The sequence below is a fragment of the Rutidosis leptorrhynchoides genome, chromosome 1 (genome assembly GCF_046630445.1).
Source record: "Rutidosis leptorrhynchoides isolate AG116_Rl617_1_P2 chromosome 1, CSIRO_AGI_Rlap_v1, whole genome shotgun sequence".
Classification (NCBI taxonomy): Eukaryota; Viridiplantae; Streptophyta; class Magnoliopsida; order Asterales; family Asteraceae; genus Rutidosis; species Rutidosis leptorrhynchoides.
In genome coordinates, this window is record NC_092333.1 from 495,222,673 (window position 1) to 495,294,761 (window position 72,089).

Consider the following 72,089-nt stretch of genomic DNA (forward strand, 5'->3'; position numbering starts at 1 on the left):
GAACTCCAACTCAAATTTCCGATAATCCATCTTTTGAACCCGACCTCACAATTGAGAATTCGGAGAATATTCAGGGACAATTCCAAGATCCAGAACCACTAATCATTCCTCCTGAACCACAAACCATTAAATCAGAATCTTCTAGTGATTCGTATTCAACAAATTCAATTATGGAAAATCTGGAACCTCTAAGTATGGAAGACCGAATGAGAGCCACACGCACGGGCCAAGGTCACGTCATTATTAAGCCAGACATTAATGCACCAGATTATGAAATCAAAGGACAAATCCTACACATGGTAACTAATCAGTGCCAATATAGTAGTGCGCCGAAGGAAGATCCAAACGAACATCTTCGTACGTTTAATAGGATCTGTACACTATTCAAAATCCGAGAAGTTGAGGATGAACAGATCTATCTCATGTTGTTTCCCTGGACTTTAAAGGGAGAAGCCAAAGATTGGTTAGAATCGTTACCTGAAGGGGCGATTGACACATGGGATGTTTTAGTTGAGAAATTTCTTAAAAGATTCTTTCCGGCATCTAAAGCCGTGAGACTTCAAGGAGAAATTGTTACGTTCACACAAAAGTCAAATGAAACTCTATATGAGGCGTGGACAAGATTTGGAAAGTTGTTGAGAGAATGTCCTCAACACGGTTTAGACACTTATCAAATAGTACAAATATTCTACCAAGGTGTCAACGTTGCTACACGAAAAGACATCGACATAACAGCTGGTGGTTCCATTATGAAGAAAACCGCAACAGAAGCTTACAAAATTATTGATAACACAGCCTCCCACTCTCATGAGTGGCACCAAGAGAAAGATATATATCGTTCATCTAAAGCGGCTAGAGCCGATTCTAGCCATAACTTTGATTCCGTTTCCGCAAAAATAGATGCTTTCGAGAGACGAATGGAAAAGATGAATAAAGATATTCACGCAATACGAATCAGTTGTGAGCAATGCGGTGGACCACACTTAATGAAAGAATGTCACATTGAACAAACGATGGAACAACGTGAGAATGTTGTCTACATGAACCAAAGGCTGGAAAATAGTTATCAGAATAATTATCAACCGCCAAGGCCAAACTTCAATCGAAATCAAAACATTCTTTACAATCCAAAAGGACCCGACAATAACTCGTATAACCAACAAGGTCCGAATAACCAACCAACTCAAAACAACACTTTCAATCAACAAAGACCTGGCTTGTATAAACCACCACAACAAACCGAAGAGAAAAAGTCAAATCTGGAAGAAGTGGTATTTAAGCTAGTTGAATCTTAAACACAATTTATTGAAACTCAAACTCAAACGAATGAGAGGTTTGATCAGTCATTTAGAACTCAACAAGCTTCTATTTTGAATCTAGAAAAACAAGTAGGTACTCTTATTAGATTGATGAGTGAAAGGAAACAAGGAAAGCTACCGAGTAATACTGAAGTAAATCCTCGGAATGAAAATGTTAATATGGTTTCAACAAATTCTGAAAAACCAGCATCAGAAGATGGGGAGGTTTTAGATGTAAGTAACAATGAAGAAGTTACACCACCACCACCACCCGAGTATGTAAAGCCAGTGGTGGCACCATACAGACCACCCATCCCGTTTCCAAGAAAAGGAGTTGAGTATGAGCAAGTAATAGGTAATAAAGTTTGTGATACCTCTGGAAAGAAGAAGAAGAAGAAGAATAAAAAAGTGCAAGAAACAAAAACAGTAGAAGTAAACCCGGTGAAGACAGTTCTACCAAATCCTCCACCTAGGGTAGGTGATCCGGGTGAATTTATTGTTCCTTGTCTACTTAGTGACTGTGTCATGTATGATGCACTAGCAGATTTAGGTTCAAGTGTGAGTGTTATGCCTCTTTCATTATATAAGAGATTAGGTGTAGTTGAGTTAACTTCAACGGATATGAGTGTTCGACTCCTTGATCAAACCATTAAGCACCCAGTTAGAATTGCTGACAACCTACCCGTTCAAGTAGGTAATTTAACCTTTCTAGTCGAATTCATTGTCATTGACATAGAAGAGGACTCAAACGTTCCTCTAATTTTAGGTCGACCATTCTTAGCGTCCACCGGGGCGTTATTTGATGTAAGAAAGGGTAGAATGACACTTAGTAATGATGAGAAATCGATCACCTTTATGATTCGAAAGTCTAAATATCCACAAACCAAAATCGTTGAACTGACAAAAACGATGGGTAAGAACCATGTTGTTTTACCAACTCCAACGGTAATGCTTAACAATAATAGAACGCCTAAGTGTGGGGAAAATGAAGTAACACCTAATGATGACTTGATAATAAAGAACCCCATAGTTGATACGAAATTAAATGACCCCGTTATTAACAGTTCAATGAAGAAACTTTTTAAACGGGTTATTGATGCTAAAAGTAAGGGGAACTTTAAGTTATATAACCGGTTAGTATCCAATCTGTCGCCTAAAGAAAAGGCGAAGCTAGTTGAATTTGTGGATATTACGAAAAAAGCTGGTCACTGGCTTAAAGCAAAAGTCACAGATATGCAAGTTGATTATGGTCCAAGAGAAATTGACGATGAAGTTAATCACAATTTCGACACCACATCTACCGAAGCGTGAGGAGATTCAAATACTCTAAAAAGAAAATGCTGTTTGGAGTTAGTTGTTCTGTTCTCGTGTAGTTCCGAGAATGGAATCCGATTGGTCTTTTCCACTAGCAGACACTAAAGAACTAGTTTTCTCCCCCCATTCTGAATTTTTTTGTTTTTTAGGTTTTATATGAAATTAATATGTTTTCTTTTTAAGTTTTGTGTGAATTTAAAAACAAAAATTTACTTTATTTCATTAAGTTGAAAAAAATGATTTCTAAAATTCGTCGTGAGTTGAAGACTAGGTCGTTGAGCCGAAATTACTTTACCCGAGGGCGTGGCGAAAAATTTTGTCATCATTATTTTTAATTTTATTGATTTAAAGTATGCAAAAAAAAAAAAAATATTTGATTTTATAAATTTTTGAACGTGGGGTAATATACCCAACTTTAAAAATATGTATATATGTTTGTATTTTATCATGTAAACAACAGGGTAAAACAACGCACTTTCAAAGACTAACATTAAGTTCAGCAAAAGCTACTGATTTTGACGACAAGATGCAAAACAACAAATGTGATATAATAAATGAAGGAATGAACGATGAGGCGCGCCATCTATCATTCGACAAGCTTTGTAATTACAAACTGGGTATTTTTAATCACTTTCCTACACTAATCACCCTCATGAATTTATAATTATAGTCTGATTTCATGCAAATGAGGGCATTGCATGATCTCAAGTGTGGGGAAGGGTTATAAATTCTCTCGGGTTTATACTTGGCTTATTTTCTAAATATTATGAAAATTTTAAAATTTTTTAACTAAATGAATTCAAAATCATGTTTATACATATTTATGAACGATAAAACTAGGTGTTAATGCCGAAATTATTGTTACCTCGGAAAGGACATAAATTGAGAAACAACTAAAACGCTTGAATTTATTTATTAAGATATAAAAAGACGCATGAAAAAAGCCAAATGTGGGGAGAATGTACCAAGTTATTCAATTAAAAACTATCTATCACATGTTTTTGTAAAGTTATTGCAGGTGCTTTTACTTTGGACTAAATTAACTGGTTTACCCGATTTACTGTAAGAAAGATGGATCTACACGATGAATCAATTCCATCATTAAAAGGAAGTAAAGTCTTCCGAAAAAGAAACGCGCTTCTTGATTTAGGTCATGAAGTTGTCGTCCAGACCAGCTGTAGGTTGACGAAAAATCTAGAAAAGACATCTCTAAAATCAGCAGGAAATCCACGGACCTCAGCATCAAACAGGGTCGCCATGTGGTCAGATTTATCCTAACCATGAGAAGGATTTATCTCGCACAATGGGGGGGCACCGTGCAAATTAGCTTGATAAGGCTAATGAATCAAATCCCCAGAAAGGATAATCTCCTTAAAGATCAAAAATCAGCTTTTAAGACTGATATTACTCAATCCTAGAGATTGACCTTAAAGATTGAGAATTACAAACTCATGGAATTCAATGATATCTAAACTCGAGCTTGAACGAGAAAATATTTTGATCAAAAATAAAACCGATTTGTTTTCTGAAAACCTATTTTCAATGCGTTCATTACCATTGAACGTAAAATCCTGAGAATTCATCAGAATTCATTAGGTCACCTGAACCAAATCGGGTGTCAACCGTAAGAAACGGTGGTTGCATAGCATGGTCGGAGACAGGACCTTGTGCCAGACCGAAAAATCATAGGATGATCTTTACTATTGCTCCTACAAAGGATAGTACTAGCATCCGACACGTTTTAAGACCATAATCATATGCATGTCATTAGACATTGCCTTAACAGTTTCTTGTTCATCGCTTTCCTTTACAACCGGACGGTAGTTTACCGAAAGGTAATATACGGAACAAGTAAACTGGACGTGTTGCTTTCCCAATACAAGGTTAGCAAGTGGGTAACACAAAACCACAAGTGTTGAGCTAAAATTTTCAAATCTGAAACCCACACAACCCACAAAAATATTTTGCAAACACCGGTGAAGGGTTATTTTGGAAAACTTATCTAGGGTAAAAGCTAGATTAAATTTTCAAAAAGATCAAATGTTTTCATAAAGATCCAATTTCCTTAAGGATCTACATTTTCATAGTCATGTGGGACTGTAAACCACCTTTCAAATGTGCACTTTGCTTTGGAAACCGAAAGTAAATCGGCTATTTGATTGCAAGTGTCGTTGACCTAAACCCGAGGCAACTGTGGATGACACACCCACCTTTAACCATGGTTCTATCGTTACTATCATTGTTTATACCACCATATCAAAATCACTAATGTACAAAGTGTGATGAATAAAAAAGTGATTCATGTATGTTTTTATTTCAAGTTCTGTATTGCTTGAGGACAAGCAACGCTCAAGTGTGGGGATATTTGATAAGGCTAAAAAGGAACATATATTTCATAGCAATATTCCTTCTAAATAATAGGTTTTCATATGTAATTGTATTATATTTTCCTTGTAATTGTTTAAATAAATAAGTGCGAAGACAAAAGGCGAAAACGAAGATTTGAAGACACAAACGTCCAAAAAGCTCAAATGTACAAGATACAATTCAAAAGGTTCAATTTATTGATGAGAAACGTCTAAAAATGACAAGAGTACAAGTTACAAAACGCAAAGTACAAGATATTAAATTATACGAAAGGACGTTCGAAAATCCGGAACCGGTACCCGAGCCAACTATCAACGCTCGACGCAACGGAGCTGAAAGTACAAGTCAACTATGCACAAGAATATAATATAATATTTAAAAAGAATAATAATAAATAATAAAAAGTTGTTAATTGAGCATAGTTAAGGGGTCATAAGTGAAAATTTCAATTCAATATTTGCCTATAAAAGGCAATTCATTTGATCAATTTATGTACACCTTTTCTTCTTTCTTTCTCTTTACATGTAATATATATATATATTTATAATTTTAATTTTAATTTTAGTTTAAGTTTAATAATAATTGGGTTATTGTAAGGAATGTTTTACGGGTTTTAATGTGACGACCCGTCCTTATCCACCTGGACGAAGTCATCAACATTTGGTCCCATTGCGATGATCGACTCCAAGTAATGTCCTTAAAATGAGCAAATGCACAGCGGAAGACTTAATTCGTACCTGAGAATAAACATGCTTAAAAGTGTCAACCAAAAGGTTGGTGAGTTCATAGGTTTATCATATCAATCATTTCAATATCTTAATAGACCACAAGATTTCATATTTATAAACATAATACACTCGCAAGTGTATGTAAAGCATTCTAAGTGGTTGAGCACTTGGTAACCATACTTAACATTTAATCAACGTCGCATATTCCCTTTATTATGAAATCTCACTACACCGTACCAAGTGTAGTCACCGAAACGAAGTACTGTGCAACCGTTGAATACTGGTCGTCCAGTCCGGTTGGGGTTGTCAGGCCCGATAGATCTATCAACAGGATTCGCGTTTACAATACCCATGTAAATAGTAGTTACCAAGCTACAGGGAAATATGCCAGTGGTACAACTCAACGTAGAATATATTTTTAAGTACTTGTGTCTATTTTGTAAACATTTATAAAAGCAGCGCATGTATTCTCAGCCCAAAAATATATTGCAAAAGCAATTAAAAAGGGAGCAAATGAAACTCACCATACTGTATTTTGTAGTAAAAATACATATAACGCCATTTTTAACAAGTATATGGTTGGCCTTGGATTCACGAACCTATATCAGTTATTTATATTAAAACATGTACTAATGTTTAAAACAATTAATTCATATGTTTAATTATATTTATTTTATATATTTTAAATAAATACATAATGTTTATAAATTAGATTTATATGTATGTCATTTACGATAGTTATTATATATAAATGTTCAAAACTCTTCATATAATGTATTAAGATTTATATTTATATACATATAATTATATGAAAACATATATTATATATAACTTAATCAATATTATATAATAGTAACCTTTTATTTTAAAAAAAATAGTATTTAATATTATTATAGATATGATATAAATATAAATATAATTGAAATATATATATATATATATATATATATATATATATATATATATATATATATATATATATATATATATATATATATTTGTTATTATAATGATATTATAGTAATGATGATAATAATATTAGTAATTCATTCAATTATAATTTTAATCATTAATCATAATAATAATAATAATAATAATAATAATAAAAATAAAAATAATAATAATAATAATAATAATAATAATAATAATAATAATAATAATATTAATATTAATAATATTAATAATATTAATAATAATATTAATAAAAATAAATTTAAAATAAAAGAGTATACCCTTATAAAAAGCTTTTGTAAAAAGAATGTTCCAAACGAGACTCGAACACATGACCTCCCGCTCAATCGCTTAACACCTTGAACCGTTGGGCTGTTTGCCCATTTTCTGTTTTAAATCCCCCATAAATATTTGTAACCCGTATTTATTTATGTGTTTATACTCCTCCTTCTTCTTCAAAATTCACAAATTCGACCAAGGGTTCTCAGGATTAATTACGGATTTGGATTAGGATTTAAAAGCATGACTATAAACGATCTGTAGTGAAATAGATTTTGTTCAGTTGAATAAATAAAATAAATAAATAGATACCTGCTGTATCACGAAGAACTTTTAAAATCCCAAATCGTGTTTTCGAATTCTAGCAAGTTTTGAATTATACTTCCAACATAATATACCTTTTAAATTGTACAAAGAAACTTTATGAACCAATAATTTCAACAGAGATGCCCCTTAAATCTCTAATTTGTTTGAAGAACACGAGTTTGACTTTTAGAATTTTTACTTTGACCCGTAAATTAGGAATGATGCAGAAAAATTGGAACCTAATATTTTACATGTAGTTTAAACAAAGGATTTTTAACAGAACTACACTTATAGATTTTGAATAACAATAAGAAATCGAAATTTTGATTAATTGAACTGATAATGCTAAAAACGAACATATATTTCATAGCATTATTCCTCAAGAAAGACAAGCTTTTTGTTGCAATTGTTCTATTTACAAGTGATATTCGTTTAAATAATAAAAGGTGAAGACAAAAGACAGATTCGACGAATTGAAGACGCAAACGACCAAAAAGCTCAAAAGTACAAAAGACAATCAAAGAGGTTCCAATTATTGATAAGAAACGTCTCGAAATTACAAGAGTACAAGATTCAAAACGCAAAGTACAAGATATTAAATTGTACGCAAGGACGTTCGAAAATCCGGAACCGGGACATGAGTCAACTCTCAACGCTCGACGCAACGGACTAAAAATTACAAGTCAACTATGCACATAAATATAATATAATATATAAATAATTCTTAAAAATTATATATATATTATATTAATATTTAAAATCGTCGGCAAGAAAGACTCCAAAAGGGATTGAGCTGTATTTATAAACTCCGCGACTCGCGGAGTTTGAAGGCAAAATGTGCCGCGAGTCGCGGAGGCCCAAACTTTGAAACTCCCTATAAAAGCAACCGAATTCTGAGCATTTTTAATCCATCATATATCATTCTCTCTATCTATATACGTAATATATATATATATATATATATATATATATATATATATATATATATATATATATATATATATAATTTATATTTTAATTTTAATTTTAATTTTAATCCTAATAATAAGGGTATGTTAGCGAATGTTGTAAGGGTGTAAGTCGAAATTCTGTCCGTGTAACGCTACGCTATTTTTAATCATTGTAAGTTATGTTCAACCTTTTTAATTTAATGTCTCGTAGCTAAGTTATTATTATGCTTATTTAATCCAAAGTAATCATGATGTTGGGCTAATTACTAAAATTGGGTAATTGGGCTTTGTACCATAATTTGGGTTTGGATAAAAGAACGACACTTGTAGAAATTAGACTATGGGTTATTAATGGGTTTTATATTAACTAAACAATACCTTGTTAATTTAATATACAAACTTATAATTTGACGTATTTATATATAACCACATACGCTTGACTGGGTACGGTGGGCGGGATATCTATAAATACCAATAATTATTCATTTTACCGGACACGGAACTGGATTAATAGTTAATAGACTTGTTGAAACAGGGGTGAATTATATTCAAGGGTAATTGGTGTAATTGTTAACAAAGTAGTAAAACCTTGGTTTACACGCAGTCGATAACCTGGTGTATTCATTAAACAAAGTATTAAAACCTTGTTACAATTCGAATCCCCAATTAGTTGGAATATTTGACTTCGGGAATAAGAATAATTTAATGAAGGCTTTCGCTCTTTATATTTATGACTGATGGACTATTATGGACAAAATCCGTATGGACATATTAAATAATCCAGGACAAAGGACAATTAATCCATGGGCATAAAACTAAAATCAACACGTCAAACATCATGATTACGGAAGTTTAAATAAGCATAATTCTTTTATTTCATATTTAATTTCCTTTATTTTATATTTAATTGCACTTCTAATTATCGCATTTTTATTGTTATTTTATTTAATTGCACTTTTAATTATCGTACTTTTTAATTATCGCAAGTTTATTTTATCGCACTTTTATTATTCGCAATTTCATTATCGTTATTTACTTTACGCTTTAATTTAAGTCTTGTATTTATATTTATTATTTTACATTTGATTTTAACTGCGACTAAAGTTTTAAAATCGACAAACCGGTCATTAAACGGTAAAAACCCCCCTTTATAATAATAATATTACTTATATATATATTTGTATTTTTATAAAAGTAAACTAATATAGCGTTAAGCTTTGTTTAAAAAGATTCCCTGTGGAACGGACCGGACTTACTAAAAACTACACTACTGTACGATTAGGTACACTGCCTATAAGTGTTGTAGCAAGGTTTAAGTATATCCATTCTATAAATAAATAAATATCTTGTGTAAAAATGTATCGTATTTAATAGTATTTCCTTGTAAACTTTAATAGTATTTTATACCCCTTAGCTTTGACATCAAGTATTTTTGGCGCCGCTGCCGGGGATAACTCTTAAACGCCGGAAGCGCAACGCTAATATAAAAAAAAAAAAAAAACCGAAAAAATAAAAATTTTTAATATATATAAATCTCTTTTTAAGATATTTTTAAATTTATAAAGAAGTTCTATTTTTATTTAAGTTTTTAATTATAAGTTTTTATTATACATTATAAAACAGAAAAATATAAAAACAGAAAATAAAAAAAAAAAAAAAACGCGTCGATTTTTAAATAAGCTGTCAATTGAATTTCTGAACCCCGCGACTCGCGGAGGTTTGTTGCTTGGAATACCGCGACTCGCGGAGCTTTTCTGACAGGCGACAGAACCCTAAATTAGCATTAATTACGGGTGATTATGAATTATTATTATTATTAACCCTAGTTTTTATTATTATTATAATTAGTTTTATTTTTAGTTTTACTTTTTATTTATTTTATATTTTAGTTAATTTAGTTTAATTAATTTGTAAAATTAGTAGTTTTAATAAATAAATAATATAAAAATAATATTTTTATAAAAATTGTAATTTTTACAACTTTTTGTATATTTTTATATTTTGTCCCTTTTTAATCATTTTAGCGTAATATTTGTATTTTTAGCTCATATTTAGTTTTAAACTTAGTTTTTGCCATAGTTATTTTTACTTCTAGATTTTTAGGCTTTGCCGTAGAATTCCTTAAGTGCTTTTTCTTTAGACTAAGATTTAGGTGCTTTAGAATTTTGCGACGCCTTTTTAAGTTTTTGCTTCTTTTTAAGTTATTTCCATTTGGGATTTAGTTTTTCCTGTAAGCTTTAATATTTTTAGACACCTTTTACCTATGTATCAATTATCATTTCAATTAGTAATCTCAATTTGCGATTATAATTTTAAGTTAGTTGTAGTAATAAGGTTAGGTTAGTCAAGTATTTTTAAGTTTTATAAGTTTCTTTTATTTTTCCGTCACCTTTTATTTTTCAACCATTTTTCTTTTTCGACCTTTTTCGACGAACTCTTTTTCTTTCTTATTTCTCGCTATTCTAGTTTTTAGGACATAGATTTTTATTCTACTTCTTATCTAAATTTCTTAAAATTACGAAAATTTATTTTAAGTGGTTAAATTAATAGACATCAAAATTTTTTGGTTCGTAGTAATAGTTGGATTTGTACGTGGACCGGGTTATTGGAGCCAAACAGTCCTCAATTATATTGAGACCAAACGAATCCTGCCCCTCTGCTGCATCTTTTGGCTATTCGAAACGTGGGCAAAATCAGAAAAGTCTATTGATTGGATAACTTATTATAATTTTTCTTTCCTTTTAAAAAACTAATAGGATATTCAGTGAATGCACCGAGCAAGACGTTCACCACCTTTTGTACGTTCACCACCTTTTGTACGTTCACCACCTGTAACTAGATCAAGACATTTAGCAAATATTACCGCCGTTGATTTTTCCTTAGAATCGTCATTCAGTCAACCAAGTACTTCAGTTCAAATTTCCGATAATCCATTTTTTGAACCCGACCTCACAATTGAGAATCCAGAGAATATTCAGGAACGGTTCGTAGATCCTGAACCACTAAACTTTCCTCCGGAACCACCAATCATTCAAACAGAGATTGTTGAGGAACGAACCATTAAATCAGAATCCTCTAGTGATTCAGATTCAACAAATTCAATTATGGAGAATCTGGAACCTTTAAGTATGGAAGACCGAATGAGAGCTAAATGCACTGGCCAAGGTCACGCAATTACTCATCCAGACATTAATGCGCCAGATTATGAAATCAAATGACAAATTCTACACATGGTGACTAATCAATGCCAATTTAGTGGTGCGCCGAAGGAAGATCCAAATGAACATCTACGTACCTTTAATAGGATCTGCACACTATTTAAAATCCGAGAAGTGGAGGATGAACAGATATATCTCATGGTATTTCCCTGGACTTTAAAGGGAGAAGCCAAAGATTGGTTGGAATCGTTACCTGAAGGGGCGATCGATACATGGGACGTTTTAGTTGACAAATTTCTTAAACAATTCTTTCCGGCATCTAAAGCCGTAAGACTTCAAGCAGAAATTGTTACGTTCACACAGAAACCGAATGAAACTCTATATGAGGCGTGGACTAGATATGGAAAGTTATTAAGAGGATGTCCGCAACATGGTTTAGACACCTGTCAAATAGTACAAATATTCTACCAAGGATGCGACATCACTACAAGGAAAGACATAGATATAGCAGCTGGTGGTTCTATTATGAAGAAAACCGAAACTGATGCTTACAAAATTATTGATAACACTGCTTCCCACTCACATGAGTTACACCAAGAAAAAGATATCATTAGATCATCTAAAGTAGCTAGAGCCGATTCTAGCCATGACTTAGATTCCATTTTCGCAAAGATAGATGCTGTGGAGAGACGAATGGAAAAGATGACTAAAGATATTCACTCAATACGAATTAGTTGTGAGCAGTGTGGAGGACCGCATTTGACAAAAGATTGTCTCAGTATTGAATTAACAATGGAACAAAGAGAGAATATTTCATACATAAACCAAAGGCCTGGAAATAATTATCAGAATAATTATCAACCGCCAAGACCGATTTACAATCAAAACCAGAGTTATAACCGAAATATTCCATACAACAACCAACAAGGTCCTAGCAATCAACAAGTATCCAATAATACTTACAATCAGCAAAGACCTAATTTTCAAAACAAACCACCACAACAAACCGATGATAAAAAGCCGAATTTAGAAGATATGATGACGAAGCTAGTTGAAACTCAAACGCAGTTTTTCACATCTCAAAAACAAACCAATGAACAAAATGCTCAAGCATTTAGAAATCAACAAGCTTCTATTCAAAATCTGGAACAAGAAGTAAGTAACCTAGCAAGGTTAATAGGTGAAAGAAAACCGGGAAGTCTACCTAGTGATACAAATGCTAACCCCCGGAATGAAACAGCTAAAGCTATTACCACAAGAAGTGGTACAACACTTAAACCACCTGAAATACCTGTAACTTCTGATGAAGCTATTCCTACTCCACAAGAACCACAACCTGATCAAGATAAGGAAAAAGAACCGGTAGTTGAAAAGGTTAATGAAAATAACACAGCTAAGGATAAACCTTATGTTAAACCATACCAACCACCACTTCCTTACCCGAGTAAAATGAAGAAAGAGAAACTTGAAGCCGAGCAATCCAAATTCTTGGATATGTTTAAACAGATAAATGTAAATCTTCCTTTCATTGATGTGATTTCAGGAATGTCTAGATATGCTAAGTTCTTGAAAGATCTAATCTCAAATAGAAAGAAAATGGAAGAACTCTCGGCTGTTACCATGAATGCTAATTGTTCAGCAGTGCTGTTGAATAAGATACCAGAAAAACTATCTGATCCAGGAAGTTTCACAATTCCATGTTTTCTGGGTAGTCTTAGTTCAATAGAAGCATTGGCAGACTTAGGTGCTAGTATAAATCTAATGCCGTATTCACTATACGCTAAACTAGATCTTGAAGAATTGAAACCAACCAGAATAAGCATACAACTAGCCGATACATCAATAAAATATCCTAGAGGGATAATGGAGAACATGCGAGTTAAAGTTGGTACTTTAGTATTTCCAGTAGATTTTGTTGTTTTGGACATGGAAGAAGATTCTCAAGTTCCTCTCATATTAGGAAGACCATTCTTAAACACGGCTAAAGCAATGATAGACGTGTTCGGTAAGAAATTGACCCTAAGTATAGAGGATGAGAGTGTTACCTTTTCAGTTGATAGAGCAATGCAACAACCACAATCTGCAGATGATACATGTTATTATATTCCAACTATAGATGCACATGCAGAATTATTAGAAGAATTTCCAGAATTACAAGGAACAGGAGAATGTTCTTTAGGAGAAGGTAATGAACCAATTGATGAAGCTGAAATGTTAGCTACACTTATAGCTAATGGATATGAACCAACAACAGAAGAAATTCAAATGCTAAAAGAAGAAGACAGATATCGATATAAATCATCGATAGAAGAACCTCCGAAATTAGAGTTAAAGCCACTTCCAAACCATTTGGAATACGCTTATTTACATGGTGAATCTGAATTACCTGTAATAATATCGTCTTCTCTTACTGAAAATGAGAAATCACAACTCATTTCTGTGTTGAAAGCTCATAAACCAGCCATTGCATGGAAGATTCATGATATTAAAGGAATAAGTCCTTCGTATTGCACACATAAAATCCTTATGGAAGAAGGTCATAAAACGTATGTGCAACGCCAACGAAGACTAAATCCTAATATGCAAGATGTAGTTAAGAAAGAGGTTATTAAACTGCTAGATGCAGGTCTAATTTATCCAATCTCTGATAGTCCATGGGTAAGCCCAGTTCAATGCGTGCCTAAGAAGGGTGGCATGACTGTTATTACAAATGAGAAAAATGAGCTTATTCCTACTAGGACTGTAACAGGATGGCGTGTATGTATTGATTATAGAAAATTAAATGACGCCACCAGAAAAGATCACTTTCCCTTACCTTTCATTGATCAAATGTTGGAAAGATTAGCCGGAAATAGTTACTATTGTTTTCTAGATGGATTTTCCGGATATTTTCAAATTCCAATAGCACCCGAAGACCAAGAGAAAACCACATTCACATGCCCTTATGGTACTTTTGCTTACAAACGCATGCAATTTGGACTTTGTAACGCCCCTGCAACCTTTCAAAGGTGTATGATGGCGATTTTTCACGACATGATAGAAGAATGCATGGAAGTTTTCATGGATGACTTTTCAGTCTTCGGTGATACATTTGAAACATTTCTAGTTAATCTTGAACGAATGCTTATTAGATGCGAACAATCAAATCTAGTTCTTAATTGGGAGAAATGCCATTTCATGGTTAAAGAAGGCATCGTTCTTGGACATAAAATTTCAAAAGAAGGAATTGAAGTGGATAGAGCTAAAGTAGATGTAATTGCTAAACTTCCACATCCCACCAATGTTAGAGGAGTTAGGAGTTTTCTAGGGCATGCCGGTTTTTACCGACGTTTCATAAAAGATTTTTCTAAAATTGCCACTCCTATGAATAAACTCCTAGAAAAGGATGCTCCATTCATCTTTTCCGATGAGTGTATCAAATCTTTTAATATTCTTAAAGAGAAACTCGCTAATGCGCCGATCATGATAACACCAAATTGGAATCTACCATTTGAACTAATGTGCGATGCAAGTGATTTTGCAATGGGAGCCGTTTTAGGACAAAGGATTGAAAAACGATTTCAACCTATATATTATGCTAGTAAGATGTTACAATGAGCACAAACGAACTATACAACTACTGAAAAAGAACTCCTTGCTATTGTCTTTGCTTTTGACAAATTTCGATCATATCTCGTTCTAGCAAAAACGGTGGTCTATACCGACCATTCTGCTCTTAGATACCTATTTTCAAAACAAGATGCTAAACCAAGATTAATCCGTTGGATCTTACTCTTACAAGAGTTTGATATTGAAATCCGAGATAAAAGAGGAGCAGAAAATCTCGCCGCTGATCATCTTTCTCGTCTTGAAAATCCCGAATTAGAAGTTCTAAATGAATCGGCCATACAAGACAACTTTCCTGATGAATATCTATTGAAGATAGATTATAAAGAAATTCCATGGTTTGCAGACTATGCAAACTACTTAGTTTGTGGATTCCTTGAAAAATGATTATCGTACCAAAGACGAAAGAAATTCTTCAGTGATATAAAACACTATTTTTGGGAAGATCCACATCTGTTTAAAAGTTGTCCCGATGGAATAATACGCCGATGTGTATTTGGAGATGAAGCTAGTAAAATATTAAACCATTGTCACACAGGACCAACAGGAGGGCATTATGGGCCTCAACTAACAGCAAGAAAAGTTTATGATGCTGGATTCTATTGGCCTACAATTTACAAAGACGTACACCTTCTTTGCAAATCCTGTGATGCTTGTCAAAGGGCCGGAAAAATAAGTCAACGTGATGAAATGCCACAAAATGTCATCCAAGTATGTGAAGTATTTGACATTTGGGGTATTGACTTTATGGGTCCATTTCCAAAATCTCATAATAATCTATATATACTCGTAGCCATTGATTATGTGTCTAAATGGGCGGAAGCACAAGCTCTCCCAACTAACGATGAACGAGTTGTAGTCAACTTTTTAAAACGTCTTTTTGCAAGGTTTGGAACACCGAAAGCTTTAATAAGTGATCGGGGTACTCATTTCTGTAATAATCAACTTGAGAAAGTTCTTAAAAGATATGGAGTAACTCATAAAATCTCCACCGCATATCATCCACAAACAAGTGGACAAGTTGAAAATACCAACCGAGCTTTAAAACGTATTCTAGAGAAAACCGTAGGATCAAATCCAAAGGAATGGTCCATTAAATTGGAGGATGCACTATGGGCTTTTAGAACAGCCTACAAAACTCCAATTGGAACCACACCTTTTAGACTTGTTTATGGAAAAGCATGTCATCTTCCAGTAGAAATTGAACACAAAGCATTTTGGGCTTTGAAGACATGTAATCTTGATATACATGAAGCTGGACGTCTGCGATTAAGTCAACTAAACGAATTAGAAGAATTAAGACATGAAGCATACGAAAATTCGTTAATCTATAAAGAAAGAACGAAGAAATGGCATGATAAAAGAATCAGAAGTTTAAAAGAATTTAAAGAAGGAGACAGAGTTCTTCTTTTTAATTCACGATTCAAGCTATTTCCTGGAAAATTGAAATCAAGATGGTCTGGACCATTCATAGTCAAAAGAGTTTTCCCATACGGAACGATAGAATTAATAAATTCAAATGGAATTGAATTTAAAGTTAATGGTCACAGAGTTAAACATTACATACATGGTCCGATGGAAGTTGACAATGAAGTTAATCATAATTTCACCACCCAAGAAAACCTTCAAAATGAAAACATAAATATGTTATCAACAACATATGAAAAATCAAAACTGGAATATAGGGAGGATTCAAATTTGAGTGATGAAGAAGAATTCCTATACAAACCTCCCATTCCAAGAAACGAAGAAAAATGTGAACAAGAAATTCAAATAGAAATGAAAGAATCAAGGAAAGAACACCCGAAAAAAGTTTACAAACCAACTCGACTTACTAAAGCAGGAGACCCGGGTGAATTTATCATTTCTTGCTTACTTAATGATGGTGCTGTATATAATGGACTCGCAGATTTAGGAGCAAGTGCAAATATTATGCCTCTTTCCTTATACAAAAGATTAGGCATGGGTAAATTAAAACCAACCAAAATAGGTGTTCAATCATTTGACCAAACCATTAAACACCCGTTTGGAATAGCAAATAATTTACTTGTTAACGTGGGAAGTTTGACCTTTGTTGCAAACTTCATAGTGATTAATATGGAGGAAAACCTTGATGTTCCTCTAATTCTAGGTCGCCCATTTTTAGCAACCACCGAGGCATTCATTGATGTAAGAGAAGGTAGAATGACACTTAGGGATGGTGATACATCGATCACCTTTGTGAACCGAAAGTTTAGATCTCCACAAACCAAAACTGTTAGGCCAATAAAAACGCATAAGTGTGGGGAAGATGAAGAAACACTTAATGATGATCCAATCACAAAGAATGCCGTTGATGATACGAAATTAGATGAACCCATTTTTAACAGTTCAACGAAGAAACTTTATAAACGGATTCACGATGCTAAGATTAAAGGAAACTTTAAGTTATATAACCGATTAATATCCAATTTATCGTCAAAAGAAAAGGCAATGTTAGTTGAATTTGTGAAAGTTACGGAGAAAATCAACAAATGGATTGAAGTAAAAGTCAAAGATATACAAGTTGTTGATGATTCAATTGAAAATAATGTTAATCATAATTTCGACACCACAGCTAACTAAGTGTGGGGAGAATCAAGTCTTTAAAGGATAATATGTATTTCTGTTAGAGTTAGATTGTCTGTTTTTCGTGTAGTTCTCGAAAATGGAACCCGAATGGTCTTTTCCTAGCAGACCCTAAAGAACTAGTCTTCTCCCCCCATTCTGAATTTTTATTTTTTTAGGTTTTTACGAAATGAAGACTGCCTGTGAACTAAACCATGGTCTAATGCTACTCGCTTTGATTACTAAACGTAATAATGACACACTTCTGAGTGAAATAGTATCAGTAATCAGAGAAAGAATGGACGGAGTTAGAAAAGAATCCAGATGCGAAGATAATAAGTTACAATTTGGTAAAGGAAAATCAAAATCCGCAGCGAAAAGAAGAGCACGACACCTAGAAAGATGTCACAAATGCGGAAAATGGTCACATGGAGGTAAATGTTCAAATAATCAAACCTATTCAAACACAGAATTTGTTACTTTATGCAGAGACGGACCGTTCATATGTTTAGAAGAAAAGACACTGAATGCTCGAGGTTACGCCTATGTAGCTATGGAAAACCAATTAAACCGACTATCTTATGAATGAGATAGATCATATAACTAAGAAATCTATTTCACAGGTATGTCTGTACAGTTTTTATTTTATTTTTTTATTTTTAACCTTTTGATAATAAACGCTAATTTGTTCGCTATAAAGTATTAAATTGGTATTGAATAAAATTAGGTTTGGCGACCGAAATTATTGATATCATTCAAAAATTTATTACATCACTGCGAAATTTAACGTTTATTCTTAAGGTATAAATATCTTTAATCAATCAACCCAAAATATTTCAAAAATTCGTCATGAGTTAAATTAGGTCTTGGAACCGAAATTACTTTACCGAAAAGAGGGGCGCATATTTTTGATAATATTTGATTGATTAAAGTGGGATAAAAAGCCAAAAAGATTTTTAATTATATTTTTACCATGTTTTTAAAATTAATATATAAATCTTAAATTAATATTGTAAACTTTGTAAAAACAATATATTTAAAATTGTAAATATTTGAAAAATTAATATAAGTTTGGTGTGAATTTATAATATGAATTTTTAAATAAAGATTGATGTGAATTTTTTATTTTTAAAATATGAATTTTTAATTTTATGCATTTTAAATTTTAAGTTTGGTGTGAATTTTTAATATTAATTTTGAATTTATATTTAAATTGTGTGAATTTAAAAACAAAAATTTACTTTATCTCATTAAGTTAAAAATATGATTTTTAAAATTCGTCGTAAGTTGAAGACTAGGTCTTTAAACCGAAATTGCTTTACCCGATGGAGGGACGAGAACTTTTATTATCATTATTTTTAATCTTATTGAATTAAAGTATGCCAAAAACATAAAAAAAAAAAAAAAAAAACCCAAAAATCTTAGCTTTTAAAACAATCGCTACAAAAAGACAAATTTTAAAATTTTGTCGAGGAATGGACTAGGACATCGATCCGAAACGACCTCGTCCTAAATAACAAGGGAAACAAAATTTTAAAATTAATTACTTAATTGTTTTAATTAATATAAGATGTTAAAAAAAAAAACAAACTCCGCGACTCGCGGAGTTTGAAGCCTTAAACACCGCGAGTCGCGGAGGGACCAATTTACAGAAAAAAAATATAGCTGAACGAACAGCTCAGTCCACACACCACAAGTAAAACACAGCAAAGAACAGCCGAAAACACTGCGAAAAAAACCCTAAATACACCCCAAAATCACAATTTTTAACCGTTAATCATCAAATCTTTTACTAAAATCATGTTGAGAAGGATGCTATCAAGGAATTACTCAAGAAAAACGGTAAATTTCTACACCTAAACACCATTTAATCCGAAATTAGTGTTCTTGAGCAATATTTTTCCCAATTTGATTTTGATGCTTTTTAGTGTAATCAGGCTTAAATTGTTTATGTATTATGCTTGTATAACCTAGATTGATGCTGTTTAACATGATTAGAAGCCTTAAACTTCAAATTTTGAGTAATCTAGGGTTTGTGTTCTTGAGCAAATTTGGGGCTTTTTGATATAAACAGGTTATGGCCGATTTTTGTCATGAATTGTTGCTAAATTAAGTAGTGTAACATGTCTAGGTAGTTAAATGATCCAAACTTTGAGCCTAAACATGATTTTGAGAATTAAAGTGGACTTTTTCAAGTCTAAAATTCATGAACTTGATTTTTGAGAGATAATGCCATTTGAAACTTGTTTAATTGCTAGTAATGATTATTTTGACATGTTATTTGAGTTGAATGCTTATGAACTTGGCGAACATTTTCGTATATGCTATTTTGAAAAAGTGTAGATTTGATAAAAATGTGAAAATGAGCTTAAGTTTGATATAAATTGATCATGTCATTGTAATTATTTTGATTGATGATTTTGCTGACACTAATGCATATTTGGATGCACAAAAATTGTGTTTGATGTGTTTTGCAGACTGAAAGGGGTGAATCTTCATCCCAAGCTCGCAATGCTCCTGCTGAGAATGCGGAACAACAGGAGGTGGATAACTACTACAAGCAGGATATACCTCATCCAGTCATGACATTTTCTGATATGCACTTGGAAGAGTTGCACCCGAACCTGAGATTTGACAGACTTTAGATAGATTATCCAAAATACCAAAGGGGTTTGCATACTCTTCATTCTAAAGTTGTTGAGGTACCTAGGGTCATAGAATGGGGACCCTTAGAAGCTGTAGAATTGGCCGGGCCAATTAGAGAATTACTTGTACAGAGGTATGGTAATTCTACTTTTAATGACTGGGTACGTTTATTCACCATGCGTAGACCTGTATATAAAGTATGGTGTGAAGAATTGTTGTGTAGTATAGAGTTGAATGATCGGGTAGCTAGTTTAACCGATCGATCTTTTATTAGATTTTTGTTAGGAGGTTCGATGCGCTACATGTCTTTACTAGACATGGCTCAGGCTTTACGTATATATACGCCTGAGGAGTTAGCATCTGCCGATTGTAGAGGGTTGATACTAAATGGTAGAAAGATAGATGAAAATTTTGATACACACGGTGTATGGAGTCAAATGACAAGCCATCACCATTTCAAAGGGGGAAATTACTCTTATTTGGATATAGATAGAGCTGAATTAAGAGTGATTCATAGGTTTTTAGCTAATTCGATTACACAAAGAGGTAAGAACAAGGAAAAGGTAAATGAACAGGATTTGTTTTACCATATGTGTATTCGAGACCCACAAAGCGCTGTAAGTATACCGTATTGTGTGGGTTATTATTTATCAGCTATGGTTAGGGGATGAGACCGTATAGCATAATAGGAGGTGGTATTTTTATTACTTTGATTGCTGAATATCTCGGTGTGGATATAAGTCAGGGGGGATTATTAGTGGAAGAACCAGAACCCCGCGATACTATAGGTTTAAATGTATACCATGGTGCGAAAGTTTTGAAGAGGCGAAATAACGCCGCAGTACAATACCATGGTAGACATCCACAGGTTGAGAGAAACCAACAGCAAGGTAATGTAGGAGGGGGAAATGAGATGCAAGAAATGCAAAGGTTTATAGCTTCACAGGAGTACGAAAATGCTAGACAGAGAGCATTTGAAGATTGGCAAGTTCATCAGAACCAAATCATAGGTCATTGCCAACATATAGGTAGAAACTATATTCCTACACCGAAACCCATATTCCCTCCCTGGTCTATAGAGATGCAACCACCGTATCTTACGTATAACCCTGCCGAAGCATTTTATAGCATCTATGGTTATGCTTGGAACCCCTATTGGTACCAGTATCATCCCTAGTCTACTTAGTTTTATTTATTTTGTAATTTGTAATATTGATACGTTTAATACTTATGTTAATATTGTAATAGTTTTTATAATTTTCTAACTTTTATTCTTAGATTTTAATAATTTTTGAATGTGGGGTAATATACCAAACTTCAATAATATGTATATATGTTTGCAGTTTATCTTATGTACACAACAGGGTAAAACAACGCATTTTCAAAGACTGGCATTAAGTTTAGCAAAAGCAACTAATTTTGACGACAAGATGCAAAATATATGTGAAATAACAACAAGAAGGAATGAACAAATGATGTGCACCATTTATCATTCAGCAAACAAATGCCAATATATTTGGAAACTTTGGTAAAAATTTAATCATTTTCACACAAATCACCCTCAATAATTTAAATTGTTACTGATTTCTTGCAAATGAGGGCATTGCAAGATCTTAAGTGTGGGAAGGGGTTAAATTCTTTCGAATTTTAAAATTTTTTACTTTATACACTTGGTTACCATTAAAAATACTAGTAAAGCAGTAGTTGTATTAGAATCTAGTGCTCTCTGATAATAAAGAACAGCCCTAGTCTTATATACTGACTACCCAATTCTAGTAAAATTTTTAAAAAATTTTCAATTAAATGAACTCAAAATCATGTTTATACATATTTATGAACGATAAAACTAGGTTTTAACACCGAAATTATTGTTACCTCAAAAAGGACATAAATTGAGAAACAAACCAAAATGTTAAAATTCATTTAAAATGGAATAGAGGACGATAAAAAGGAAAATAAAAGCCAAGTGTGGGAAAATTTACCAAGTTATCTTAAACATATGTCACATATATCTGTAACAAATAACTGAAAATACTTTTGCTTTGGACTAAACTAAACTGTTTTACCCGATGAAAGAAAAGAAGAGATGGATCTACACGATGAATCAATTCCATCATTAAAAGGAAGTAAAGTCTTCCGAAAAAGAAACGCGCTTCTTGATTTAGGTCATGAAGTTGTCGTCCAGACCAGCTGTAGGTTGACGAAAAATCTAGAAAAGTCATCACTAAAATCAGCAGGAAATCCACGGACCTCAGCATTAAACAGGGTCGCCAAGTGGTCAGATTTATCCTAACCATGAGAAGGATTTATCTCGTACAATGGGGGGCACCATGCAAATTAGCTTGATAAGACTAATGAATCAGATCCCCAGAAAGGATAATCTCCTTAAAAGATCAAAAATCAGCTTTTAAGACTGATATTACTCAATCCTAGAGATTGACCTTAAAGATTGAGAATTACAAACTCATGGAATTCAATGATATCTAAACTCGAGCTTGAACGAGAAAATATTTTGATCAAAATTATAAACCGATTTGTTTTCTGAAAACCCTATTTTCAATGCGTTCATTACCATTGAACATAAAATCCTAGGAATTCACCTGGAATTCATTAGGTCACCTGAACTAAATCGGGTGTCAACCGTAAGAACGGTGGTTGCATAGTGGTCAAAGACAGGACATTGTGCCAGACCGAAAAATCATAAGGGTGAGCTTTACTATTGCTCCTACCAAGGATAGTAATTGCGTCCGACACGTTATAGACCATAATTAAAAGCATGTCAGGGGACATTGCCTTAACAGTTGCTTGTTCAACGCTTTCCTTTACAACCGGACGGTAGTTTATCGAAAGGTAATATACGGGACAAGGAAACTGGACGTGTTGCTTTCCAAATACAAGGTTAGCAAGTGGGTGACACAAAACCATAAGTTTTGAGCTAAAATTTTCAAATCTGAAACCCACCAAACCCACAAAAATATTTTGCAAACACCGGTAAAGGGTTATTCCGGAAAACTTATCTAGGGTAAAAACTAGATTTAATTTTCAAAAGATCAAATGTTTTCATAAAGATCCAATTTCCTTAATGGATCTAAATTTTTATAGTCATGTGGGACTGTAAACCATATCGTTACTACCATTGTTTATACCGCCGTATAGAAATCACTAATGTACAAAGTGTGAAGAATAAAGAAGTGATTCTAGTATTTCAAGACGATATTGCTTGAGGACAAGCAACGCTCAAGTGTAGGAATATTTGATAATGCTAAAAACGAACATATATTTCATAGCATTATTCCTCAAGAAAGACAAGCTTTTAGTTGCAATTGTTCTATTTACAAGTGATATTCGTTTAAATAATAAAAGGTGAAGACAAAAGACAGATTCGACGAATTGAAGACGCAAACAACCAAAAAGCTCAAAAGTACAAAAGACAATCAAAGAGGTTCCAATTATTGATAAGAAACGTCTCGAAATTACAAGAGTACAAGATTCAAAACGCAAAGTACAAGATATTAAATTGTACGCAAGGACGTTCGAAAATCCGGAACCGGTACATGAGTTAACTCTCAACACTCGACGCAACGGACTAAAAATTACAAGTCAACTATGCACATAAATATAATATAATATAATATATAAATAATTCTTAAAAATTATATATATATTATATTAATATTTAAAACCGTCGGCAAGAAAGACTCCAAAAGGGACTGAGCTGTATTTATAAACTCCGCGACTCGCGGAGTTTGAAGGCAAAATGTGCCGCGAGTCGCGGAGGCCCAAACTTTGAAACTCCCTATAAAAGCAACCGAATTCTGAGCATTTTTAATCCATCATATATCATTCTCTCTATCTATATACGTAAAATATATATGTATAATTTATATTTTAATTTTAATTTTAATTTTAATCCTAATAATAAGGGTATGTTAGCGAATGTTGTAAGGGTGTAAGTCGAAATTCTGTCCTTGTAACGCTACGCTATTTTTAATCATTGTAAGTTATGTTCAACCTTTTTAATTTAATGTCTCGTAGCTAAGTTATTATTATGCTTATTTAATCCAAAGTAATCATGATGTTGGGCTAATTACTAAAATTGGGTAATTGGGCTTTGTACCATAATTTGGGTTTGGATAAAAGAACGACACTTGTGGACATTTGACTATGGGTTATTAATGGGTTTTATATTAACTAAACAATACCTTGTTAATTTAATATACAAACTTATAATTCGACGTATTTATATATAACCACATACGCTTGACTGGGTATGGTGGGCGGGATATCTATAAATACCAATAATTATTCATTTTACCGGACACGGAACTGGATTAATAGTTAATAGACTTGTTGAAACAGGGGTGAATTACATTCAAGGGTAATTGGTGTAATTGTTAACAAAGTAGTAAAACATTGGTTTACACGCAGTCGATAACCTGGTGTATTCATTAAACAAAGTATTAAAACCTTGTTACAATTCGAATCCCCAATTAGTTGGAATATTTGACTTCGGGAATAAGAATAATTTGACGAAGGCTTTCGCTCTTTATATTTATGACTGATGGACTATTATGGACAAAATCCGTATGGACATATTAAATAATCCAGGACAAAGGACAATTAACCCATGGGCATAAAACTAAAATCAACACGTCAAACATCATGATTACGGAAGTTTAAATAAGCATAATTCTTTTATTTCATATTTAATTTCCTTTATTTTATATTTAATTGCACTTCTAATTATCGCATTTTTATTGTTATTTTATTTAATTGCACTTTTAATTATCGTACTTTTTTATTATCGCAAGTTTATTTTATCGCACTTTTATTATTCGCAATTTCATTATCGTTATTTACTTTACGCTTTAATTTAAGTCTTGTATTTATATTTATTATTTTACATTTGGTTTTAACTGCGACTAAAGTTTTAAAATCGACAAACCGGTCATTAAACGGTAAAAACCCCCCTTTATAATAATAATATTACTTATATATATATATTTGTATTTTTATAAAAGTAAACTAATATAGCGTTAAGCTTTGTTTAAAAAGATTCCCAGTGGAACGAACCGGACTTACTAAAAACTACACTACTGTACGATTAGGTACACTGCCTATAAGTGTTGTAGCAAGGTTTAAGTATATCCATTCTATAAATAAATAAATATCTTGTGTAAAAATGTATCGTATTTAATAGTATTTCCTTGTAAACTTTAATAGTATTTTATACCCCTTAGCTTTAACATCATGAACCCATAACAGAGGTTATTCGAACTGTTGGAGTTTTCTGTTTAATTTGATAGACATGAGTCGATATCTGTTGTTGATAACTGTTATTTGATAATAATGCTAGATTAATTGAATTATGCATCGGTGGATTTATAACAAGAAAAATGTCGACAGATTCCTAAATGGAACAATAAAACAGAAAGAAATAAACAAAAAAAATACTGTGTGATATTGATTGGAAATTAAATTGTCGCGTGGTTGATCAATCAGAGAGACAAATTAAATAGCACTGATAAGGATATCAAACAGAATTTGTATTTATCTAAGTTTAATTTTATAGCTAATAGTTATTAATACCAAATCTATTAATATTAATAATACTACTAATAATATTTATATTTGTAATATTTATAAGATTAATAAATAATAATAGTGATGTTAACTATAAAAATGATAACAACAATACTAATTTGTGTTATTTATAATAATAATGGTATTTATATTAACTATTTTTAGTGATAATGGTAATAATACTCATAATATTAATTATAATTTTACTTTTAATTATAATGATATTAATGATGATAATAATAATATTAATTACCGTACAATAGATTAAATGCATCAAATTTTTATAATATTAATAATACTGAAATTAATACTGATGTTAATATTTGAAAGTAATAAAAATATTAATCTAATAACTATTTTGTAACTTGTAGTTACATATATTAATGTTACAACGGATTAGTTATGTATTATCATATAATATAAAATATTATACATTTAATATTTAATATTTATATATATATATATATAGCCAATAATTATGTACTCCATATATATCCAGATACTTCAACTACTTCAGGTTTAATTATGTTAAAAAAAATAATCTCAGAGTATAACATTATACATTAAATACTTTGTTAATGTTTTCAATTAACAAATAAATATTATATATGCATATATATGTATACGTAAATGTTCGTGAATCGTCTGGCATGGTCAAAGGGTAATTGATATAGTTCAAAGTTTTAGAGACTCAACATTACCAACTTTGTTTATCGTGTCGGAAGCATATAAGGATTAAAGTTTAAATTTGGTCGGAATTTTCCGGGTCATTACAGTACCTACCCGTTAAAGAAATTTCGTCCCCAAAATTTGATAGAGGTTGTCATGGATAACAATAAGAATGTTTTCATGACAAACATGAGGTGATAATGGAGTTTTATCATTATTGAGTAATATAGATAAAACGATTCAATAATGTGAAGTATACGAGTGAAGCTATCACAAAAGAGTGAAAAGTTTCGTCTTAACTTTTGACGTAGTCATGGTGGATTTCCGGAATTTAAGGAATTTAGGGAAAATCTTCGAAATCTAGAAGATTTGATTTTTCGGCGAATAAGGAAATTGAGATCTCTGTAATTAAATGCGGAAATCTGTCTTGATTTCTTTGTCTAGTATTTTCACTATAAATTGACTTCTTTCGTTACATTATTTTCACCACTTCAATTCTTTCTTCTCGATCCATACTTTCAAACGATTGTGAAAATGCTTAATCCAGTTCTGATCGTTGTCCTCATCCTTACTATCGCAACATTCATTCTCCTTTTCCAACTTCCACCAGAGGAGTCTGTTTTCTTCTACTTCGCCCTTGGGGTTATAGTGTTTTTAATTCTCCCGTGTCTTTATGTTGCGATAAACATTGATATACACGGTTTGTAATTTATGCGTTGTTATCGTGCTTTATATTCTCCCTTATATTTCGAGACTCTATGCTTTTGTTTTCTCTTCCCGACTTCAAGTCAAGCAAATAATGGTCCAGAATTCGTAGATATAGAATTTCGAAAGATTATAATGTTCTAAGCAGGAAGGAATGTATTAGTACGATTTGATTTGTCAATTTACCAGAATTCCTGAGGATGGAACTATCAAGAATATATTTTCTTGATATTTTCAGAGGTTATGAAGAATGAAAGAGTTATGTAACATGGTTCATGATAAAGGTATGGTATGTGATCCTTTATCATGTTTCATTAGAAACTCAGCATGACTTACTGTAATATAATCACGTTGGTCGGGCGTCATTATATTATACTAACTCATGCTTCAATTCCCAACACTTCTCCACAATTCATTCATAATTTATACTTAGATTTTACAGAGTTTCCCATATAATGAAATACAGAAAACACGAAGAGGTAGATAATTTCGGAGAAGAATATTTATGAAAATATCCTCTGAAATATCGAAGATATTTTTGATGATATTTTAGAGTTTCTAAGTTCGAAGCTTGATGAAGAAAAATTTTCCGCAAGATTTTAACGTGGGCACGGAGCAAAATATTCTCTAAAGATTTCATCGGATCCAGATTTTCCTGGATTTTATAGAGTTTGGTCCTTGTATTTGTTCTTTGTTTCCTTCATGGTTAGCTAAATCCGTTTTTCAGTACCAAATTTTCTATCGAGCGTTCCCAACACTTCATTCTTTATCATCAAACTTTTGGCCGTTTAGACCATCTACCATTTTTCTGTTTCCTCTGCATTTAATGCTACGATATTTGAATCATTGGTTATTAATCCGAGGTGGTTTCAAGAAAATTGTGTTTTTAGATGATTAAACGCTGATGGTAATATGGTGGAATATGTAAGGTTCTCTGGTAACAATAAATGAGCACGCATATATATCAAGGTCATAATAAGGTTGTTTCGAATGAAAAGTCGAAGTTGTCTTGCTGGAGCTGTGACAAACTTTGCTACTTTGAAAGGGATTATCAAGTTATTTTGGGTAATAATAACACTTAAGGAATTAGCACAGCTACGTGTTAAACGTTTACTCAGTTTCTGAGAGTTTTTCAGATGCATAACTATATGCCTCAATCTTTTCTTCCGTAGATGAAGTACGGTTGGTTCATCCTCTCGATTAAGGTGTCTTCAAGAATCATGAAAGATTTAAACACGGATTGGAATCGTCAAGATACAAATGAGGTTTAAGATGAAATCAAGTGGCAAACTTGAAGAATTGTTTAGTTTCATATGTTATAATCAATATTTTAATTCATTTTAAATGTCCAGTGTTATTAGTCCACAGTTAACAGTCCAGTAATTCATATATAGTTTATTATATTATATTCGAATTAATTAATACGTGTCGTGACCCGTATACGTCTCAGACTCGATCACAACTCAAAGTATATATATTATTATAGAATCAACCTCAACCCTGTATAGAGAACTCGATCATTACTGCATATAGAGTGTCTATGGTGATTCCAAATAATATATATAGATGCGTCGATATGATATGTCAAAACCTTGTATATGTGTCCCGATATTTAAAGTGCGTAAAATAAATACAGAAATTAAATGACGATAAATAAAATGCGTAAAGTAAATAACAGAAATTAAATGACAATAAATAAAATTGCGAGAATGTAAATTGCGATAATTAAATTGCGATAAATAAAGTGTAATCAGTTAGCTGGAAACAATTAGCTAGGAACAGTTAGCGTGGATTCTTAACAAAATTTCTCATAGTTAATTTGTTTGTTTCTAACAAATTTTATTTTGTCAAATGTTTCCTTCATTAAGCCACTTGATTTTTGATAAATCAAAATCTAAATATGAAATTGGATGAATATGATTATTCTGCGGTGAATGGACACGTATATCTGTAGATGTAAACAGGATAGTAAATGACTGTTGAATCAGATTTGAAAGAATGTACAGTGTAACTTATTAATGTGAAATCTAAATATTCCTCGGGTATTACCTACCCGTTAAAATATTTTCACCATTAACAATTTGTACAAAAGAATTATTAATTACATTCTTTATGAAAACATATATACATATATATTTTCTTCAGATGTAATCATGGATTTAATGAGTCAATAAGATATTAAACTCATTTGATTTATCGTTAATACTAGATTACATAATCTCTAAAACTTTAGAAATTACGTAATCACCATGTCGAGCGAAGATAATCGATGTAGAATGATATGTAGAACGATGATTATACTCGAGGTACAGAATGAGATGTCGAAGCTGGTGATGCAGATGTTGTTGTTGGTGGTACTGTTAGTGCCGGTGATGCTGCTGGTGCTTGTAAGTTTTGAACCATATTCTCCAAGGTTAGCACTCGAGCTCGAAGTTCTTTAACTTCTTCTACTAACCCTGGTTGGTTATCAGTGTGAGGTAGAGATCGGATATCTTCTCTAGTTCCGTTAATGGTAGTCTCAAGACGAAAAATTCTCGCAAAAAGGGTATAAACGGTGTTGCGAACAGGTTCGCCGGTGAGCGGGTCGAGTACTCCAAGGTTAGGTGGTAGATTCGGTTCATGATATGGAGTACCTTCTTGCCTTCTCCATAGGGTGAGTATGTCGCGAACCCACCCCCATCTTCTCCAGTAATCACGGTAGTTGATTGGTTGGTGTGCTCCCGTCACACTGTCTTCGGAGTCAGAGGAACTTGGACGATTCGTAGAGACAGCAACTGATAGTTGGATGGTATTCTCAATGCATAATATGCATAGATATATATAGTACCAGGATTCCTTAAATTACGGAGAAATTTACGGGAGATATCAGGCAAAGTTTATCGTAATAGATACGCTAAGATATGAATTAGCAGATACGCTAAGATATGAATTTATCTGTACACTATCTATCAAATAAATGCAGGAAGTCGTGTATAGACTTAGGAATAATAAGCAGGTAATTTTCCACTAGGAATGATAAACAATACTTATAATATGCAGCTAAGGTCGAAGTCCAGACTCGCTAATGCATCCTAACAACTATCAGTTAAACACACTAATGCAAGACCTGGTTCGCTAGGACCAATGCTCTGATACCACCTGTGACGACCCGTCCTTATCCACCTGGATGAAGTCATCAACATTTGGTCCCATTGCGATGATCGACTCCAAGTAATGTCCTTAAAATGAGCAAATGCACAGCGGAAGACTTAATTCGTACCTGAGAATAAACATGCTTAAAAGTGTCAACCAAAAGGTTGGTGAGTTCATAGGTTTATCATATCAATCATTTCAATATCTTAATAGACCACAAGATTTCATATTTATAAACATAATACACTCGCAAGTGTATGTAAAGCATTCTAAGTGGTTGAGCACTTGGTAACCATACTTAACATTTAATCAACGTCGCATATTCCCTTTATTATGAAATCTCACTACACCGTACCAAGTGTAGTCACCGAAACGAAGTACTGTGCAACCGTTGAATACTGGTCGTCCAGTCCGGTTGGGGTTGTCAGGCCCGATAGATCTATCAACGGGATTCGCGTTTACAATACCCATGTAAATAGTAGTTACCAAGCTACAGGGAAATATGCCAGTGGTACAACTCAACGTAGAATATATTTTTAAGTACTTGTGTCTATTTTGTAAACATTTATAAAAGCAGCGCATGTATTCTCAGCCCAAAAATATATTGCAAAAGCAATTAAAAAGGGAGCAAATGAAACTCACCATACTGTATTTTGTAGTAAAAATACATATAACGCCATTTTTAACAAGTATATGGTTGGCCTTGGATTCACGAACCTATATCAGTTATTTATATTAAAACATGTACTAATGTTTAAAACAATTAATTCATATGTTTAATTATATTTATTTTATATATTTTAAATAAATACATAATGTTTATAAATTAGATTTATATGTATGTCATTTACGATAGTTATTATATATAAATGTTCAAAACTCTTCATATAATGTATTAAGATTTATATTTATATACATATAATTATATGAAAACATATATTATATATAACTTAATCAATATTATATAATAGTAACCTTTTATTTTTTAAAAAATAGCATTTAATATTATTATAGATATGATATAAATATAAATATAATTGAAATATATATATATATTTTTGTTATTATAATGATATTATAGTAATGATGATAATAATATTAGTAATTCATTCAATTATAATTTTAATCATTAATCATAATAATAATAATAATAATAATAATAATAATAATAATAATAATAATATTAATAATAATAATAATAATAATATTAATAATAATATTAATAAAAATAAATTTAAAATAAAAGAGTATACCCTTATAAAAAGCTTTTGTAAAAAGAATGTTCCAAACGAGACTCGAACACATGACCTCCCGCTCAATCTCTTAACACCTTGAACCGTTGGGCTGTTTGCCCGTTTTCTGTTTTAAATCCCCCATAAATATTTGTAACCCGTATTTATTTATGTGTTTATACTCCTCTTTCTTCTTCAAAATTCACAAATTCGACCAAGGGTTCTCAGGATTAATTACGGATTTGGATTAGGATTTAAAAGCATGACTATAAACGATCTGTAGTGAAATAGATTTTGTTCAGTTGAATAAATAAAATAAATAAATAGATACCTGCTGTATCACGAAGAACTTTTAAAATCTCAAATCGTGTTTTCGAATTCTAGCAAGTTTTGAATTATACTTCCAACATAATATACCTTTTAAATTGTACAAAGAAACTTTATGAACCAATAATTTCAACAGAGATGCCCCCTAAATCTCTAATTTGTTTGAAGAACACGAGTTTGACTTTTAGAATTTTTACTTTGACCCGTAAATTAGGAATGATGCAGAAAAATTGGAACCTAATATTTTACATGTAGTTTAAACAAAGGATTTTTAACAGAACTACACTTATAGATTTTGAATAACAATAAGAAATCGAAATTTTGATTAATTGAACCCATAACAGAGGTTATTCGAACTGTTGGAGTTTTCTGTTTAATTTGATAGACATGAGTCGATATCTGTTGTTGATAACTGTTATTTGATAATAATGCTAGATTAATTGAATTATGCATCGGTGGATTTATAACAAGAAAAATGTCGACAGATTCCTAAATGGAACAATAAAACAGAAAGAAATAAACAAAAAAAAATACTGTGTGATATTGATTGGAAATTAAATTGTCGCGTGGTTGATCAATCAGAGAGACAAATTAAATAGCACTGATAAGAATATCAAACAGAATTTGTATTTATCTAAGTTTAATTTTATAGCTAATAGTTATTAATACCAAATCTATTAATATTAATAATACTACTAATAATATTTATATTTGTAATATTTATAAGATTAATAAATAATAATAGTGATGTTAACTATAAAAATGATAACAACAATACTAATTTGTGTTATTTATAATAATAATGGTATTTATATTAACTATTTTTAGTGATAATGGTAATAATACTCATAATATTAATTATAATTTTACTTTTAATTATAATGATATTAATGATGATAATAATAATATTAATTACCATACAATAGATTAAATGCATCAAATTTTTATAATATTAATAATACTGAAATTAATACTGATGTTAATATTTGAAAGTAATAAAAATATTAATCTAATAACTATTTTGTAACTTGTAGTTACATATATTAATGTTACAACTGATTAGTTATGTATTATCATATAATATAAAATATTATACATTTAATATTTAATATATATATATATATATATATATATATATATATATATATATATATATATATATATATATAGCCAATAATTATGTACTCCATATATATCCAGATACTTCAACTACTTCAGGTTTAATTATGTTAAAAAAAAATAATCTCAGAGTATAACATTATACATTAAATACTTTGTTAATGTTTTCAATTAACAAATAAATATTATATATGCATATCTATGTATACGTAAATGTTCATGAATCGTCTGGCATGATCAAAGGGTAATTGATATAGTTCAAAGTTTTAGAGACTCAACATTACCAACTTTGTTTATCGTGTCGGAAGCATATAAGGATTAAAGTTTAAATTTGGTCGGAATTTTCCGGGTCATTACATTTAAAGTCGAAACTCTGTCCGTGTAACGCTACACGATTAATAATCACTGTAAGTTATGTTCTTCCTTTTTAAATTAATGTCTCGTAACTAAGTTATTATTATGCTTATTTAAGCTGAAGTAATCGTGATGTTTGACTAAATATTAAGACGGGGTTATTGGATTTTGTACCATAATTAAGGTTTGAGCAAAAGACCGACACTTGTGAAAATTAGACTATTGACTATTAATAGATGGGGGGTATTGTCTAATTGAGTGACAACTCATTGGAGTCTGTCGAACCTATCTTCAAATTAATTATCCTAATAATTAATAATGATTATGGTTGTCCTATTTAGTGACGTTCATATGGAATCTATTATAATCATTTAATTAATTATTCAGGTTGGGTAATTGATTATTCAAACTGATCAAGTGGGTAAATTAATATTCATATCTAATCAAAACAGGGGTAGATTACATACAGTGATAACTTGTGTAATTGTTGACAGAAGTGATAACTGCGTCACAGTTTAAATCCTTAATTAGTTGGAATATTTGACTTCGGGTATAAGGGTAATTTGACGAGGACACTCGCACTTTATATTTATGACCGATGGACTATTATGGATAAAAACCAGATAGGTATCAAATAAACCATGACAAAGGACAATTAACCCGAGTAACAATTAATTAAAATCAAAACGTTAAACATCATGATTACGGAAGTTTAAATAAGCATAATCCTTTTATTTCATATTCTATCGCAATTTTATTTATTGTTATTTTATTTATCGTCATTTATATATTTTACGCACTTTAATTATTGTCATTTATCTTTACGCTTAAAAATATAAAATTGACAAACCGGTCATTAAACGGTAAAAAACCCCCTTTTATAATAATATTACTACTTATATATATATATATATATATATATATATATATATATATATATATATATATATATATATATATATATATATATATATATATATAGTTTTATAAAAATATAGTACGTAATTACTAGCTCCCTGTGGAACAAACCGGACTTACTAAAAACTACACTACTCTACGATTAGGTACACTGCCTATAGTGTTGTAGCAAGGTTTAGGTATATCCCATCCGTAAATTAATAAAACTTGTGTCATATTTTGTAGTATTTTGTATTAAAAATAATACTATTTCGTACCCTCACGCTACATCATCAGTGGTGGGTGACTAGTTTACCTAGTCAACTAGTTTGCATACTTGGCAACCTTAGTCCCTCGAGTTTTAAAGCGGATGCGTGAATTAACCAAACGAATTACCTTAAATACGTAGAGAAAACGAGAGATGCTATAATTAAATAACGGACTTTAAAATAAACAAACGAAAAGTAAACGGAAAAAGACGGGATGTTACAGTTCATGTCAAAGATAGTATCGTATTGACATTAAAAAAATGAAATCTTGTTATCTCTTTCTTTTCATAAACTTGATTTTTAAGATATCCGAGGTCAAGGTTATGATGGGGCTAGTAATATGTGTGGGGAATGGAATAGATTACAAGCTTTAATATTAAAAGAATGCCCGCGTATTATATACATTGTTTTGCTCATCAGTTGCAACTAGCTTTAGTTGCAGCATCTAACGAGGTGTTGGAAGTGCATAAATTTTGAAAAAAATTGAACTTTATAATTAATGTCATTGATTCTTCTTCCAAGTGTCACGATCAATTACAAGATGCTCAGATTTCTGAAATTTCACTTTTAGCCAAAACTGGAGAGCTTGAGACTGGTAATGGTATAAATTAAATACAAAGTTTGCAAAGACCCGGAGATACAAGATGGAGTTCACACTATCGATCAATACATAGCTTGTTGAGATTATATAGTCCCACCGTTGTAATACTACATGACATTGCTATTAACGGATCTACTCCTTCTAAAAAAGGTGATGCTTCTTTTGCTCTCGCACACTTATTATCATTTGATTTTGTTTTAGTGATGCGTTTGATGAAGAAAATAATGAAGAAAACCGATAAACTTTGTCAAGCTTTGCAACACAAATCCAAAGATATCGTCAATGCTTTGTCTTTGGTTTCCACTACTAAGACTTTGATTTAAAATCTAAGAGATGAAGGATGGAAATCACTTTTTGATAAAGTTGTTTCCTTTTGTGAGAATAATAACATTGAAGTTCCTAAAATGAGTGAATCTTACAAAGACATTATTCGGTCTCGTTCAAAAAAGGAGAATGTGACTGTTGAACATCATTATCGAGTTGTCGTATTCTTTGCTGCTATTGATAGTCAGTTGCAAGAGTTGAACTCTAGATTTAATGAGTCCATGACGGAACTTCTTCAACTCAGTGTTGCTCTAAACCCAAAAAAGCAATTCAATATAGCTTATATTTGTAGTCTAGCAAAAAAAAAAAAATTATCCTTTGGACTTTACAGAGCAAGAAAATATTCAGCTGCAATATGAGTTGCAACATTATGAGTTAGATGTGCTTAATCATCTAGAGTTAAAAAAAATGTTCAAACGATTGCAGAGTTATGTAGTGGCCTACAAGAAACTGGGAGGGTTGAAGTGTATCCAATGCTTGACAGATTGATTCGTCTTGTATTAACGCTTCCAGTTTCAACAGCAAGTGAAAGAGCTTTTTCAGTGATGAAGATTATGAAAACGAGACTTCGTTGTAGCATGGGTGATGACTACTTTAAAAGTTGTTTGATTCTTTACATTGAAAGAGAAATTGCTGATTCATTTACTTCGGATGATATAGCAGATGCTTTTGTTGTCAACAAGCGTAGACGCGTCCAACTTCTACCATATTAGGTACAATTTTCTATATGCTCACATTTTGATATATCTTTTATTACCATTTTAACTATGTTAACAAATTAAATGAAAGGACCCGTCCTAATCCACCTGGACGAAGTCATCAACATTTGGTCCCATTGCGATGATCGGCTCCAAGTAATGTCCTTATATTGAGCAAATGCACAGCGGAAGACTTAATTCGTACCTGAGAATAAACATGCTTTAAAGTGTCAACCAAAAGGTTGGTGAGTTCATAGGTTTATCATAACAATCATTTCAATATGTTAATAGACCACAAGATTTCATAATCATAAACATAATACACTCGCAAGTGTATGTAAAGCATTCTAAGTGGTTGAGCACTTGGTAACCATACTTAACATTTAATCAACGTCGCATATTTCCTTTATTATGAAATCTCACTACACCGTACCAAGTGTAGTCACCAAAGCGAAGTACTGTGCAACCGTTGAATACTGGTCGTCCAGTCCGGTTGGGGTTGTCAGGCCCGATAGATCTATCAACAGGATTCGGGTTTACAATACCCATGTAAATAGTAGTTACCAAGCTACAGGGAAATATGCCAGTGGTACAACTCAACGTAGAATATATTTTTAAGTACTTGTGTCTATTTTGTAAACATTTATAAAAGCAGCGCATGTATTCTCAGCCCAAAAATATATACTGCAAAAGCAATTAAAAAGGGAGCAAATGAAACTCACTTTTGCCTTGAAGGTATTTAATTCGACTTGGTCTCTGATAGATATCACGAACCTAACCATATATATAATATATCAACATATTTTCTTTTTAAGTAATCGTTACATATATATATACTTTTAATATTTTCTTAGTCCGTAGTTAGCAGTCCGATGTTAGTGGTCCACAATTAGTTGCTTAAATAAAATAAATAAAGACCCCATCGTATTCGTATTGATCAGAATTAATCTTGACCCATGGTACCATGTTGTCAAATGACGTGTTGCGTACATAAAGTACCGTGTTGTCAAATGACGTGTTGCGTACAATCATGAGGTCTTATGATTAATCTTCTCGTGTTGTTTACGGGTGGTCCTGAAATATATAAAATCAAATCATAAGTAATTATATATAAAATATCATATTAATTAGAAAAGATATGATTAATTTACTTTTTCTCCAAATATTTTCGTAGCTAAACTAGCTTCGGATACCCAATCTTGTTTTAGTCGTAGTTTCTTCACTACAACTCTGTTTTTGTTGGTTCAACTTGCCACTTCCTTGGATCGAGTCAAATTTTAAGAATATGAACTGAAAATACCTTAATTTGTATTTGAAATCATAGGTTATAGGTCAAACTTTGGTGAAACTTATGAAAGTGATCATTTTCCATCATAAAAACAACATTTAATGATCATTTTTCTAAAAATACTTACACTTTGAGTTAAACCATGAAATTTTTATGTGTTAACATATTCATAAGAAATATCATTTTTCCAGAACATAAACTTCCAATTCAAATTTCAAGATGGTTTTTAATTATCCAACCCAAAACAGCCCCCGGTTGCACTCCGACGACGTAGATTCAGTTTTTAAGATGTTCTTTGTAAAACCAAGTTATATCTTGTTAGGTTAGCATATCATTATGATATATTACAGGTCTTGAAGTGTTTTAAAAGTCAAGTTAGAAGGATCTATTTAGTTTGCGAACAAGTTTGAAATCATTCAAACTATGTTCTTGTTGTTAAAATTTTATACCACAAAATAAGATAGCTATATGAATATGAATTGAATAAGATTATGAGCAAGGTTACTACCTCAAGTTACTTGGACAAAGTTACTGCAAAAGATAAGAAATAATCTTAGAATCAAAGAGTGGTGGAGTTAGATCAAAAGGTTGGAAGTAAACTTCTTCAAATGGGTGGTTATTTTGATATGTTCTTGAAAGAGTTTTCTTATGGTGTTTAAGGCTTGTAATTGAAGCTAAATGATGGAGAAAATGCTTGGAGATGATCAAGTATGAAGTTAGGAGTATTTTGAGAGAGAAATTAGGGTGTAGTTATGAGAAAATGGAGTGAAGAAATGGTGTTCATTTATAAAAACGTTTTTAGTTTATAAAGAAAGAAAAGGATTCCTAATTTTGTTTTCTTACTAATAATTCATACTACTTGACAAATTCTAGTTACCTCATATCTAGGGCAGTAATAATGTTGATTAGAATGTTGATTTGATGTGTATATACCAATAGTAAATACGTATAGAAGCTGGGTATGATACGGGTACATATAGCCTAGATATACGTATAGAAATCTTGAGGAAACGGAATGAGAATTCAAATATAGCTATATTTTGTGAATATACTTATATTGTTTTATGTATTTAAGTCCTTAAAAGTGATTAAATACATTATATATACGATACATGTATAAGCATTATAGATTATAAGTATATATATCAAAGAATGTTACGTATAGTTATCGTTTTGAAAACTTAAGTTAGTAGTTTCAAAATATACTTATAACTCATTGTCATTAGTACACAATGAGATGTTAAACCATCCTTAGATCATGTTAAATATATATAAATACATATATATATACACAAACGTAAAATTATCGTATGTTATATAGTTCGTGATATCATCGGTCATATTGGACGGTCAAACGTTGTGTAAAACTCTTTTCAAAAATACAAGTCTCAACAATTTGGATTGCTTATCATGTTGGTATGGTTTAATTTATGTAAATATTAATCTCATAAGTATAATTTGGTCGGAAAATTCCGGGTCATTACAGTACCTACCCGTTAAAGAAATTTCGTCCCCGAAATTTGATAGAGGTTGTTATAGATAACAATAAGAAGGTTTTCATGACAAATATAAGGTGATAATGGAGTTTTATCATCATTGAGTAATGTAGATAAAACGATTCGATTATGCGAAGAATATAAATGAGACTATCGTAAAAGAGTGAGATGAGTAAAATATATTCGTCTTAACCGATGACGTAGTTATGATTGATTTCCGGGATTTAAGGGATTTAAAGAGAATCTTACGTAATAAGATTTGGTTCTTTGGTGATTAAGGAAATCATCTTCTTTGATTATATGCAATAATCTGTTTCGATTGCTCTGTCGGATATTTCACTATAAATTCACCCCTTCGTTTCCTTATTTTCCACGACTCACACCTTCTATTCTTTCTCCCTTGATTCTTACTTTAAAGCATTCATCAATATGCTCCATCCAGTCCTGATTCTTGATATACTCCTAACTTTTATATCTGTCATTCTTCTTTTTCATCTACCACCAGAAGAATCTATTTACTTCTACTATACTCTTGTGTTTATAGTGTTTCTAATTCTCCCGTGTCTCTATATTGCTATCTGTATCAATATACACGGTTTGTAATTTCGGGGTTATTATCGAAGTTTATATTCTTCATTATTTTTCGGAGCTTCATGCTTTCGTTTTCTCTTCCCGACTTCGAGTCAAGCGAGTAATGGTCCGGAATTCGTAGATATGAAATTCAGAATGAACATAGCTAATGCTCTAAGAAGAAAATGGTAATAGAACGATTTTGATTTATTAAATTACCAGAACACCCTGGAGAAGACCGAGTCATCCAGAAAAAATATTCTCTTGATACGTTTAGAGATTAGATAAAATGTAAGAGTCGTGTAAATGGCACATGATGACGGTACTGTGAATCATCATGCTTCATTAGAAACTCAGCATGACTTACTGTAATATAATGACGTTGATCAAGTGTCATTATATTATACTAATCCATGCTTCAGTTCCCAACACTACTTCAAAACATTCATATTTTAAACTCGAAGGTTTCAGAATTTAGAAACTAACACAGTTTCTTTTATGTTACAGATATTACGGAGAGATAAATGATCTCAGATAAGAATAGTTGTGAAAATATCGCCAGAAATATGGAGGATATTTATAATAGAACATACGAGAATATCTTAGAATTTCTAATATCAATGGATGATGAAGAAGATTTGTCTGTGAAGGTTTAGAATGAGAAATAAGATGTTTGCTAACGATTTCAGCAGGCACAGAATCATTTGGATTCTTTGAAGGCAAACTTATTCTTTGTGACTTGTCCACGGCTTTCTTCATAGTTTCACATAATCCGCTTTTCGGTACTAAATTTTCTATCGAGCGTTCCTAACACTCCTTTCTTTATCATCAAACTTTTGGCCATTAAGATCATCTACAACATGCTGCTTCGTCAGCATTTTCAAAGTTAACTGATCTGGGTCATCGGTTATCAAACCGAGGTAGTTTTAGGAGAATTGTGTTTTTAGAATGATTAATCGCTGATGGTAATATTGTGGAATATAAAAGGTTCCCCAATAACAATAAAGAGTACGCATATATATCGCGGTTATAATAAAGTTGTTTCGGATGAAAAGTTCGAGTTGACTTGCTGGAGCTGTGACAAAATTAGCTACTTTGGAAAGGGATTGCAAAACGATCTTCGATAATAACAATGTCAAAGGAACTAGAACAGATACGTGTCAAACGTTTACTCAGTTTCCGAGGGTTTTTCAGGTGCATAACTATATGCATCAATCTTTTCTTCCGTAGATGAAGTGCGGTAGGTTTATCCTCTCGATTGAGGTGTTTTTAAGAATCATGATAGATTTGAACGCTGATTGTAATCGTCGAGATACAATGAGGTTTAAGATGAAATCAAGTGGTAATCTTGAAGAAATGTTTAGTTTCATATGTTATAATCAATATTTTAATTCATTTTAATTGTCCAATGTCATTAGTCCACAGTCGATAGTCCACAGTAACAGTCCAATAATTCATATATAGTTTAATATATAATATACGAATTAATTAATACGTGTCGTGACCCGTATACCTCTCAGACTCGATCACAACTCAAACTATATATATTATTGTAGAATCAACCTCAACCCTGTATAGAGAACTCGATCATTACTGCATATAGAGTGTCTATGGTGATTCCAAATAATATATATAGATGCATCGATATGATATGTCAAAACATTGTATACGTGTCCAAATATTTAAAGTGCGTAAAATAATTACAGAAGTTAAATGACGATAAATAAAAGTGCGATAATTAAATTGTGATAAATAAACTGCGATAAATAAAATGTAATCAGTTAGCTAGGAACAGTTAGCTGGAACAGTTAGCGTGGATTCTTTACAAAATTTTTCATAGTTAATTTGTTTGTTTCTAACAGATTTTATTTTGTCATATGTTTTCTTCATATGCCACTTGTTGGATTCTGGGAAGTCAAAATCCAAATATGAAATTGAATAAAAATGGTTATTCTGCGGTGAACGGATACGTATATCGGTGGTTGTAAGTAGGATAGTAAATGACTATTGAATCAGCTTCGACGAATGTACAATGTAACTTATTAAGATGAAATCTAATTATTCCTCGGGTATTACCTACCCGTTAAAAAAAAATTTCATCATTAATATTTTGTACAAAAGAACTTTTAATTACAATCTTTATGAAAACATATATATATATATATATATTTTCTTCAGATGAAATCATGAATTTAATGAGTTAATATGATATTAATCTCATTTGCTTTTCGGTTTGAGCTAGAATAAGAAATCTCTAAAACTTTTTGAGACCACGTATTCTTCGCAGAATATCAATGAAGTTATGGATCAATACTTCATCGTTCATTATTGTTGGTACTCCTTGGTATCTATGGTGCGTATGATGTTGATGTTTGTGGGACAGATTATGATATCGAGACGTGTGATGCGGATGTTGTTTGTTAGTGGTGATGATGGTATTGTTGATGGTGCTGATTATGCTGCTGGTGCTACTGCTGGTGTTTGCAACCTTCGCACCATGTTCTCCAAAGCCGTCACGCGAGCGCGAAGTTCGTTAACTTCTGCTAGTACACCGGGATGATTGGCGGTTGGAGCGAGCGAATGAACAAGATTTGTAATATGGGATAGTATATAATCGTAACGAGATACTCTAGAAATGAGAGAGAAAATGGTGTTTCGAATAGGTTCGCCGGTAAGTGCTTCAGGTTCATCGCCAAGAGGGCAATTTGGTGGATGGAATGGATCACCTTCTTCTTGTCTCCAGTGATTTAGTATATTACGAACCCATCCCCAATTCATCCAGAATAGATGATGGGAAATTGGTTGATCCATTCCGGTGACGCTGCTTTCGGAGCCCGAATGGAAATTCATATCGGCATAACTGTCGGAATCTGAAGAATTCGAACTAGATGCGGAATCCATCTTGTATAATGGGGAAAAAGAATTTTTGGTATGGAATAGATTATAGGAGTTAGATTTGGTACTCTTCAATACATAATTTACATATGTATATATAATACCAAAATCCCATAAATTACGGAGAATCTTTGAAAAGATATCAGTCAAAGTTCGCAATAACAGATATGCTTAGATAAGAATTCGTCTATACACTATCAATGCAGTAAATGCAGTAAAACGTGTCTAGACTTATGAATGATAAGCAGGTAATTTCCTAAGGATGATAAGCAGATGATTTTCGACTAGAAATGATAAGCAAAACTTTTGACATGTAGACACGGTCGAAGTCCAGACTCATTAATGCATCCTAACAACTACTAGTTAGACACACTAATGTAAGACCTGGTTCGCTACGACCACCGCTCTGATACCAACTGAAAGGACCCGTCCTAATCCACCTGGACGAAGTCATCAACATTTGGTCCCATTGCGATGATCGGCTCCAAGTAATGTCCTTATATTGAGCAAATGCACAGCGGAAGACTTAATTCGTACCTGAGAATAAACATGCTTTAAAGTGTCAACCAAAAGGTTGGTGAGTTCATAGGTTTATCATAACAATCATTTCAATATGTTAATAGACCACAAGATTTCATAATCATAAACATAATACACTCGCAAGTGTATGTAAAGCATTCTAAGTGGTTGAGCACTTGGTAACCATACTTAACATTTAATCAACGTCGCATATTCCCTTTATTATGAAATCTCACTACACCGTACCAAGTGTAGTCACCAAAGCGAAGTACTGTGCAACCGTTGAATACTGGTCGTCCAGTCCGGTTGGGGTTGTCAGGCCCGATAGATCTATCAACAGGATTCGCGTTTACAATACCCATGTAAATAGTAGTTACCAAGCTACAGGGAAATATGCCAGTGGTACAACTCAACGTAGAATATATTTTTAAGTACTTGTGTCTATTTTGTAAACATTTAAAAAAGCAGCGCATGTATTCTCAGCCCAAAAATATATACTGCAAAAGCAATTAAAAAAGGAGCAAATGAAACTCACTTTTGCCTTGAAGGTATTTAATTCGATTTGGTCTCCGATAGATATCACGAACCTAACCATATATATAATATATCAACATATTTTCTTTTTAAGTAATCGTTACATATATATATACTTTTAATATTTTCTTAGTCCGTAGTTAGCAGTCCGATGTTAGTGGTCCACAATTAGTTGCTTAAATAAAATAAATAAAGACCCCATCGTATTCGTATTGATCAGAATTAATTTCGACCCATGGTACCATGTTGTCAAATGACGTGTTGCGTACATAAAGTACCGTGTTGTCAAATGACGTGTTGCGTACAATCATGAGGTCTTATGATTAATCTTCTCGTGTTGTTTACGGGTGGTCCTGAAATATATAAAATCAAATCATAAGTAATTATATATAAAATATCATATTAATTAGAAAAGATATGATTAATTTACTTTTTCTCCAAATATTTTCGTAGCTAAACTAGCTTCGGATACCCAATCTTGTTTTAGTCGTAGTTTCTTCATTACAACTCCGTTTTTGTTGGTTCAACTTGCCACTTCCTTGGATCGAGTCAAATTTTAAGAATATGAACTGAAAATACCTTAATTTGTATTCGAAATCATAGGTTATAGGTCAAGCTTTGGTGAAACTTATGAAAGTGATCATTTTCCATCATAAAAACAACATTTAATGATCATTTTTCTAAAAATGCTTACACTTTGAGTTAAACCATGAAATTTTTATGTGTTAACATATTCATAAGAAATATCATTTTTCCAGAACATAAACTTCCAATTCAAAGTTCAAGATGGTTTTTAATTATCCAACCCAAAACAGCCCCCGGTTGCACTCCGACGACGTAGATTCAGTTTTTAAGATGTTCTTTGTAAAACCAAGTTATATCTTGTTAGGTTAGCATATCATTATGATATATTACAGGTCTTGAAGTGTTTTAAAAGTCAAGTTAGAAGGATCTATTTAGTTTGCGAACAAGTTTGAAATCATTCAAACTATGTTCTTGTTGTTAAAATTTTATACCACAAAATAAGATAGCTATATGAATATGAATTGAATAAGATTATGAACAAGGTTACTACCTCAAGTTACTTGGACAAAGTTACTGCAAAAGATAAGAAATAATCTTGGAATCAAAGAGTGGTGGAGTTAGATCAAAAGGTTGGAAGTAAACTTCTTCAAATGGGTGGTTATTTTGATATGTTCTTGAAAGAGTTTTCTTATGGTGTTTAAGGCTTGTAATTGAAGCTAAATGATGGGGAAAATGCTTGGAGATGATCAAGTATGAAGTTAGGAGTATTTTGAGAGAGAAATTAGGGTGTAGTTATGAGAAAATGGAGTGAAGAAATGGTGTTCATTTATAAAAACGTTTTTAGTTTATAAAGAAAGAAAAGGATTCCTAATTTTGTTTTCTTACTAATAATTCATACTACTTGACAAATTCTAGTTACCTCATATCTAGGGCAGTAATAATGTTGATTAGGATGTTGATTTGATGTGTATATATCAATAGTAAATACGTATAGAAGCTGGGTATGATACGGGTACATATAGCCTAGATATACGTATAGAAATCTTGAGGAAACGGAATGAGAATTCAAATATAGCTATCTTTTGTGAATATACTTATATTGTTTTATGTATTTAAGTCCTTAAAAGTGATTAAATACATTATATATACGATACATGTATAAGCATTATAGATTATAAGTATATATATCAAAGAATGTTACATATAGTTATCGTTTTGAAAACTTAAGTTAGTAGTTTCAAAATATACTTATAACTCATTGTCATTAGTACACAATGAGATGTTAAACCATCCTTAGATCATGTTAAATATATATAAATACATATATATACAAAAACGTATAATTATCGTATGTTATATAGTTCGTGATATCATCGGTCATATTGGACGGTCAAACGTTGTGTAAAACTCTTTTCAAAAACACAAGTCTCAACAATTTGGATTGCTTATCATGTTGGTATGGTTTAATTTATGTAAATATTAATCTCATAAGTATAATTTGGTCGAAAAATTCCGGGTCATTACATTAACTACTATTGACAGATTACCTCAAAAAAATGGTGGGCGCGTGCATTTTTTATTATTTTTGAAATTATTTTCGATAAATTTATGTATAGATTTGCATCATATGTTAATTTTATTTAGAAAAGGTTATATTTGTTTACATTGTTCTCAAAATAATATTTCGTTATGATTTGTTACTGTATTTTTTTTAATTTACACGATTACCGAGAAAGCCTCCCTCAGCATTTATTCGCTAATTAGATACTCAGTATTTGTTATCTTAAAGAAATTGTTAGTATTAGTCACGTGATAGGAGCTATTGACTATTGGGCTAAACCTTGATTTTTTTATTCAGTTTATTTAATTAATAGCACGTACTATATAATCATAATAAGTAGGGTAATTTCAAATACTTTTGTAGTCCAAACTATCAAATCATAATCTTTAAAATTTTATGAGGTCCCATTATTATATTTATTGGTGTCCTGTTAAAAAAAAAATTGTACTAAATTTCGAAAAACTAGTGGTGTCGCAGGACGAGTCCTCACATAAAGTCGCCCCTGCAAACCGGCGTTTAAAACGCTCGTTTCTGGTGACTGTGACTAAACCGGCATTTCAAATGCCGATTTTCCGACGATTAAAAACCTTTTTTTTTTTTGAAAAAAACTATTTATGTAACTACTTTAAAAAACAACTATTCCGAAAGAGAAAAAAAATAAGCCTTCAACAACCAAAATTACCAAACTCGGTCCTTTTTATAGAACATAATCTTAAAAGGGTACAAGATAAAAAAAAAAATATATATATATATATATATATATATATATATATATATATATATATATATATATATATATATATAAAAAACCAGAGAATTGGACAAAAAAAGCCCTACTACTTCAAAGAATACACAAAATATAAAACCAGAGAATTGGACCAATTTTTTTTCTTTTTTCTTATACTCTAAAATGTAAAATTGTAGTGTACAGATCAACTTCCATACAAATCTCTCGGTGCAATTGATCAGTACACAGGCACACCAAATACCTTCAAACAAGCGGGCCTAGCCAAAATATCCTCAACCCAAGCGTTCACATTCGGTCGCGATTCAAAAACCTTCTTTATTTCGGTATCCATCATTAACTTGATCATAGGGACATGGTACAAATCCGCCAACGAAAAACTATCTCCCCCTAAATACTTGTTATCTTTCAACCGTGTTTCGTACACATCAAGCACGCTCTCTAATCGCTTCTTTTCGGCCTCTACTATAACTTCATCCCCTTTCTGTCCAAATAACATTCGTTTCATGCATAGCTCCCATGCCAATTTCACCATTATAGGATCAAATCTGTGAGCTTCTTTTTTTTTTTTTTGAAAAGCAAGAAATTTTATTTATATAATGGAAAGTTACAAGCCCTATAAATTCTATACAATATGATGATAACGGAAAAAAGCAAATGCCGCCTTCATGAATAAATCACACATTTTGACACCGCGGAACTTGAGGATTCAAGTAGGATAGAATTAACCGAACAGTACCGAACTTTCGGTGACAAAGTTGATTAATACTATCCGTTTAACCAAGTGAAAAAATGCAAAGACCTATCCATGGAGAAGCATGAGTACAAAAGGACTATTTAGGACGTGAAGTAAATTAGCCAATGCCCGTTCTTTGTTGATCCGAGGTGTATGATGATGGGTTGATGAGCCATTGATGCCAATCGATTATAGACTTCTTTGCTCTTTTGGAGATCCAAGCGTAAGATTGTGATTGGATTTCGGCTAAAATTGTAGCAACACACCATTCCTTTTTGCTAAAGACATTAAGATTCCTATGTTTCCAAATAATGTATGTAGATGCCCATTTAGTGGCTTGCCATATGTATGAACCGGATTTCGACGTAGGGAACGGTTGCTCCGAGATGGTAATGTCGGTAAAGGTGGTGAGGGTGTTAGAAGGAAGGTTCCACCATTTTAGTATAGATAGCCATACACTTGATGTTTTCGGACAAAGAAAAAGAATGTGTTCAATGGTTTCGACGTGTGAGTTGCATAATGGGCAAAGAAGCGAATTAAGGTCAACATTACGTTTGTCTAGTTCAATGCGAGTGGGAATTCTACCATAAATTAATCTCCAGATAAATATGTTAATTTTTTGGGGTAAAAGTTTGTTTTTCGGAGTTTTGAAGGTGTGTTGTGGAGTGGCGAGTTTGGTGTTGTCGAGGATAGAAGCAAGTTTCTTTGTTGTGAAGATACCATCGTTATCTAAGGCCCACTTCCAAGTGTCAGGTTTATCAGTTAAATTAAAGGAGGCAATAAGATTGTTGAGTTCCGTTAATTCGTTGAGGGTACGTCCATATGGGTTTCTCGACCAATTCCATAATCCGGTGGAAGTAGAGTTTTGTGACGTGATACGATCGGCAACCAGAGCTTGTTTGTTGCTTTCAAGCATGTATAGTCTTCTAAATTGATTGCTGAATTTTTCGGAACCACACCAAGTGTCATGCCAAAATTTGGTGTCGGTTCCGTTTCCAATGCATTTGGTGATAGACTTGGTGAAGTTTGTCCCGAGGTTGTCCGCGATATTACCCGCCTTGATAATTTCATTCCAAATTGTGCTACCTGAAACATTTCTAGATAAAACATTAGCGCAAACCCCCCCCCCACCCGGACCGTAAATGCTAGATATTATTTTAACCCAGAGAGCATCTTTTTCGTTATGGAATCTCCACCACCATTTGGAAAGTAGGGAGATGTTTTTGCAAGATAATGAACCAATGTTTAAACCACCCTTATCATAAGGTAAAAGAATGTGTTCCCATTTGATCCAATTAATTTTTTTGTCCGCTTCGGACCCACCCCAAAAGAATTTGCGTCTTTTTGTTTCGAGTAAATTGATGATGTTGCAAGGGGCATGGAATAAGGAGAAGTAGTAAAGAGGGATACTAGATAATACGGATTTGATTAAGGTTAGTCGTCCGCCAAAAGAGATTGATTTTGGCGGACGACTAACCTTAATCAAATCCGTATTATCTAGTATCCCTCTTTACTACTTCTCCTTATTCCATGCCCCTTGCAACATCATCAATTTACTCGAAACAAAAAGACGCAAATTCTTTTGGGGTGGGTCCGAAGCGGACAAAAAAATTAATTGGATCAAATGGGAACACATTCTTTTACCTTATGATATACAGATTCTATAGCTGCCTTTTTTGGATCTGTGTTTATTAAACACGTCCCCTTGTCATTGTACATACGCGCTATGTACTCAGAAATCGCCCTTGATTCTACCACAAATTAACAAATAAAAGTAGGAATTATCTAATTTGTGTTGTAAGGGCACATGATAATAAGACAAATATTACATGTGAGATTTGGTTCCCAACAAAAATTCCTAATAATTCGGTATTATGTTTTCCCCTAATTTTCCATAGTCCCAAAATTTTAATAATTTGAAGTGACAAGATAAAGGTATATTTGAAAGAATTATATATAATAATTAATCTTATATGTAATAATGTTTTTATCATATGCTCTTAAAGCATACATTAGACAAACTCATAAATGTAAAATAGTGAAAACTTCGTATTTGTTATGTATGACATTGATAAATATTCATATAGTTAGTAACAACATTAATGTGTTATGGTGATATTGATTAATACTTACCGAAGAGTTCCACGTCACCATCTTCAAATGCAGGAATCTGACCAAACGGCTACGTATAAATACACATACATAAACGTAAAATCCCAAGAAAACGTTAAAAAAATGTTAAAATGTTTAAACTAATAATGATAATGAATGGTGTACTTACATTACGCGCAAGTATATGAGGCTGTTTATGTTCACCGGCGGCTAGTTCAACATTAATAAGCTCGAAATCGAGATCTTTTTCGGAAAGACAAAGAAGAACACGAAGGGTGGCAGTTGAAAGCATGGAGCCATACACTTTGATCGCCATTCTAGTTGATTATTTCGAAGAAATAATTTTATAATTTCTGTAGAAGTAATAATATTTGAGATTTGAGAATATGATGGAGATTTGTTAAAAGATGAACGAGTTTAAATAACATGACAAAATTATAATAACATGGGGTGCGTGTTACAGGTACTAGTGGTAGTAATGAGTAGATTGGTGAAAATATTAAACATAATAAATGCTTTTTCTTTTTAAAGTAAGTGCTTTATTTAAAGCTTTCTAGAAAGTAGTATTTTTTAAGTCTTTATATAATATGGATTTTTTTTTTAAGGCGAAAAGGATATATATATAGATTGAAATTGAAATTGAAATATCTTCATCAAAATGACGAAGATAAGTGCAATACAATGGCGGTTTGAACTCGGCCATAATGAAAGATACAAATTGAACTAAAGATTAAAAGCATAAAAGACTCGGATTATCCATCCAAACATTAGAGTGGAACCCGTTGCAAAGCTTGAGATTAGTCGCCCAAAGAAAGGTCTTCAGTTTAATGTTACGCACCAAAATCGAACGACATAGAAATTTGCCATTGAAAACAAGATCATTGCAAGCCAACTAAATTGCCCAAATAGTCGCGGGTCCGATAAGTTTCCAAAATTTTGAAGCTTTAATGCCCATACCATAAAACCAATCATACGAAAAAAGCTCGATTGACCCCAGAATCACCCAATTAATCTTCTCCATCTAAACAAATCCGCCCAAATTTTAGACGACCACTTACAATGAACCAAAAGATAATTGACCGTTTCGATTTCCTTAAGATGGTTGCGATCCAATGTTTTCGTGCCCACCCTTGAATTAACGAAAAGAAGTCTACTCTCCAAATAGAAAGGAGACCTCCCGATCTCCCATCCGCTTCCATTTGTATTGAATAAAAAGCATAATGCCTCCATATTTCATTCAACGTAGGTTGTTCAACCACCTTAACCATAGTTTCTTGGATAGCTAAAAATTGAATCTGAAAACGATTGACTAAGGTACCCACCATGCGACCTCTCGACTTGTTACCGAGGCCACGTGCATTCCACGAGGCTATCCTCATGGTTTGGATTTAATTGGCGGAGTTTCATCATCGGCCATATCTTGCATTATTATACCAAAATTGACCATTTCTTCCTTAAATGAAATCTTTCTTCCCCCAAACGGATTACGGTTACACTTGTTCTGTTTCAAAACATTACCATCACCATTACATGACCAATTTCACTTTCTGTATCAAAAGCACTAGCAAGGTTGGAAATTAATTCAGTCCTATCTTTGACTTCAAGAACACTTTTACCCTTTGACTTGAGATTATTGGAAGTGTCACCATTCTTTGCAACAGTAGAATCGATTATACACCTTTTCTTGATTTTATCACACGACTCTTTACAACCAAGATTAATGCACTGATCACCTTTACTTGGGCTGGAGCCTTTTAGTTTAGATGCAAAAGAAGGATCATTATCAAAAGAGATAGGAACATGTGAATTGGAAGGGGCAGAATTGTTTGGTGAATTAGATGAAAGGGTAGGATAGTCATTAAGGTTGGGGGTAAAATTGGCACGCTTTAAAGGAGAATTGGGGAGTGAAAATGACTTATCAGCTTTGTCTACCCTCTCACTATGTAGGCCCATATCTTTGACCTTGAAAAGAACACCTTAATATCCTCTTCTGCTTTTTTGATCTCTTCATACCTAGCATTTTGTACTTTAACAACTTTTGTAACCTTCTCCATAGAGTTATGGATTATTCTTGGTATGGGCCCCAAATGTGATACACTTGACTTTTGTGGAGTGAGGAAATTCAAATTCAAACCGTTAACGTCTATCTCTCCTTCTTCCAACCGGGTTTCTTCTAGAACCGGTTTAAACTCTGTTACCGGAGGATCAGCATGACCACCGGATTTATGCCCATTACAATCATTATTATCCTCTTGTAGCATCAAATTATACTCATTGATAATATGTTCACTCACTGATTCCATGAGTTCATCTTCAAAATTTTCATCCACCCAAACTTTACCCACACTAACCTCATTAATCTTAGCCTGCATCAACTGATTTATGGGTTCTGGGTCGTCTGTCTCTATCAAAGCATGCAATGAATCAGCACGTTGGAGGTTATGTGACAAAGCATCAATGTGAATAATTCTTCCAAACACAGTTGCCGCTTCGATAGCACAATTGGAAGAACAACAATTAAAGCGGATCCCCTTTATGGCCAATTTAACCATTCTTGAAAATTTATTTTTATAATTAATCATAGGGATGACCTCAACAAATTCCGATTCATTTGACGAGGGTCCTCTTGTCATTCTCTTGAAACTTTCTGCATCAGCACAACATACAATGTAACCATAAGACCCCCAAGTAGAAATCGAAACAATGGCTACGGCTCTGCTCTTTAACCATTCGAACAACTTCAACGCCTTGATTGGAACAGTGTCTACAATTAACGCTGTTAAGTTTAAACGCTCAGTCACTTCTTGGTTAGCTGAAAGGTTAATCACAGGTAGCGAAGGTTTGAGAATTTTGTGATCTGCATACTATTGAACCACTCTATGGGTAGGGTTAACGGACACTTTTGGGTTAATTTTAAAGTTAAGATCTGATGTTGTTGCACGAGGTGTACGAAATACTATTATTTTTATTACGAAATACGATACAAATTACACAAGTTTTAATTATTTATTTACAAATGGGATATACCTAAACCTTGCTACAACACTATAGGCAGTGTACCTAATCGTAGAGTAGTATAGTTTTTAGTAAGTCCGATTCGTTCCACAAGGAGACGACTTATTTTACACTATATTTTTAAACAATTATATTTGTACAAAATATATTATATTAATAATATATAAAAGGGGGTTTACCGTTTAATGACTGGTTTGTCGATTTTATATTTTAAGTCACAATTAAAACCTAATGCAAAATATAAATGACGATAATTAAAGTAGCGAAAAATAAATGACAATAAATAAATGACGTTAAATAAAATAGCGAGTAAATAAAAGTACGATGAAAAATACAATAAAACAATTATGCTTATTTAAACTTCCGTAATCATGATGTTTGACGTTTTGATTTTAGTTTATTACCATGGGTTAATTGTCTTTTGTCCTGGATTATTCAATATATCCATCTGGTTTTTGTCCATAACAGTCCATCAGTCATAAATATAAAGTGCAAGTGTCCTCGTCAAATTATCCTTATATCCGAAGTTAAATATTCCAACTAATTGGGGACTTAAACTATAATTACACCAATTTTCCTTGTATATAATTCACCCCTGTTTTAATAAGTCCATTGACTATTAATCCATTCCCGTGTCCGGTTAAATGAACGATTATTAGTACTTATAAATATCCCGCCTATCGTGTCCGATCGAGTGTATGTGGTTATTTATAGGTACGTCCAATTGTAAATCTTTATATTAAATTAACGAACTATCATTCAATTAAACAAATATAAAGCCCATTAATAGCCCATAGTCCAATTTCCACAAGTGTCGTTCTTTTGTCCAAACCCCAATTATGATACAAAGCCCAATTACCCGGACATAATTTCGACTTATACCCTTACAACATTCGCTAACATTCCCTTATTATTAAAATTAAAATTAAAATTAAAATTAAAATTAAAATTAAAATTATAATATATATATATATATATATATATATATATATATATATATATATATATATATATATATATATATATATATATATATATATATATATATATATATATACGTTTGAGAGATGAGAAGAGAAAAAGATGTATCAAACTCGGCAGAAAGCTCGAGCTTTTATAGGCATTTTTGTCCCTGGCTGCTCCGCTATCGCGAAGCAAAAGTGCCTTCCAGCTCCGCGATCGCGAAGGCACGCCTTCCAGCTCACCAACTTTTGGCCATTTGCTTGTCGACGTTATATTATATAATATAATATATATATATAATTTTATATAATTATTTATATATTATATTATATTCTTGTGCATAGTTGACTTGTAATTTTTGGTCCGTTGCGTCGCGTGCTGAAAGTTGGTTCATGTCTCGGTTCCGGATTTTCAAACGCCTTTTCGTATAATAACAATGCCCATCCCGCCTAAAATTCTAGGAATTCTGTGATAGTTAGAATAGATTCGTAGACCAAGTCGACTGATCCGTTTAATATCTTGTATTTTGCGTTTTGCGGCTCGTACTCTTGTAACTTTTAGACGTTTCTCGTCAATAATTTGAACCACTTTGATTGTACTTTGTACTTTTGAGCTTTTTGGTCGTTTGCGTCTTTAATTCTTCGAATCTATCTTTTGTCTTCACCTTTTATTATTTAAACGAATATCACTTGTAAATAGAACAATTACAACTAAAAGCGTGTCTTTCTTGAGGGATAATGCTATGAAATATATGTTCGTTTTTAGCATTATCAAATATTCCCACACATGAGCGTTGCTTGTCCTCAAGCAATATAGTCTTGAAATAAAAATACTCGAATCACTTCTTTATTCTTCACACTTTGTACATCAGTGATTTCTATACGGCGGTATGAACAATGGTAGTAACGATGTGGTTTACAGTCCTACATGACTATGAAAATTTAGATCCTTTAAGGAAATTGGATCTTTATGAAAACATTTGATCTTGAAAATTCAATCTAGCTTTTACCCTAGATAAGTTTTCAGGAATAACCCTTCACCGGTGTTTGCAAATTATTTTTGTGGGTTTGGTGGTTTCAGATTTGAAAATTTTAGCTCAAAACTTGCGGTTTTGTGTCACCCACTTGCTAACCTTGTATTGGGAAAGCAACACGTCCAGTATACTTGCTCCGTATATTACCTTTCGGTAAACTACTGTCCGGTTGTAAAGGAAAGCGTTGAACAAGCAACTGTTAAGGCAATGTCCCGTGACATGCTTTTGATTATGGTCTATATCGTGTCGGATGCAATTACTATCCTTTGTAGGAGAAATAGTAAAGATCACCCTATAGTTTTTCGGTCTGGCACAAGGTCCTGTCTTTGACCATGCTATGCAACTACCGTTCTTACGGTTGATACCCGATTTGGTTCAGGTGACCTAATGAATTCCAGGTGAAAACCTAGGATTTTACGTTCAATGGTAATGAACGCATTGAAAATAGGGTTTTCAGAAAATAAATCAGTTTGTAATTTGATCAAAATATTTTCTCGTCCAAGCTCGAGTTTAGATATCATCGAATTTCATGAGTTTGTAATTCTCAATCTTTAAATTCAATCTCAAGGATTGAGTAATATCAGTCTTAAAAGCTAATTTTTAATCTTTAAGGAGATTATCCTTTCTGGGGGTCTGATTCATTAGTCTTATCAAGCTAATTTGCACGGCGCCCCCCATTGTACGAGACAGATCCTCTCATGGTTAGGATAAGTCTGACCACTTGGCGACCCTGTTTGATGCTGAGGTCCATGCATTTCCAGCTGATTTTTGAGAAAACTTTTCAAGATTTTTTGTAGACTCTACAACTGGTCTGGACGACAACTTCCTGACCTAAATCAAGAAGCGCGTGTCTTTTTCGAAAGACTTTACTTCCTTTTAATGATGGAATTGATTCATCGAGTAGATCCATCTTTCTTTCAAATATATTATAAGAAATTGGGTAAAACTGATAAAATTGTCCAAAACAAAAGTATCTTCAGTTATTTGTACAAAAATATGTGATATATGTTTTAAATAACTTGGTAAATTTTTCCCACACTTGGCTTTTATTTTCCTTTCTTTGCCTTTTTATTGTCCTCTATTCCATTTTAAATGAATTCTAACATTTTGGGTTGTTTCTCAATTTATGTCCTTTCCGAGGTAATAATAATTTCGGTGTTAACACCTAGTTTTATCGTTCATAAATTTGTATAAACATGATTTTGAGCTCATTTAGTTGAAAATTTTGAAATTTTTTTACTAGAATTGGGTAGTCAGTATATAAGACTAGGGATGTTCTTTATTATCAGAGAGCACTAGATTCTAATACAACTACTGCGTTACTAGTATTTTTTAATGGTAACCAAGTGTTTAAGTTTAAAATTTTAAAAATCCGAAAGAATTTAACCCCTTCCCACACTTAAGATCTTTCAATGTCCTCATTTACAAGAAATCAGTAACAATTTAAATTATTGAGGGTGATTAGCATAGAAAATTGATTAAATTTTACCAAAGTTTCCAAACATATTGGCGTTTGTTTTAAAAGCAAAGTTTTTTGGTTTTTTTAATGTTTTTGGCATACTTTAATTCAATAAGATTAAAAATAATGATAATAAAGTTTCTCGTCCCTCCCTCGGGTAAAACAATTTCGGTTCAACGACCTAGTTTTCAACTCACGACGAATTTTAAATATCAAATTTTTAACTTAATGAAATAAAGTAAATTTTTGTTTTTAAATTCACACCAAACTTAAATTTAAAATGCATAAAATTAAAAATTCATATAAATATCATTAATATTTTTATACATTAATTTTACAAACTTATATTAAAAATATTAATTTTTTAAAATATTTAAAAACTTAAATATAATGATTTAAAAAGTTTACAATATTAATTTAATATTTATATATTAATTTTAAAAACAAGATAAAAATTAAAATTAAAAATCTTTTTAGTCTTTTATCCCACTTTAATCAATCAAATATTATCAAAAATATACGCCCCTCTTTTTGGTAAAGTAATTTCGGTTCCAAAACCTAGTTTTACTCCTGACGAATTTTTTGAAATATTTTGGGTTGATTGATTAAAGATATTTATACATTAAGAATAAACGGTAAATTTCGCAGTGATGTAATAAATTTTTGTATGATATTAATAATTTCGGTTACGCATACCTAATTTTATTGAATACCAATTTAATACTTTATAGCGAACGATTCAGCGTTTATTATCAAAAGGTTAAAAGCAATAAAATAAAATAAAAACTGTACATACTTACCTATCAGATAGAATTCTCAGAGACCTGCTTTAGCCGACTCGTAGGAGAGTCGTGTGATTTGGTTTTCCATAGCTACATAAGCGTATCCTCTATTCTTCAATATCTTTTCTTCTAAACATATAAATGAAGGTATTTCGTATGCCCGAGAGACATATTTAATTAATGTGGCTAATATGTTATGATCCAAGTCGGGTCATACCCAATAACAAGCTCACCAACACCTTATTCGTATTTGATCTTAACGATTGGATCATTGATTAAATACGCGACACTTGAACTTTAAGAAAAATGGTTTTCTGAAATATTACTTGATGTGTATATATATGAATTATGGAAGAATTTATATAATATGGATTTAATTATTTATAGGTTAAATAATTAATTAATTTATGTTACATTTTATATAAATTGGTTTTATATAATAAAATGTACATAAAAATTAAAATGCAAGTTTATAAAATGAACAAGTTTTATAAAATTGTCTAGTTTTATAAAATCATTTTATAAAAATGTAAGTGGCATTGGAGTCCATTCAAGCATACATTTTGACTAGCCATGTGAGTGGTTACTTCAATATTGGTGAGGCATAAGTACCAAGGAATATTGGAGACCACAAGGACATGCAAATACATAAAAATACACTTCAAAAAAAAAACTGCAAAACAGCTCCAATTCTGCTGTTTCTGGCCGTGGCCTTTTCTTGGCAAAAGGAGGTTCTTAATTTGTATTTTGCAAGCTCATTCAAGTGTCTAATAAATTCTAACCAAAAGCAAGGGTGTTGGGGTTAATAGTTTGGGGTATTTCTTGCTTGAGGCTTCAAGTTAGAAGCTCCATTTTCATCATCTTCATCATCATCTTGCAACTTTGTAAACAACCCTCAACTTACTTGAGGAGGTATATATATCTTCTCTACTTGTTATATTTGTAAGCATTTATCCAAGACTTGATATTATCATGGAATTTAACTTAATAGCTTTACATATAAACATGAACTTAAACTTTTGCTTCCGCTTGCTTTAACACTACTACAAATTGGTTTTGTAATTATGTTAACTATAAGAACATGTTTAATGAACTTGTTAAATTCCATCAATGGTATCTAGAGCCGAGGTCTATGGATTATGCTTCTTATATTGTCTTTAAACCCACTATATTTGAATTCCAAGTACATGCATGAAAATGGAATGCAAATATTTTTGGGTTTGGGTGTGTTGTTTGATTTGGCGGAAATATTAGGGGTTCCAAAATGGGTTTTGGTTCTTCCATTTTGGTCATATTTGGTTGCATGTTCATGTTCACAATCTAAGCCTTGGCCTTGTGTTTGGTTGCATGTTTGAATGATTTATATTTATTCATTCGGTATGTAACATTAATTATTCATTTGGTTTGTAAAATTAATTATTCATTTGGTATGTAATATTAATTTTGGTTATGTAATTTATTTTATATTTGGTATGTAAAATAGATTAGGTTGTATTTTCATTTTTTAGAAAAAAATGTATTAGGATATATTTTGTAAAAATAAAGATGCAAGATGAAGTCTTGAAGAACACAAGAAGAAGCATTTGGATGCAAGATTAAGTGGGAGATTTAAAATCTCCTACTTTGTGTTATAACCCCTTTATCGGTGGCATTTGTTTTCGGCTAAACAAATGCCTACCAAAATGGCTTGATTGTGAACATATTTGTTTTGCATGCATGGTTGTTTATTGTATGATTGTGGGTTGTATGTATGTATACTACAAGTTAATCACACAAGTTAACAACAAGCAAAATGGCAATTTAATTAGTTAAATTAGATATTAATAATCGACATGCAAAATGTCAATTTAAATGGTTAAATTAAAAATGGCTAAAAGGACATTAATAAATGGTTATTAAGAACATGATAAGGATTATATATATAAAATGGTTTATATCAAGTAATTGGCTAAACGGTTATTAAGGTCACCTAACCGTTATGAGCAAACTAATATGATTAAGGTGAATTTCGCACACTTGTGGGATAAAGGTCACCTAACCACTTGTATGTTAAATTTATACGTTTACACAAGTAGGACGACTTGATTTGGGAATCATGAACTTAGGGTCACCGAAGCATGAGGAACAAATAGGCGTTGATGGGATTAATAGGCCATGCAAAAGGATTGCATGATCCCATAACTTAGAAGTTGCAAAAGGATTGCAATTGTCATACAATGACTACCTAACTAAATCAAATGACGGGATATAGGTCACCTAACCGAAATTTGGTTTACCGTTAGATTCTAAAATTTAATAAATATCAATTGGATTTAAAGGGTATTGATTGTTAAATTAAAATTAATACTTAAACAACTTTGTTAAATTTTGTAGATGGCCGCCAATAACAACAACATTCCAAACGCACCAATAAACTTTAACAACCTATCGTTGAGGTCAATCCTCGAAAAGGAAAAACTCAACCATACGAACTTCATAGATTGGTTCCGCAATCTAAGAATTGTCCTCAAACTAGAGGACAGGGCGTATGTGTTGGAAGACCCCATTCCCGATCAACCGGACGAGGATGATACGGAAGGCATGGCTTATTGGGAGAAATATTGCACAGATTCATTGCAATTTTCTTGCCTCATGCTTGGGACTATGATACCCGAACTCCAAAAGGATTTTGAGCATCATAGTGCATATGACATGATCACACAGTTGAAGGAGATGTTCCTTCAACAAGCTCGTATCGAGTGCTTTGAAACGGTCCGAGCGCTTCATGCATGTCGGATGGACGACTCCCAATCCGTTTCATCTTATGTCCTTAAGATGAAAAGCCTAATTGATCGAGCAAATCGTCTAAATTGCAACATGTCTAATGAATTAGCCACGGACCTTATTCTCAACTCATTGTCAAAAAGGTTTGACACATTTGTAATGAATTACAACATGAATGGTTGGGATAAAAGCATTGGCGAATTACATGCCATGCTTAAGATGGCAGAAGCAAGCATGGGTAAAAGGGCTTCATCCGTGTTTATGATCAATGAAGGCGGGTCCAAAAACAATAACACTTCTAAGCCGAAGGCGGCTAAGAGGAAAGGACCCACCTACCAAGGCAAGGGCAAGGGAAAGGGGAAGATGGTTACCCCAACCAACAACAACAAGAAGCAAAAGGTTGCCGGAAAAGCTAACCCCAAGGAAGATCCGTGCTTTGGTTGCGGTGAAATGGGTCACTGGAAACGCAACTGCCCGGTCTACCTTAAGGAGTTGAAGGAAAAGAGGGATGCAGGGCAAACCTCAGGTAATGTATATATGGTATTTATTGAGCTTAGTATTACTTCTTCTAATACATGGGTGTTAGACACAGGATGTGGAACTCATATTTGAAATTCTTTGCAGGGGTTCAAAAGAAGTAATCAAGATGCGGGAACAACAAGTCTCTTCATGGAAAATGGAGCAAGGGTGCAAGTGAAAGCTCATGGAGACTTTGTTTAAAGCTTCCAAGTGGTTTGGAGCTTATTTTGAAAAATGTTTTGTATGCACTCGATTTATCACGAAACATTATTTCTGTATCCCGTTTGAAACAATATGGTTTTAATCTTAATTTCATTAATGATGATATCCATGTTTCTTTAGATAATTTGTTCTATTTCAAGGCTTCGCCTTCGAATGGTATTTATGAATTGGTTCATGATGACACATCATACAATAGCTCAATGTTCCATGCAAACACCAAGAAACTCAAAAGGGATTTGAGTGATTCCTACTTATGGCATTGCCGCCTTGGTCACATAAACAAGAATCGAATGCATACACTTCAAAAGAATGGACTTTTGAAATCAAATGAACTAGACTCATTTGATGTATGTGAATCTTGTTTACAAGGTAAAATGACTAAAGCACCTTACAAAGGGACCTATGAAAGGGCTAAGGACTTACTGGGATTGATACATTCGGATGTATGTGGAACCTTTAAGCCCATGACTAGGAATGGTGAAAGATACTTCGTTACTTTCATTAATGACTTCAGTCGTTTTGGATATGTCTACTTATTGAGACACAAGGACGAAACTTTTGAAGCATTCAAAGAATATCAAAACGAAGTACAAAATCAACTCAACAAGACAATCAAGGTACTTCGTACCGATAGAGGAGGTGAATACCTTAGCGATGCTTTCCAAGATCATCTTAAAAGTTGTGGGATTATCTCGCAACTCACTCCTCCTGGAACACCTCAACTTAATGGAGTTTTCGAAAGGAGGAACCGAACCCTAATGGATATGGTTCGATCTATGATGGCTAGAAGCTCGTTACCTCTATCATTTTGGGGTTATTGTCTATGCTCCGTGGCTCGTATTCTAAATATGGCCCCAACCAAGAAAGTGGAACGAACTCCTCATGAGATGTGGTTTGGAAATCCTCCATCTCTATCATACTTAAAGGTTTGGGGATGTGAAGCTTATCCTAAGCGTTACGTCCCTAATAAGTTGAATGCTCGATCCACGAAGTGTATCTTCATAGGATATCCCAAGGATGATATGGGATATTATTTCTATGATCCATCCGAGCAGAATGTATTTGTTGCTCGAAAGGCTGAATTCCTTGAAACTAAGTTCCTAATGGAAGGAAATAGTGAAAGGAAGATAGATCTTGAAGAGGTTCAAGATCAAGTAGATGATACACAATTGGTTGACACTAGCACTCAATATGAAAATGTTGAGAGTGATCAAATGGATGATCAAAATACACAAGACGTTCGCAGATCTGGTAGGATTAGTAATCCTACTGAGAGATATAGGTTTCTCATGGATGGTTGCTATGTGGTTGATTTGGATGAACCAACAAACTACCAAAATGCTTTATCAAGGATTGATAAGGATAAATGGCAGGAAGCGATGAACACTGAGATGCAATCCGTGTATGACAACCAAGTTTGGGAACTTGTTGAACAACCTACTGGCTCAATGCTAGTTGATTGTAAATGGCTTTTCAAAATGAAAACCGACATACATGGAAACTTGGATACATATAAAGCTAGACTTGTAGCAAAAGGTTTCACTCAAACTCAAGGAGTTGACTATGATGAAACCTTTTCGCCTGTAGCAATGCTAAAGTCTATTAGGATATTACTTGCCATTGCTGCTCATTATGATTATGAAATATGGCAAATGGATGTCAAGACCGCTTTCCTAAATGGACATCTTGAGGAAGATGTTTATATGGTTCAGCCTGAAGGTTTTGTTGATCTGAAATATCCTAAGAAGGTATGCAAGTTAAAGAAGTCAATCTACGGATTAAAACAAGCATCTAGAATGTGGAATCATCGTTTTGATGAGGATGCCAAGAAATTTGGCTTCATTAAAAATGGTGATGAAGCTTGTGTATACAAGAAAGCTAGTGAGAGTACTATCATGTTCCTTATATTATATGTGAATGATATATTATTATTTGGAAATGATATTCCGGCAATGCAAGGTGTTAAAACTTGGCTAAGTAAATGCTTCTCCATTAAGGATCTTGGAGAAGCACAGTACGTTTTGGGGATTGGGATCTACAGGGATAGATCCAAGAAACTGATAGGTTTGAATCAAAGTGCATACATTGAAAAGATCTTGAAAAGGTTCAAGATGGAGAACTCTAAGAAAGGTTTGGTACCTATTCAAAAGGGAACACTTCTCAGTTCATCTCAGTGCCCCACCACGAAAGATGAACAGGAGAGAATGAAGAAAGTCCCATATGCGTCTGCCATTGGGTCAATCATTTATGTAATGATATGCACTAGACCGGATGTGTCATGCGCTCTTAGCCTGACAAGTAGATACCAGAATAACCCAGGAAACAGTTATTGGATTGCTGTCAAAAGTATATTGAAATACCTTAGGAGGACTAAGGATATGTTTCTGATATATGGGTCTGGTGAGGAGGAACTCGCTGTAAAAGGTTACGTAGATGCGAGTTTCCAAACTGATCAAGATGATTCTCGATCACAATTCGGTTATATCTTCACGTTAAATGGAGGTGCGGTCTCTTGGAAGAGTTCAAAACAGGATGTTGTTGCATTATCCACTACAGAGTCGGAGTACATTGCCGCCTCATTGGCAGCTCAGGAAGCTGCATGGATGAAGAAATTCATCGATGACTTAGGAGTAGTCCCTTCCATTCAGGACCCTCTTGAGATCTTTTGTGACAACGATGGTGCGATTGCTCAAATCAAGGAACCTCATGCTCACCAAAAGACCCGTCATATTGAGCAGAGATTCAACTACATAAGGGATGAAGTTGAAAAGGGAAAGATATGTATTCGCAAAGTTCACACAGATCTTAATATAGCGGATCTTCTCACGAAGCTCTTACATGGAGCAAAACATGCAGGACATGTTTGTACATTAGGGATTCGATATTCTAGTGATTGGTCATGATCTGTTTTATGTATTATAACGGAATGAAATTTGTTCAAACTCATTAATATAATTATGGTATTAATTTATTAATCTTGAGTCATGTTCCTATTTTGCATATTTTATCCATGAATAAGTAATTATTCTAAATTCCGTAGTCGATCACATTTGTGGGAACAAAAGTGAGGTTTAGACTATTATGAACTTGGATTGGTATACATTCACAGGCTGAATGTGGGGCAAGGTTGCAACCAAGGTTCATAGATATTTGTGGGATACAAATATTGGAAGACCCACCCTCAAGATTTACTAAATGGAGCCTTTGTGGTTGATCACATGTAATCTTGAGTAAAGGCGAATATCATTGTATCCTCTGACCTGAGATACATATTGGGTTCGGATATTTACCAAGTATCGTGACTTAATTCTTTCCTTCGCTATTCTGAAATATGGTAGTTCATAAGGAAGAGCTCAGGTATAATGCAAGGTATATATTTAGGACGTATGTAATCAAGATGGAATTTGTCCTTCTTATTCGTTGAGAGTCAGATGTCTAAGGCCTGATAAAGTTAAATCCAGAAGAGAGTGATCACTCTGTGTCTCTTGGATTTAACATGACATCTAGGACGAAAGGATATAATAAAAAGATTCACCTATTCATATTCGAGATGGGAACTCGAAAAGGATGATGTTATTGAATGGCACAAAGTCATAACATATTGGGGGTGATGGACGGTTGTTAGGTGGTATCCGTCACTTGCATTAATTTCTTATGTTTCTCGTGCAAGTGGGAGATTGAAGGTATTTCGTATGCCCGAGAGACATATTTAATTAATGTGGCTAATATGTTATGATTCAAGTCGGGTCATACCCAATAACAAGCTCACCAACACCTTATTCGTATTTGATCTTAACGATTGGATCATTGATTAAATACGCGACACTTGAACTTTAAGAAAAATGGTTTTCTGAAATATTACTTGATGTGTATATATATGAATTATGGAATAATTTATATAATATGGATTTAATTATTTATAGGTTAAATAATTAATTAATTTATGTTACATTTTATATAAATTGGTTTTATATAATAAAATGTACATAAAAATTAAAATGCAAGTTTATAAAATGAACAAGTTTTATAAAATTGTCTAGTTTTATAAAATCATTTTATAAAAATGTAAGTGGCATTGGAGTCCATTCAAGCATACATTTTGACTAGCCATGTGAGTGGTTACTTCAATATTGGTGAGGCATAAGTACTAAGAATATTGGAGACCACAAGGACATGCAAATACATAAAAATACACTTCAAAAAAACTACAAAACAGCTCCAATTCTGCTGTTTCTGGCCGTGGCCTTTTCTTGGAAAAAGGAGGTTCTTAATTTGTATTTTGCAAGCTCATTCAAGTGTCTAATAAATCCTAACCAAAAGCAAGGGTGTTGGGGTTAATAGTTTGGGGTATTTCTTGCTTGAGGCTTCAAGTTAGAAGCTCCATTTTCATCATCTTCATCATCATCTTGCAACTTTGTAAACAACCCTCAACTTGCTTGAGGAGGTATATATATCTTCTCTACTTGTTATATTTGTAAGCATTTATTCAAGACTTGATATTATCATGGAATTTAACTTAATAGCTTTACATATAAACATGAACTTAAACTTTTGCTTCCGCTTGCTTTAACACTACTACAAATTGGTTTTGTAATTATGTTAACTATAAGAACATGTTTAATGAACTTGTTAAATTCCATCAATAAACGGTCCTTCTCTGCATAGAGTAACAAATTTGGTATTTGAATATGTTTGATTATTTGAACATTTACCTTCGTGTGACCATTTTTCCGCATTTATAACATCTTTCAATGTGTCGTGCTCTTCTTTTTGTTGCGGATTTTGATTTTCCTTTACCAAAATGTATCTTATGATGATCTTTTGTGAGTTCTTTTCTTACACCGTCCATTTTGCCTCTTATGAATGATACTAGTTCACTCGGAAGTGTGTCATTATTACGTTTAGTAATCATAGCGTGTAGCATTAGACCATGGTTCAGATCAAAGGAATTCTTCATCTCGTAAAACCTAAAAAAAATAAAAATTCAGAATGGGGGGAGAAGACTAGTTCTTTAGGGTCTGCTAGGGAAAGACCATGCGGATTCCATTCTCGAGAACTACACGAAAACAGAATATCTAACTCTAACAGAAATAAATATTACCCTAAAAAGATTCGAATCTTCCCACACTTAGTTAGCTGTGGTATCAAAATTGTGATTAACTTCATCTTCAACTTTCATTAGATTATCTATGTAATGTTTAACTCTGTGACCATTAACCTTAAATTCAATCCCATTTGAATTTATTAATTCAACTATTCCATATGGGAAAACTCTTTTCCTATGAATGGTCCAGACCATCTTGATTTCAATTTTCCAGGAAATAGCTTGAATCGTGAATTGAAAAGAAGAACTCTGTCTCCTTCTTTAAATTCTTTTGAACTTTTGATTCTTTTATCATGCCATTTCTTCGTTCTTTCCTTATAGATTAACGAATTTTCGTATTCTTCATGTCTTAATTCTTCTAATTCGTTTAGTTGACTTAACCGTAGACGTCCGGCTTCATGTAAATCAAGATTACATGTCTTCAAAGCCCAAAATGCTTTGTGTTCAATTTCTACTGGAAGGTGACATGCTTTTCCGTAAACGAGTCTGAAAGGTGTGGTTCCAATTGGAGTTTTGTAGGCTGTTCTAAAAGCCCAGAGTGCATCCTCCAATTTCATGGACCATTCCTTCGGATTTAATCCTACAATTTTCTCTAGAATACGTTTTAATGCTCGGTTGGTATTTTTAACTTGTCCACTTGTTTGTGGATGATAAGCGGTTGAGATTTTATGAGTTACTCCATATCTTTTGAGAACTTTCTCAAGTTGATTATTACAAAAATGAGTACCCCGATCACTTATTAAAGCTTTCGGTGTTCCAAACCTTGCAAAAAGACGTTTTAAAAAGTTGACTACAACTCGTGCATCATTAGTTGGGAGAGCTTGTGCTTCCGCCCATTTAGATACATAATCAATGGCAATGAGAATGTAGAGATTATTATGAGATTTTGGAAATAGACCCATAAAGTCAATACCCCAAATGTCAAATACTTCACATACTTGAATGACATTTTGTGGCATTTCATCACGTTGACTTATTTTTCCGGCCCTTTGACAAGCATCACAGGATTTGCAAAGAAGGTGTGCGTCTTTGTAAATTGTAGGCTAATAGAATCCAGCATCGTAAACTTTTCTTACTGTGAGTTGAGGCCCATAATGCCCTCCTGTTGGTCCTTTGTGACAATGGTTTAAGATTTGACTGGCTTCATCTCCGAATACGCATTGGCGTATTATTCCATCGGGACAACTTTTAAACAAATGTGGATCTTCCCAGAAATAGTGTTTTATATCACTAAAGAATTTCTTTCGTTTTTGATATGACAATCCTTTTTTAAGGAATCCACATATTAAGTAGTTTGCATAGTCTGCAAACCGTGGAATTTCAATATAATCTATCTTCAATAGATATTCATCAGAAAAGTTGTCTTGTATGGCCGATTCATTTAGAACTTCTAATTCAGGATTTTCAAGACGAGAAAGATGATCAGCTGCGAGATTTTCTGCTCCCTTTTTGTCTCGGATTTCAATATCGAACTCTTGTAAGAGTAAGATCCAACGGATTAATCGTGGTTTAGCATCTTGTTTTGAAAATAGGTATCTAAGAGCAGAATGGTCGGTATAGACCACCGTTTTAGCTAGAACGAGATATGAACGAAATTTGTCAAAAGCAAAGACAATAGCAAGGAGTTCTTTTTCAATAGTTGTGTAATTCGTTTGTGCTCCTTGTAATGTCTTACTAGCATAATAAATAGGTAGAAATCGTTTTTCAATCCTTTGTCCTAAAACGGCTCCCATTGCAAAATTACTTGCATCGCACATGAGTTCAAATGGTAAATTCTAATTTAGAGTTATCATGATCGGCGCATTAGTGAGTTTTTCTTTAAGAATATTAAAAGATTTGATGCATTCATCTGAAAAGATGAATGGAGCATCCTTTTCTAGGTGTTTATTCATAGGAGTGGCAATTTTAGAAAAATCTTTTATGAAACGTCGGTAAAAACCGGCATGCCCTAGAAAATTCCTAACTCCTCTAACATTGGTGGGATGTGGAAGTTTAGCAATTACATCTACTTTAGCTCTATCCACTTCAATTTCTTCCTTTAAAATTTTATGTCCAAGAACGATGCCTTTTTTAACCATGAAATGGCATTTCTCCCAATTAAGTGCTAGATTTGATTGTTCGCATCTAATAAGCATTCGTTCAAGATTAACTAGACATGTATCAAATGTATCACCGAAGACTGAAAAGTCATCCATGAAAACTTCCATGCATTCTTCTATCATGTCATGAAAAATCGCCATCATGCACCTTGGAAAGGTTGCAGGGGCATTGCAAAGTCCAAATGGCATGCGTTTGTAAGCAAAAGTACCATAAGGGCACATGAACGTGGTTTTCTCTTGATCCTCGGGTGCTATTGGGATTTAAAAATATCCAGAAAAACCGTCAAGAAAACAATAGTAACTATTTCTGGATAATCTTTCCAACATTTGATCAATGAAAGGTAAGGAAAAGTGATCTTTTCTGGTGGCGTCATTTAATTTTCTATAATCAATACAAACATGCCATCCTGTTACAGTCCTAGTAGGAATAAGCTCATTTTTCTCATTTGTGATGACAGTCATGCTACCTTTCTTAGGTACACATTGAACTGGGCTTACCCATGGACTATCAGAAATTAGATAAATTAAACCTGCATCAAGCAGTTTAATAATTTCTTTCTTAACAACATCTTGCATATTAAGATTTAGTCTTCGTTGGCGTTGCACATACGTTTTATGACCTTCTTCTATAAGGATTTTATGTGTGCAATACGAAGGACTTATACCTTTAATATCATGAATCTTCCATGCAATAGCTGGTTTATGAGCTTTTAGCACAGAAATGAGTTGAGATTTTTCATTTTCAGTAAGAGAAGACGATATTATTACAGGTAATTCAGATTCACCATGTAAATAAGCGTATTTCAAATGGTTTGGAAGTGGTTTTAACTCTAATGTCGGTGGTTCTTCTATCGATGATTTGTATCGATATCTGTCTTCTTCTTTTAGCATTTGAATTTCTTCTGTTGTTGGTTCATATCCATTAGCCATAAGTGTAGCTAACATTTCAGTTTCATCAATTGGTTCAGTTCCTTCTCCTAAAGAACATTCTCCTGTTCCTTGTAATTCTGAAAATTCTTCTAACAATTCTGCATGTGAATCTATAGTTTGAATGTAATAACATGTATCATATGCAGATTGCGGTTGTTGCATGGCTCTATCAACAGAAAAGGTAACACTCTCGTCCTCTATACTTAGGGTCAGTTTCTTACCGAACACGTCTATTATTGCTTTAGCTCTGTTTAAGAATGGTCTTCCTAATATGAGAGGAACTCGAGAATCTTCTTCCATATCTAGTATAACAAAATCTACTGGAAATACTAAAGTACCAACTTTAACTAGCATGTTCTCCATTATCCCTCTAGGATATTTTACTGATCGATCTGCTAGTTGTATACTTATTCGTGTTGGTTTCAATTCTCCAAGGTCTAGTTTAGCGTATAGTGAATATGGCATTAGATTTATACTAGCACCTAAGTCTGCCAATGCTTCTATTGAACTAAGACTACCCAGAAAACATGAAATTGTGAAACTTCCTGGATCTGATAATTTTTCTGGTATCTTATTCAACAGCACTGCAGAACAATTTGCATTCATAGTAACAGTCGAGAGTTCTTCCATTTTCTTTCTATTTGTGATTAGATCTTTCAAAAGTTTAGCATATCTAGGCATTCCTGAAATCACATCAATGAAAGAAAGATTGACATTTATTTGTTTAAACATATCCAAGAATTTGGATTGCTCTGCTTCAAGTCTTTCTTTTCTCATTTTAGTCGGGTAAGGAAGTGGTGGTTGGTATGGTTTAACATAAGGTTTTGCCTTAACTGTGTTATCTTCATTAAACTTTTCAACTACCGGTTCTGTTTCCTTATCTTGCTCAGATTGTGGTTCTTGTGGAGTAGGAATAGCGTCATCAGAAAGTACAGGCATTTCAGGTGGTTTAAGTGTAATACCACTTCTTGTGGTAATGGCTTTAGCTGTTTCATTCCGGGGGTTAGCATTTGTATCACTAGGTAGACTTCCTGGTTTTCTTTCACCTATCAACCTTGCTAGGTTGCTCACTTCTTGTTCCAAATTTTGAATAGAAGCTTGTTGATTTCTAAATGCTTGAGCATTTTGTTCATTCGTTTGTTTCTGAGATGTAAAAAATTGAGTTTGAGATTCAACTAGCTTCGACATCATATCTTCTAAATTTGGCTTTTTATCATCGGTTTTTGGTGGTTTGTTTTGAAAAATAGGTCTTTATTAATTGTAAGTATTATTAGATACTTGTTGATTGCTAGGACCTTGTTGATTGTTGTATGGAACATTTCGGTTATAATTTTGGTTTTGATTGTAGATTGGTCTTGGCGGTTGATAATTATTCTGATAATTATTTCCAGGCCTTTGGTTCATATATGAAATATTCTCTCTTTGTTCCATTGTTTGTTCAATACCGAGACAATCTTTTGTCAAATGTGGTCCTCCACACTGCTCACAACTAATTCGTATTGAGTGAATATCTTTAGTCATCTTTTCCATTCGTCTCTCGACAGCATCTATCTTTGCGAAAATGGAATCAAAGTCATGGCTAGAATCGGCTCTAGCCGCTTTAGATGATCTAACGATATCTTTTTCTTGGTGCCACTCATGTGAGTGGGAAGCAGTGTTATCAATAATTTTGTAAACTTCAGTTGCGGTTTTCTTCATAATGGAACCACCAGCTGCTATATCGATGTCTTTTCTTGTAGTGATGTCGCATCCTTGGTAGAATATTTGTACTATTTGATAAGTGTCTAAACCATGTTGCGGACATCCTCTCAATAACTTTCCAAATCTTGTCCACGCCTCATATAGAGTTTCATTTGGCTTTTGTGTGAACGTAACTATTTCTTCTTGAAGTCTCACGGCTTTAGATGCCGGAAAGAATTGTTTAAGGAATTTTGCAACTAAAACGTCTCATGCATCAATCGCCCCTTCAGGTAACGATTCTAACCAATCTTTGGCTTCTCCCTTTAAAGTCTAGGGAAATAACATGAGATATATCTGTTCATCCTCAACTTCTCTAATTTTAAATAGTGTACAGATCCTATTAAAGGTATGAAGATGTTCGTTTGGATCTTCCTTCGGCGCACCACTAAATTGGCATTGATTAGTTACCATGTGTAGGATTTGTCCTTTGATTTCATAATCTGGCGCATTAATGTCTGGTTGAGTAATTGCGTGACCTTGACCAGTGCGTTTAGCTCGCATTCGGTCTTCCATACTTAGAGGTTCCAGATTTTCCATGATTGAATTTGTTGAATCTGAATCACTAGAGGATTCTGATTTAATGGTTTGTTCCTCGACAATCTCTGTTTGAATGATTGGTCGTTCCGGAGGAAAGATTAATGGTTCAGGATCTTTGAATTGTCCCTGAATATCCTCCGGATTCTCAATTGTGAGGTCGGGTTTAAAAAATGGATTATCAGAAATTTGAATTAGACTACTTGGTCGACTTGATGACGATTCTAAAGAAAAATCAACGGCGGCAATATTGGCTAGATGTCTTGATCGAGTTACAGGTGGTGAACGTATGAAAGGTGGCGAACGTTTTGCTCGGTGCATTCACTGAATATCCTATTAGTTATAAAAGATAAAAATTATATAAGTTATCAAATTAATAGACTTTTCTGATTTTGCCCACGTTTCGAATAGCCAATAGATGCAGCAGGTAGCCAGGACCCTTTAAATCGGAAGCCCACAACTCGCCACTAACAAATCCAACTATTACTACGAACCAGAAAATTTTGGATGTCTATCAATTTAACCACTTAAAATAATTTTTCGTTGAAGTTTAAAGAAATTTTAGAGAAGAAATAGAAAATTCTATGTCCTAAAAACTAGAGCGGCGAGAAATAAGAAAGAAAAAGAGCGCGCCGAAAAACGTCGAAAAAATAAAAGGTCGAAAAATAATAAAAAGAACTTAGTGCGTCGAAACTTAAAATTCTAAAAATTAAGAATTAAAAGTTGCGTCTAAAAGTATTAAAGCTTAGAGAAATTCTATATCCAAGATGGCATTAACTTAAAAAGGTACTAAAATATATTAAAAACTAAAGCAATAAACATCGTTGTAAAATTCTAAAGCGTCTAAATCTTAATCTAAAGAAAAAGTACTTAAGGGATTTTACAGCAAAGCCTAAAAATCTAATTTTAAACTAAGGCAAAAAGAAACTAAAATTATTATTACGAACAAAACGATTAAAAAGATACAAAATATAAAATGATATAAAAGAAAAATGATAAAACTAAAATTTTATATAAAAATATTATTTTTATATTATTAGTATATAAAAATATTAATGTATATAAATAATAACAATTAATTAAACTTAATATTACAAAATATAAAATAAAACTAAATACTAAATACATTAATATATAAATTAAACCCTAAATAATAAATAATATATAAAAATAAACCCTAAATTCGCATTAATTACAAGGGTTTGACTGTCAGACCTTGTCGCGCGATCGCGTAGGTTTTTCTCTGTGTAGCTCCGCGATCACGGAGGTGTGCAGATTCAATTTTTGTGTGCAGGCTCAAAACTCAAAACAGTTCGGCAGTTTTTTTTTTTTTTTTTTACTTTTTTACTTTTTTTTTAATTTTATATTGTTTTTCTAAAAATATATTTATACAAATATATAAAAAATATAGCATTTTGCCGATTCCCAGGCAGCGGCGCCAAAAACTTGATGTTGTTGCACGAGGTGTACGAAATACTATTATTTTTATTACGAAATACGATACAAATTACACAATTTTTAATTATTTATTTACAAATGGGATATACCTAAACCTTGCTACAACACTATAGGCAGTGTACCGAATCGTAGAGTAGTATAGTTTTTAGTAAGTCCGATTCGTTCCACAGGGAGACGACTTATTTTACACTATATTTTTAAACAATTATATTTGTAAAAAATATATTATATTAATAATATATAAAAGGGGGTTTACCGTTTAATGACTGGTTTGTCGATTTTATATTTTAAGTCACAATTAAAACCTAATGCAAAATATAAATGACGATAATTAAAGTAGCAAAAAATAAATGACAATAAATAAATGACGTTAAATAAAATAGCGAGT

General features: G+C 32.7%; 2 protein-coding genes across 2 annotated transcripts; one reads left to right on the forward strand and one right to left on the reverse strand.

The window, feature by feature from the left end:
• Positions 1–35,481: 35,481 nt before the first annotated feature.
• Positions 35,482–36,114, forward strand: LOC139840890 (uncharacterized). Its single transcript, XM_071831134.1, has 2 exons — positions 35,482–35,666; positions 35,799–36,114. The coding sequence occupies exons 1-2, from the start codon at positions 35,482–35,484 to the stop codon at positions 36,112–36,114; spliced, it is 501 nt and encodes a 166-aa protein (XP_071687235.1).
• Positions 36,115–46,375: 10,261 nt separating this feature from the next.
• On the reverse strand, positions 46,376–49,412 carry LOC139875577 (glutathione S-transferase APIC-like). The gene is made up of 4 exons (XM_071862907.1): positions 49,250–49,412; positions 49,102–49,150; positions 48,603–48,719; positions 46,376–46,787 (listed from the first exon to the last, which is right to left on the reverse strand). The coding sequence occupies exons 1-4, from the start codon at positions 49,394–49,396 to the stop codon at positions 46,453–46,455; spliced, it is 648 nt and encodes a 215-aa protein (XP_071719008.1). The 5' UTR covers positions 49,397–49,412; the 3' UTR covers positions 46,376–46,452.
• Between the last annotated feature and the right edge of the window lie 22,677 nt (positions 49,413–72,089).

What these genes read in the sequence shown, in the direction of transcription:
- LOC139840890 (XM_071831134.1), top strand. Translation starts at nt 35,482, where the DNA reads ATGAGTGAATCTTACAAAGACATTATTCGGTCTCGTTCAAAAAAGGAG. An exon ending in GTTGCTCTAAACCCAAAAAA is followed by an intron (nt 35,667 to 35,798) that starts GCAATTCAATAT and finishes TTAATCATCTAG; the next exon opens with AGTTAAAAAAAATGTTCAAA.
- LOC139875577 (XM_071862907.1), bottom strand. Translation starts at nt 49,396, where the DNA reads ATGGCGATCAAAGTGTATGGCTCCATGCTTTCAACTGCCACCCTTCGT. An exon ending in CTCATATACTTGCGCGTAAT is followed by an intron (nt 49,151 to 49,249) that starts GTAAGTACACCA and finishes ATTTATACGTAG; the next exon opens with CCGTTTGGTCAGATTCCTGC. An exon ending in TGGTGACGTGGAACTCTTCG is followed by an intron (nt 48,720 to 49,101) that starts GTAAGTATTAAT and finishes AATTTGTGGTAG; the next exon opens with AATCAAGGGCGATTTCTGAG.